The sequence below is a fragment of the Urtica dioica genome, chromosome 7 (assembly GCF_054948205.1).
Source record: "Urtica dioica subsp. dioica isolate 48M chromosome 7, U.dioica_male_clone48M_v1_H2, whole genome shotgun sequence".
Classification (NCBI taxonomy): domain Eukaryota; kingdom Viridiplantae; phylum Streptophyta; class Magnoliopsida; order Rosales; family Urticaceae; genus Urtica; species Urtica dioica.
Genome location: NC_142762.1, coordinates 44,108,555 through 44,161,487, shown reverse-complemented (window position 1 = coordinate 44,161,487; position 52,933 = coordinate 44,108,555). Strand labels below are relative to the sequence as shown.

Sequence of the window (52,933 nt, the reverse complement as noted above, 5' to 3'; positions counted from 1 at the left end):
TCATAGAATAAATTTCTAGTAAATACGACTATGTACGAAATATTTACAATAGTTTTTTATTATTTACGAAAAATTTACAAAACGTTGGATAAAACGCAAACGCTTATGTTTACGTGACCTATATCGCTAAATTTAGTTTATTTTTATCTCAGTAAGATCAAAGTTGGAACAATTGAAGGTAGACTTGTACTTGATCACATTGCATGTAATCTTCATGTATACCCATCTGTGCTTTTGATCTATGCCAATGAATATATTTATTTGGAATTAGGGATGAAACCAAAAATCTTATTTAAGAGTTCAGACAATTATAATGTGAATAATAATTTTCATTTGTCCATAAAAATATTACTATTCAGAGAGGAAAGAAAATAAATAATATTACGCTATATATTGACCTCCTCCAGTATTCATACTCATACTCGTGTTCTGTGAAATCATTGCATAAAAAAAAGGAGTCTCAGATAACGAATATACATCGTTATCAAATTTAAAAGCTTCTTGGGAGCATCAGAGGCAGGGCCGGCCCAATGATTGTTGAGGCCTTAAGCGAAATATTAAAATGAGGCTTTACAAAAATAAATAAATATAAAATTCAAAAGTAATAGTATGACTTTTTTAACAGCAATTTTTAACATTGTCTTCTTAAATTAAAGAGAAAATGTCTTTGGGTTCGTGATTTTCGGTACTCGTCTTTCCGGAACGGCAATACCGAGAAAGTCGCCTCTGATCTCCCACCCATGGGCTGTTTAGTCCGTTACGGCTCTATCTACCCTCGATCGATCGGTTTGTTGAATTGTTGAGCTATTTTGTTGAATCAGTGCTAATTCGCGAATCAGTTAATTAATTAACTAACCGAATTGAGTTAGAATAATTAATTAACTGATTGGTTGAATTAAGAATTAGTTTAGGTTCTGATTTTTTTTTTGTGAGTAAAGTTAATTTACTAACTGACTGAATTAGGAATTAGGTTAATTAATTGAATGCTTTGAATAGGAATTTGAATGCTTTGAATATGAATTAACTTAAGTTCTGATTTTTGTAAATTTTTTGTGAATTTCCAATCCAAACATTTAGTTAATTAATTAGCGTAACTCAATTCAGTCTGTTAATTAATTAACTGATTCGCGAAGGGTATAATTGTTTGCTAAGAAAAAATGGGATATTTCCTTAATTAAATGAAACTTAGGTTATTCCCCTAACAAGAAGTGTAAAATGGGCTAATGACAACAAATTTCACATAGTTTATTTTATAAAAAATTCGAGGCATTTTTTTTCAAAAATATGAGGTCTTTTTTTAAAACCTTTTTCACAAAAAATTTGGGGCCTTAAGCCTTTGCTTAAGTGGCCTACCATTAGGGCCGGCCCTGATCAGAGGAGTCTACGAACATCCCAAATTAGAGATCTCCATTGTTAGGCTAACATAGACTGATGACTAAAGCTCTCGAGGCTCTTGAGTTTTCGAAAATTAGGTTATCTATTTATTATTTGAAATCATGGCTAATTTTCATATAAAACTTGAAATTTCAGCTATCCGATTCTTGAAAATTTATTAAGATCATCGATCTGAATTTGGAAATGGTTTCAAAACATTTAAGAACCCTTAATCTTTACATTACTTCTAATAGTAGAAAATTACGAGCACCTCTCAACAATGGTATGCACAGGTAACACACGCAAACTAGGAAAATATATAAATACTTAGAACAACAATACAAATAATGACATCCAACTAATAAAGCACAACCGACAATTAGGCACGAGGCCATGTAGTGGTGAGGGGGGTAAAGGGGTGTTAGCCATTTGAATTTAACTAAAAATGTAATTATAGGCCTGTTTATTGATAAATAAGATCATTATTATTATTTTTTTTCAATAAAAACCCTATCTTTTGAAAATAAAAACTTATCCAAAACAACGTAAAACCTTTATTTATCTATTTTCTCCACAATGCTAAAACTAGTTTTTATTGTTATGAATTTTATTGAGAATGATAGAGTAGTTTATGAAAATAAAATAAAACAAAAAAATCGGTTAAATAATCAGTAACCGGTTTTAAGATAATTTACAACCGATAATCGATTCAATTAGATAAGCTAAATTGGTTAACGAGCTAGATGACAAGATAGGACTATATGTGCCATAAAAAACGGAAACCTTCACAAAATTCGGAAGAGATTGAGGCTGCGTTTGGTTCACATTAAAAAGCCCTGCTTTTGTTTTTAGAAAAAACTAAACTGCTTATCTGGTGTTTGGCAAAACTGTTTTTACAAAAAACTTCAAAAGCGATTTTAGATTTTGTACATGATATGGAAAACAGAAATCCTTTTTGGCACGTTTAACGACTTTTGACGATCCACTCAGAGATTGACACGTGGCATTAAACTGCCACGTGTCAATCTCTGAGTGGATCGTCAGAGGTCGTTAATCGTGCCAAATAGCATCTCTCTATGGAAAAACTAAGATTCTTAGCTTTTAGAAAAAGTGTTTTTAAGTTTGGTATATAAATTACTGTAATATCCTCGTACAAAATATTATTCATATATATGTATATAAATAAGCATATTAATAATTATTATTTAATTATTAAGAACATGTCTATTTTAGTATTTTTACTATAATATATTTATTTTACTAAACGCTAAATCAGTTTTTGTTACCAGCAACAACTGTTTTATAAAAAGTTTACTAAACATCTTGTCAGTTTTTGAAAAAAACAGTTTTTTTTCAAAAACTCAATCTAAAAATACTTTTTTTAAAAACAAAGCTATGTCAAACGGGACCTGAATCTTGCTTGCAGATATATGTCCGAACAAGCTAAGATGATCCATTTATGTCATCTTAAATTGTTTAATCACACCCTAATGTTGGAATGATTTGGGGCCGAATACTTGTGAAATACGGAATGTGTGTTTTCAGATCGGACCAAAACAATGTTAGAGAGATTGATGATCTACCCATCTCTTAAACATAGTGAAACATTCCTTCGGCTTGTATTGAGGAGCTGTATGTCCTCCTCCCTGCAAAAAATATTCATGAAATAATCTAAGCAAAAAAAAAAAAAAATCAAGAAAATAACAACATTGTTTATTTTAATTAAGCGTATCTCCTAGATAGACTATATAGGCTACATATATGTATGCAACGTCTTTTTTTTTTTTTTGGCCTTGCCTTGACTGTTGCGAATGTCATCCTATTAGAGTAAGTCCTAGTGAACCTGTCAAAAGTATAACAAATAAATTAACAAATAACACAAAACGGATGCGTAATTAATCTAATTTAATTTAGTTTAGCATACCCGGCAACTTGGCCTTCGACGACCCACGGTCTCCATTCATCAACAATTGAGTAATTCAGAGATCTTATCCAAGCTTGAGTGCTCATGAACGGCACTACATAGTCGTGATCTCCACTGGACGATTCATCGATATGAAATTATTGTGCTTTAGACGAATCAACTAATTAATTAATTAACCGAACACTAAAATACTTTGGTAAATAGACTAACCTGTATATTAATGATCGAAAGCCTTTGGCGCTTAGGTTTGCGTGGTATTCAATCGTGCTCGAAATTTCGTACCCATAAAGGTTGTCCCGTATGTCCCAATTGCATCGCAGCCAAATCTTTTTGCTCCCCTGCTCAACCATTAATAATTCTTGAATAGTATCTATCTAAGATCTATATTTATTATATGTACATATAGATCGATATTCGTATACATGCCTTTCGTATGTGAAGCGCTCTGCGGACTTCAGGATCATTTGCCCAATAGCCAGAAAGTAAGTGATCGAATTCCTAAGTACATTTCCAATCGCAACACTAATTACTCTCACAGCTACTTATATGACAATCAATTAAAAGAACGAATAATTGATTTTATTTATGCGTTTAATTACTCGGCAGTCGATCGGACGCTGAGGATTTTGATTTAGCCATCGTCGTCTTCTTGTTGTACTTAAATCATGTGATTTCGGTTCATCAAAATCACATTTCGCGTCCAAAATGTTTACTGTCGCTATCCCCGAAATGGTCTATAGGGTAAGGAAAATAATTGTAACACATGATCAGAGGGAATTATAAAGTTGTAATATTCGTATATTATTTGCCTAAAATATTATATACCTCTTCGTAAGCTTTAATATTGTTCAAACACTCGGTGTTGTTCGGATCAACGTCTTCGAAGTATTTTCCCCTGCAGCTTCTCTCCAAGGACTGCAATGAAATCGAAATTTATCATACACTGAAATCTATGAAACTTTTTTAATTTACGAACCAATATTTCTTTTATTACCTCGTAGAGTTCATCGGAGATAAGTGCCATTCCATGAGCGAATTGGATTCGGTAGTTTTTTTCATGCAGAAATGTTACTGGGTTTCCAATTATGTAACCCTGTCATATATAAAATGTTTTTGGTCACCCTCTATTTATGAATTTTGTTACAAGTGAAGGAAAAAAAAAACTCCATAAATAGAATTGCAACAAAATTCAGTAATCAATTAACCTGGAGGTTTATAGGTACGAACACTCCTTCTTCAATTTCTGTGTGGAAGTAGAAAATAGAAATATTTAGTGCTTTACAAAATATTTTTTAAAAACTAATGTGTTATATTTTATAATACCCTTTGATAGCTGTTGGAGAAGAACAGGGATAATTTTTCCAGAGTAGGAATCTCCGGCGATATACACTGGATTTGAGACGAACTCTGGATGATCAATCAACCACTACAACGGTAATTAAAATAACAAGTTACATAAATAAACAGTGGAATTAAATAATATTACCAAAAATTAGATCATGTCAAACCTTGTTGAAAAACTGAGCGAGCTCTCGAACTTGCTTTCGATCGCCTGCCTTTGAGGCCGATGGAGTCTTTCCGTACGAAAATCCGGTTCCGACCGGTGAATCGACAAAGATTATACTCGATACCTACATACACAATCCTAATTAATACACAATCCAGAGAAGAAAAAAAACACACACACACACACACATATATATTCTTCAAATAATTGAATTCCTGGAGCTTAAGTAAAAATAAAATCACCACCACCTTTGTCCAAGAATAGTCATTCAAAATCAGAGTGGGTAAGCTTCCATTATACGCTTGAAGTCTATAATTTAACGGACCTGCAAAATTCAATTGATTTAGACGACCACCAAGTTTATTTTTTTTTTCAATTAGTATTCTAACTAATAATGACAGTGAAAACTCTGTAATATTCAATTTTTTTGTGACATATTTATTTATATATACCGATCTCGTAGACAAGACCGGACCAAGCTGAGCAAGCTGGACCGCCGGTGAGCCAGAGCAAGAGAGGGTCTTTATTTGGGTTCCTCTCTGACTCCACAAAGTAATAGAAAAGTTGCACATTTTCTGATTCACCCACACCCACATACCTAAGCGAATTTAAAAATTAAAAAACAAAATCCATTTATCTCGAACAAATATAAATAAAAGAGAGAGAATGTTAATTTGTAAATACCCAGTTTGGAGATGAAATGGAAGAGGGCCGTGGAAGCCAGGCAAAAATGTGACCGTTGACCCACAGTCAATACGCGCAATCAGAAGAAGCACCAATAGTGCCGTTGACACTGCCATTCCGCTCAAGATCCGAACCGATCAGGTGTGTTTTTGTTTGAAGAACACGATAATGGATACACCATTATTTTATTGCATAAAGACAAGTAGAGAGACGTGGGATCGTTTAGTATCGACACGAGTCAGAAACCCACACACGCACGTTCAGGATATAAATATTATCACTTTTGCCCCCTGTAATTTATCACTTTTTCAAGTTAATCTTCGAACTCTCAAAACGATTTTTTTAATGCTCTAACTTTGTTTTTTAACTGTTTTAGTCCTTCCGTCAAAAATTCTGTTAAATGAATCTGTTTGTAAACGTATTGCGTATCTACTCTACTGATTTATAACGCAATTAATATTTATAAAGAATGAATTAAAAATAAACATAAATTGTTAAAAATAATAAAAACAAAAAAATCTCTCTCTCTCTCGTCACGCACAGTGAAAAGAGACCCCATTATCATCATCTCCATTTCCAGCAAAAAATCAATTCCGGTCTCTAAGAGTAAGAAGAATAATCCAACGCGTTGAAGCGAGCGAGACGACTTGGCCGGCTCGGAAGGACGTGGTGGCTTGCGCATCAGTCTGCAAGTCTTGGAGGGAAATTACGAAAGAGGTCGTCAAGACTCCCGAGCACTGTGGATGGCTTACCTTTCCCATCTCTCTCAAGCAGGTTTATATTCACACTACTGTTTTTTCGTCTGATTTTTTTTTGTTGGTTTTGATGTTTTTTTTTTTCAACTGATTAAACAGCCCGGGCCAAGAGAGGCACCGATTCAGTGCTTCATCAAGAGGGAAAGAGCTACTGCGACGTATCGACTGTATCTCGGTCTAACTCCTGGTAAAGTCGCAGAATATTCATATTCAGTATTGTCAATCATCTTATTCAAAAGATCGTCCTAATCTGGTTCATCAAACTGGATTTTGATAAGACCTGGCCTCTTGTTAAGATTATATTGACGAGAGAGAGAGAGAGAGAGAGAGAGAGAGAGAGATTTTTGTTTTTATTATTTTTAACAATTTATGTTTATTTTTAATTCATTCTTTATAAATATTAATTGCGTTATAAATCAGTAGAGTAGATACGCAATACGTTTACAAACAGATGACTCATTTAACAGAATTTTTGACGGAAATTTTGACGGAAGGACTAAAACAGTTAAAAAACAAAGTTAGAGCATTAAAAAAATCGTTTTGAGAGTTCGAAGATTAACTTGAAAAAGGTGACAAACTACAGGGGGCAAAAGTGATATTTATTCAAATATTAATTGCAGTAATTATCCCTGCATGAACCATGTTTACGACGTAACGACTGTCGATCTTAAACTCTTTACAGACTTCTTAAAACATAATAATAATAATAAAACAACAACTTTGTTTGTTTGATAAAAAAATTGAATTTATTTTTTGTTTGATAACTATCAAAATACAATTCAAAAAACTTTCAACATGTATTATGTTTTAATAAAAAAAAATCAGAAAATAATTTTTAAGTATTTTTCAATTTTTTTTTGCTCAATTTTTTTTTTTTTTTTGTACTATCTCTTCTTGACATATTCTTCTCTCATCTCATCATCATTCCATTTTTTTCACTTTCGACTATCGAATTTATTTTCGTTCTCTGAAAAACTCAAGCTTTACAACTTTGACGAGAAAACTTTAAACTCTAATATCTCAACAACCAGAACTCCGTCACAAATCGTAAATTCGGACGTGATCCTCTCGTCGAGTAGATCAGTTTTCACTATTTTTAGTCAAAGTTAGGTTTCAAAATCCGATAGTTGTCGTGTTGATGGTGGATGTCAAGTGTGGAGCCTAATCTAAGGAATTGGATAAAGTCCCACATCAGCGAGAAATAGTAACTTTACTTTTCCTTAGTGTATATAAAAGGATACTATTTGTTGTATTCCTTGGTACCCCAAAAAGTGAAACACTTGTACTTGTAACCTTTCCCAATTGAGTTTATAGTATTGCAGCGGCAAAGTGGACGTAGCTTTCTCTTTGAAAGTGAACCACTATAAATCTTGTGTTCATTCTTTTATTTTTCGTTTTTTCTTTGTTTCGAGAGAGAGGTTTTGACAGAGTTCATCCAACACGGTTGGAGGAACTGACGAACTGAATCCAAAGACGTTTGGACGAAGTGCGAACTCATTCCAGGTCGATCTGACGAAGTGCCGAGCTCGACTGACGAAGTGCCGAGCTCGACTGACGAAGTGACGAGCTCGACCGAAGACGAGAAGAGCTCGACTGGCGAAGTGACTAGCTCGACTGGACGAGTGACGAGGTCAAAATCCCAACAACTGATATCAGAGCTTCTAGGTTTGCAGTTTCTTGTTGAAACGAAGTGCGACCTGTGGAAAAGAAGCGAAGTAGGAAAACGATGGGAAGCGAAGAAGGCACGGTGCATGGGATCGGGAAGTTCGACGGGTCGGACTATGCATTCTGGAGAATGCAGATTGAGGATTATCTGTACGGAAAAAAACTTCATCAACCGTTGAGCGAGAAACCAGAAAAGATGGACGAGGCAGAATGGAATCTCCTCGACAGGCAAGTTCTGGGAGTTATTCGACTGACGCTGTCGAAGAACGTGGCTCACAACGTGGCGAAGGAGAAGACCACGGCGGGAATGATGAAGGTCCTAACGGACATGTACGAGAAACCCTCGGCGAACAACAAGGTGTTTCTAATGAAGAGGCTTTTCCACTTGAAGATGGGTGAAGGAGCCGGGGTAGCCACTCACGTGAACGAGTTCAACACGATCGTTAACCAACTGTCATCGGTTAAGATCGAGTTCGACGACGAAGTGCGAGCTCTGATTCTGCTCGCGTCCTTGCCGAATAGCTGGGAGCCCATGAGGGCCGCGGTCAGCAACTCGGTTGGAAGTGCGAAGTTAAACTTCAACGACGTACGAGATCGCATCCTCGCCGAAGAGGTGCGACGAATTGATTCTGGCGAGGCCTCGACGAGTTCGGCCTTGAATGTGGAGAACAGGGGGAGAAACCACAACCGGAGTCAGAACCGAGGGAAGGACAGGTCGAAGTCACGGAGTGGGCGAGGTCAGTCCAAGTCAGGGCGACCTGTTGCATGCTGGAATTGTGGCGAGTCCGGCCACATCAGGAAGTACTGCAAGAAGCCCGCCAAGGAGAAGGGCGGTGTCCACGCTGTCACTGAAGAGTTCGCAGATGCGCTACTGCTAACTGTGGATAGCTCGATTGACTCTTGGGTGTGCTCGACTCAGGAGCGTCTTTCCACACCACGCCCAACAGTGACATTCTGGAGAACTATGTCGCTGGAAATCACGGGAAGGTCTACGTGGCTGATGGCGAGCCCTTAGACATTGTTGGTGTCGGCGACGTCAGACTGAAGATGGGCAACGGGCAAGTCTGGAAGATCAACAAGGTCAGACACGTGCCGAAGTTGATGAGGAACCTTATCTCGATGGGTCAGCTCGACGATGAAGGTTACACCACGACGTTCGGGAATAACTCGTGGAAGGTCTTGAAGGGAGCTATGGTGGTAGCTCGCGGACAGAAGACAGGCTCGCTCTACATGACGTCGAGCTGCAGAGACATGGTGGCCGTGGTCGACAACACGGCGAAGACCGAGCTGTGGCACCGCAGGCTCGGGCACATGAGCGAGAAGGGAATGAAGATGCTGGTGAAAGACGGCATGATCCCGGAGCTGAAGATGGTGGAACATCACCAATGCGAGAGCTGCATCCTCGGGAAGCAGAAGCGAGTTAGCTTCTCGAATGCGAGCAGAGAGCTGAAGGCGGAGAAACTCGAGCTGGTACATACCGACGTATGGGGACCAGCTCCAGTTCCTTCACTTGGAGGATCTCGCTACTACGTGACGTTCATAGACGATTCCACAAGGAAGGTGTGGGTTTATTTCCTGAAGAATAAATCTGACGTGTTCGCTACCTTCAAAACATGGAAGGCGATGGTCGAGCTGGAGACGAGCTCGAAAGTGAAGTGCTTGAAGTCCGACAACGGAGGGGAGTACGTCGACTCCGACTTCAAGCGGTATTGTGCCGAGAACGGGATCAAGATGATGAGAACGATCCCGGGGACTCCCCAACAGAACGGAGTAGCGGAGCGAATGAATCGCACGCTGAATGAACGAGCTCGGAGTATGCGGATTCACTCCGGCCTGCCTAAGACGTTTTGGGCCGATGCAATCAACACGGCAGCCTACTTGATAAATCGAGGACCAAGCGTTCCTTTGGATTTCAAAATTCCAGAAGAAGCATGGAATGGGAAGAAGGTAAACCTTTCTTATCTGAAAGTGTTTGGTTGTTTATCATATGTTCATGTTGATGAATCTGTTCGAAGTAAGCTCGACCCGAAATCTAAAAAGTGTTATTTCATTGGTTATGGTGACACTGAGCTCGGCTATCGTTTCAGGGATGCCCACGCCAGAAAGATAGTCCGGAGCAGGAATGTTGTCTTCAACGAGCAGACGACGTACGGGGACGAGCTGAAGGGGAGCTCGACCAAGAAAGCTCCTGAGGGCGATAAGTCAATGATCGACCTAAATGACTTCTCGACGACCGAGCTGGAAGAAGACACCTCGATGACCGAGGCGAGCTCAGGCCGAGCTGATGGTGATCATGAGATCGAAGAAGGCATCTCGATGACCGAGGCGAGCTCAGGCCGAGCTGATGGTGATCATGAGAGATCAGACCGAGCTGATGACGATCACGAGACTGAAGAAGCTGATGATAACACCGAGCTCGAGGTGAATCAGCGGACTCCGATCACCGAGCTGCGGAGATCGACAAGAGTCAGAAAACCGGTACACAAGTTTTCCCCGTCTCTCAACTACATCCTCCTTACCGACAGAGGAGAGCCGGAGTGCTATGAAGAGGCTATGGAGGTCGACACCTCGACCAAGTGGGAGCTCGCCATGAAGGACGAGATGGATTCACTGATCACGAATCATACTTGGGAGCTGGCGAAGTTACTAGCTGGGAAGAAAGCACTGCACAACAAGTGGGTGTACCGGATAAAGGAGGAGAGCAATGGAAGCCAACGGTTCAAGGTGAGGCTGGTGGTGAAAGGTTTCCAGCAGAAAGAGGGAATCGATTTCACATAAATCTTCTCTCCGGTCGTCAAGCTCGTGACGATCAGAACCGTGCTGGGGCTGGTTGCCAAGGAAAATCTGCATCTACAGCAGATGGATGTGAAGACGGCGTTCCTTCACGGTGATCTCGACGAAGAGATCTACATGAGGCAGCCCGAAGGCTTCGAGGTGAAAGGAAGAGAGGAGCTCGTGTGCAAGCTCCAGAAGAGTCTCTACGGGCTGAAGCAAGCCCCACGGCAGTGGTACAAGAAGTTCGACAATTTCATGAAGCGAGCTGAGTTCGGCATGTGTGAGGCCGATCACTGCTGCTACTTCAAGAGACTTGAAGACTCTTATGTGATTCTTCTGCTCTACGTCGACGACATGCTGGTCGTAGGGGCCGACCTACACGAGATCGACGAGCTGAAGAAGAGATTGTCCGAAGAGTTCGCGATGAAGGATCTAGGAGCCGCGAAGCAGATTCTCGGGATGAGGATCAAGAGGACGAGAGAGAGCATCGAGCTCTCACAGGAGGAGTACGTGAAGAAGGTGCTCCAACGCTTCAACATGGAGGATGCGAGTAGGGATGGCAATTTCGTGTTCGTGTCGTGTTAATCGTGTTTTTTAAAATAATTATTAGAACCAAATCCGACCATTTATTAATCGTGTTTGAAGACTAGATCCAAATCCGACCATTTATTTTTTTTTACATACCCATAACCATTTAAATTAAACCATTAAATAGTCGTGTTAAATGGTTTATTTAATCGTGTTTTAATCGTTTTTAGTCATTTGAAAAAAATTCATTGTGATTAAATTATCAAAAACATAGTATAATATAACACTTTGTTCAACTGATTCAAATTTAAATCTATTTGAAATCTGTCAGTTACATTCCATAAAAAGTTAGCAGTCAGTGCGTTACAAAGTATGACTTTAAGAAAGAAAAAAAAACCCATTTATTATCTGCCAGAGAAGAAGAAAACAAAAGGCCAACAAAATACATCTAAATCTGATTTTTTTTGTGTACACAGCTTACATCTATATCTGATTATAATAGTTAAAAGAAACTACTACTTGTCAAAATAATCAATCTCGCAGGTTATATAATTAAATTCATGAACATAACTTAAAACAAAAATAAGAGTTTTGAATGCAATTTACATTTTTTGCTTCTCTAGATTCCTCAATTATGCCTTCACCCCTCCAAATCGAAAATGTATGCCTGAAATATCCACAAATATATTTTAATGAGGAGACCAAATAGTTCAAACCTAACCTTCTAAATTATTTCATTGCTTCAGATTCCTCGAAACTCAATATACTAAAACCAGTGGAAGGAGAGTATAATAATAAAAAAAAAAGTATACAAATTTATAGAACCCACTCACCAAAAAAATGAGAACGAGAACTAACCCATTATCATACAGTATGCATTACTTAAGCCATCCCACTTGATTTAATCTCTATGCCATGAAAAGCCCTAAAACTAACCCATTATCATACAATATGCATTACTTAATCATATTTTTGTAAAACATTTCAAGTTACTGAAACAGAGATACAATTGATAAACAAGAATAAATCACAGGCCAATAATAAGATTAAGGTCTTTTTTTTTATCTATTTTCAAATCAGATACCTTAAAATCTATAGCACAAAACTTTCAACATCCAATAAGTCTTCCAGACCAAAAAAATAAAGCTCAAACCTCTATCTCAATTCTCAACCAAACAAAAGCATAAGCATCAGAATCAATAAATAAGAACTCGTCGAACTAGAATGAACCTGATTTCACCAAACACAGTGATAAAAAATAAACATTAACCTCGGAGACAGGGTGGCGACAGATGGGTTTGGGTCCAACTTTAGCTTCACAAACGGAGATATATCATTTCGAATAAAAGCAATCGTGGATTTCAACGATAATAAAAAAGTAGACAGTCGAAAGAAAGATAGGCATTCACGAGAAAACTTACGAATTTGTTGTTCGGAGTGACGATCCTTGATGATGATTCCTAAAATAAAAACCCCCAGATTTTGAACCCTAAAAGAAAACCCCAATTCAGATTTCTAACCCCAATCGGCCTCCACTCCTTCGTTCCGATTCTCAGTCCTCACTCTCGATTTTTTTTTTGTCTCAATCTCTCTCTCTCTCTCTCTCTCTCTCTCTCGATTGTCGTTCTCATTCTCTTCTGTGTGTGCTTTGTATTGAGTCTTCTCTTTCTTTATTTGAGTCTGCGTGATAACAAAAAAAAAAAAGTTAGATTGAAATATCAATGTAAAAAAAAGGGAGGGAAATTGATGGAGGGTAAAACAAAATAAAAAGAATAGATTGAAATTTTGTGGAGATAAATAGAGGGAATGTCAAATTTCAATATTAATCTAAAAATTTGTAGTTACATGAATAATAAATGTTTAAAATTACACGAAATATATTATTTATATTATATATTATAATTTATATTTAAAATTTCAATCTTATATACTATATATTAAATATTAACACGAGTAAATTAAAGTGACTAAATTATATTTTATAGGAGAATGTAAAAAACCTTAAAATTGGTGTCTATATTTTAGATAAAAATTAGAAATCGAATTTGAAAAAAATGGAGGTAATAAGTCATTTTACTATAATTGAAATCAAATAAAATGGAATACAATATGTATTAGTTAACAAAATTAATTATGGCTTTTTTAATCCAAGACTACTCTGATATTCAAAGGTTATTTATCATAAATTGTGATTGTCCAAATACTATTGATTATATGATTATGGATTGAAATCAAATAAAATTGAATATGATACGTATTATGATATTATAGTAATTGTGATTGTTCGATATGAGTTGAATTAAAATTGAAACAAACAAAAATTGAATATGATACGTTATTATGAGACTATAGTAATTGTGATTGTTCGATATGAATTGAATTAAAATTGAAAAAAAAAATTGAATATGATAAAATTATAGTTATCGTGATTGTGAATTGTGAATGTTCGATATGAATTGAATTAAAATTGAAATCAATCAAATTGAATATGATACGTTACTATGATATTATAGTTATTGTGATTGTGATTGTGAATTGTGAATGTTTGATACGAATTGAATTGAAATCAAATTATAAAATTGAATAGGATACATTATTACGAGCCTATTGTTATTGTGATTGTAAATGTGAATTGTGATTGTTCGATATGAATTGAAATTAAATAAAATTGAATATGATACGTTATTACTTATTATGATACTATTGTTATTGTGATTGTTCGATATGAATTGAATTGAAATAAAATAAAATTGAATATAATACGTTATTATAAGACTATTGTTATTGCGATTGTGGATTGTTAATTTTGATTGTTCGATATGAATTGAATTGAAATCAAATAAAGTTTAATACGATACGTTATTATGAAACTATTGTTATTGTGATTGTGAATTGTAAATTGTGATTGTTCAATGTAAATTGAATTGAATTGAAATCAAATAAAATTGAATACAATACATTATTATGAGATTATTGTTATTGAGATTATAAATTGTGAATTATGAGAACACCACCAGATGTACTATTTAAATTAGTAATTGAAAACAACTAATTTGATATATTATTATTGCTCTCGTGAAGTTGATTGATATACTATTGACTATATGTTATCATACGTAAATTGATATTGATATTAATATACCTTATTTTATTTCATCATATTTTATAATATCAATTTTATGTTTATAGTTATAAATTAATAATTTTACATATATAATATTAATCGTGTTTAACTGGGTCGTAATCGTGTTATTATTCGTAATCGTATTAATTGGGTCATATTCGTGCGGGTCGTAATCGTGTTTCGTGTCGACCATTTAATAATCGTGTTAATCGGATTTTATTCGTGTTACCGTAATCGTGTCGTTTTGATCCATTATTTAATCGTGTTAACGTGTTCGACCCAATTAAGAACCGATCCATTTATTGAGATCCAAATCCGCTTTAAATCGTGTCGTAACCGTTTCGTGTTTCGTGTCCGGACCAAATTGCCATCCCTAGATGCGAGGTCGGTCAGCTCGCTGCTGGCCAGCCACTTCAAATTGTCCAAGCAACAGTCGCCAGTGACAGAGGACGAGCTGGCGTACATGGACAAGATCCCTTACGCTTCGGCCATCGGAAGCTTGATGTACGCAATGGTGTGCACGAGGCCGGACATTGCTCATGCAGTGGGAGTTGTGAGCAGGTTCATGAGTAACCCGGGGAGAGAGTACTGGGAGGCGGTGAAGTGGATCCTCCGACATCTGATAGGCAGCTCGACCTCGGCGCTGGTATTCAGGAAGTCCGAACTGGGACTCCAAGGTTATGTCGATGCTGACAATGGGGGCGACGTCGACAACAGAAAGAGCACGTCCGGCTATGTCTACACATTCGGAGGGACGGCTATCAGTTGGGTGTCGAGGTTGCAGAAGATTGTTGCCTTGTCGAGCTGCGAGGCGGAGTATGTGGCCATCACCGAGGCCACGAAGGAGATGATATGGCTACAGACTTTTCTGGGCGAGCTGGGTCAAGACCATGAAGGGAGTGTGCTGTACAGTGACAGCCAGAGCGCCATTCAGTTGGCAAAGAATCCAGTGTATCATGCGAGGACTAAGCATATACAGCTGAGATATCACTTCATCAGGTCGGCTTTGGAAGATGGTATATTGGTGCTTGAGAAGATCGCAGAGAGTCAGAATCCCGCCGACATGTTTACGAAGTCTGTGCCGTATGACAAAATGAGGTTGTGCTCGACCTCAGTTGGACTCCTCGTCTGATGAGTTGAGTCGCCGTTGCAAGATGAAGACGCGTGATGACATTAGTCTCCAAGTGGGAGATTGTTGATGGTGGATGTCAAGTGTGGAGCCTAATCTAAGGAATTGGATAAAGTCCTACATCAGTGAGAAATAGTAACTTTACTTTTCCTTAGTGTATATAAAAGGATACTATTTGTTGTATTCCTTGGTACCCCAAAAAGTGAAACACTTGTACTTGTAACCTTTCCCAATTGGGTTTATAGTATTGCAGCGGCAAAGTGGACGTAGCTTTCTCTTTGAAAGTGAACCACTATAAATCTTGTGTTCCTTCTTTTATTTTTCGTTTTTTCTTTGTTTCGAGAGAGAGGTTTTGACAGAGTTCATCCAACACGGTTGGACGAACTGACGAACTGAATCCAAAGACGTTTGGACGAAGTGCGAACTCATTCCAGGTCGATCTGACGAAGTGCCGAGCTCGACTGACGAAGTGCCGAGCTCGACTGACGAAGTGCCGAGCTCGACTGACGAAGTGACGAGCTCGACTGACGAATAGACGAGCTCGACCGAAGACGAGAAGAGCTCGACTGGCGAAGTGACTAGCTCGACTGGACGAGTGACGAGGTCAAAATCCCAACATGTCGCTCCGACTCCAACGACAAACGTGTTATTTTTCGGTGAATTTGTGACCAATTATCAAAACAAAAAGTACGACAATGATATTCACAACAAAGACTTTCAATTAATATATATCTCGATAACTAATTCTTCTGTGTATTATTACACTACAAAAAAACGGAATAAAAAACTGAAATATCTATCAAACAGTTATTTGAAAATAATTTTAAAAAATTAATAGACTATAATTATAAAAAACTAAAAATAAAAAACAAAAAAGCTTATATATTTCACTTTTATCTCTTTAAGCTTTTCTTTTTCAAATTTAATCTAATCTCTGCATGAACCATACTTACGGATCAAACACGTCTCACGCACATGTAATATTTACATATTGCTGTTTATTAGTTTAGTGCAGGATATAGAACACATTGCTGCTCTGCCTCGTAATACTTTTAATTATTTTTTTGCAAAAGTATATTATTTAAAAGGGAAAATATCAAAACTAAAAAAAAGTGTTTTAAAAAAAAATAAATAAATTTGTCGTGTATACAGTAGTATCATGTCAAATTTGGCGTGATACTGTACAAACGCTATAATATAGCGTGTAAGTTGCAGTACGGTTGAAGAAGTTTTTATACCAATTTTTGCGTTTTGCTATTTCATTGGAGATGACTTGAATAATACACAACGTTTAACATAATAATAATAATAATAATAATAATAATAATAATAATAATAATAATAATAAGGACTCTCTAGACATATAGTCATATGAAAACTCAAGTTTTATTATAAAGCCAACATTTAGTAAATTTTAAGTAAATACCTACGATATTTTATTAACAAAGCAAAAAAAACATTAACAATTGTAAATATTCGTTAATAATTATAAATAACCATCACACTCCAATGCCATAAATAAAATACTAAAAACGTTCAAACAATGTCACATCATCATAATGACTATTTACTTAAAATTTATAAATAAAAAATGGACTATTTAACAAATCTCCAAGTTTTTGTGGCTTAATTACTCAATTAATTGTAATAATAATCACCAAACACATTAGGTGTTTTTTGTAGGTTCAAATTCAACAAAGTTATATGACTCAGTTTTTTTCAAAATAATTATTTTTCACCATACCCAGCTCTCTACTTGAAGCTTTGTTCGGGGGCAGAGTGACTTAGCCTGTCTGGTCTTAGAAGACATAAAAGACTTGATTCAATTTGCCAAAATCCAAAGATACAAACTCATCAATCAATCTTTACAATGATTATAACCCACGCTTAATGGAATGAGTATCTATAGTAGAGCTTATAAGCTAGTCCGCAGCCGACATGAACCAGCTTCTCATGCGACTTGTCATGTGAGAAACTTATTAGAATTTTTTAAATATTTCGTTGGGGTTTTTCTTCATTTCTCTTGTGAAAATTTATATAAATTTTCACAATTTTGTCCTCCATACAGCTCAACCTAAAAGCGTACTCCGATGAATTTTTTTTAAACCAAAGTTCCAAAGAGTTTTAGATGGAATGAAAAGACCAAACTTATACTATGCGTAAAAGAAAAAAAAAATATAAAAGCGATATTTTTAAAATTAAATTGATTGCGATTTGACCAAAATTCAAAAGTCAGTATCATAGAGGTAAATTCATCTAATGTAAATTTATGGTACAATAAAAAATTTAGGAGGAGCCCCTTATCCACAGGTAAAAAGCATAAACTATCTCATTTTCCCTCGTAAATTTTAGGAACAACTATATTATTTATGTTTCACACGAGCTAGTGAACTGCTCAAAAATTATGGAAATACAAGCACTTTATTTGGTTTGAGGTAGAATCAATTTACACACCGAAGTATAGGTGCGATAATAATAATAATTTAGAGAGGTTGATATTCTATCCACCTTTGAAACATAGCAAAACACTCTCTAGGCTTGTATTGAGGAGCTGTGTGCCCGCCTCCCTACATTTAATCATGTATACAAAATCATAGTTAATCACTCTCTAATCAACTTTAGCACAAATAATCTTTAGCTTATCTACTTGCCTTAACTGTTGCGAATGTCATACGATTGGAGTAACTCCTAGTGTATCTGCCAAAGTAAAATTAAAAATTATAAGGTGACTTTAAAATTAAGCTATCTGAAAATAAATAAATATAAATATTTAAAATACCCTCCGACTTGATGGTGGACAAACCATGGTCTCCACTCATCTACAATCGAGTAATTTAGCGATCGTATCCATGCTTGAGTCGACAGAAACGGCACTGCAAGGTCATGATCTCCGCTGCCCAAAAGTATATTAGGGTTTGATAATCATAGTAACAATTTCAAAGTGATGAATCATTAATTAAATTACACTATTGTCTAGAGCCCTAGATTCTCTCCTCTGAAAAGTTGAGACATAAGAGGGGGGACGTTTTATTTTCATAAATTGGTTGCTACATTTTTTTTTTTAGGTATAGCATGTTTAAGTTTTCCTTAACATTCCCTATTGTGGTTTATGTGTTTTGTATATCGAATTAATTATCTTTCAGATGTTCTATTATGAACTTTTCGTTGGAATTTTAACGGTGCATAAACTTGAATTTTTTTTTTTTTTTTTTTTCGATCGGTGATCCTCGAGTGTTTTATTTCATCTATTAACTTTATAAAAGTATTTGCAAAAGAACCATTAAGTTGTTCAAGATTCCGTTCATTATTATGCTATGTTCTGATTCGACTCTTAAATCGTTATTGTCTTCTCTCATTCTTTCTAACTATATTGTAAAATCGTATTACAAAAAAAAAAATCATAGAATTAAATAATAAAAAGTAAATCACACCTGTATATTAATGATCGATAGCCTTTCTGGCTAAGGCTTCGATGATACGGAAGACTACTAATGACATCTTTTTCATAACCGTCTCGCAAGTCCCAATTGCACCTTATCCAATCTCCTATACTTCCCTGAATATAACATCTATATTATATATATATATATATATATATATATATATATATATATATATTTCCACGTGTTCGCATGATACAAGCTATACATATTTATTTTTAACGTTACGAAACCTTTTTCACTTGAAGAGCTGCGCGAACGCGAGGATCGTTGGCCCAATAACGTGCAAGCAACTGGTCGTTGTTCTATAAATAAAATTATGAATAATATCGAGTTATGTAAATATGGAGAGTTAAAAATGATTTTGTTTAATTGATAATTATTTATAATACGTATGAATTGATTGTTCTTAATTACTCGACAATGTGGAGGTGAATCATCGCTAAGCCGTCGTGTTCTTTCATTCCTGATTATGTGTCGTGGTTTCGGGGAAGCAAAAGGGCAAGACGGTTCCAAAACATGAGCCTCATTTATTCCTGAAATACACTACATAAACCGATAATATTTGAGTTAAAATTATTATTATTATTATTATTTTTTTGGTTACTAGCGTTGTAACGCGTGATTAAGAGTACATTGTGCAATTACTGGCAAAAAAACATACGAGGGAAATTCTTCCCCGCTACCCATTTTTTTATACTTATTTTAAAAAACATGGAGTATAAAAAATTCTCAAAAATACCGATTTTTTAAATAGAAAAGGTAACAACCCTTATTCCAATAAAATTGACGATAAAAAAGGGATATAATAAATAGCACAAACACTGTAAGCTTCAAAGAAAATAAGTCATGTAAAAATCGGTAGAAAGTCGATATTTTATTGAATTAAAATTTTTTGGACAGCATTTGAATAATTAAGTTTGGGAAATCGGTCTACCATGTAATTTCTTCAAAATATTACGTACCTCTTCGTAGTTTTGTAAGTATTTCAAACACTCAATGTTGGTGGGATCTACTTTCTGATACTCGCCTCCGCAACTTTCCTCTAGTGACTGCGCATCAAAAATAATGACTTAGGAAATATTTTATAAGATAAAGAATCTTTTTATTTTATATTAGTCAATTTATTCAGGAAAAATTATAATATAATTCACCTTGTAGAGTTCATCGGAAATGAGAGCCATTCCATGGGCAAATGGGATTTTGTAGTTGCTATCTGATGGACTCGTTACTGGGTTTCCAAGTATATATCCCTAAAAACATATTAAATATATTTTATACAATATATGCTATTAATTCGTGGATAAATAATCTGTCTTTCCCTTAAAAAGTATTATGAAATTGTTATCAATTTCTGGGACCTTGAGAACTATACGTGGCATGGTTCCTTCTTCAATCCCTGCATCATTACATTGACAGCTCAATCTCAGACAATTTGTAATGAATAAAATATTAATACTAATAGAGACACGAGTTGAAACTTATATTTTAAAATATGAAGCGATCAATCCTGGATTTATAGAATACACGCATCTGCTAATAAAAATAAGAGGGGAAAAGATGTCATGCGTGATCGATATTTACGTTTTTACCCTTCAATCACTTGTGATAAAGAGACGAGACTTACCATTTGAGATTTGTTGGAGAAGAAGAGGACCGACAATGCCAGAGTAGGAATCGCCGGCAATGTATATAGGATTCGATATGAATTCTGGGTGACCATATAACCACTGAAATAATACCGACAATCATAATGTTACTAAAAAAACAGACTCATAAATTTGACTTTCTAGTAAAAAAAAAAGTAAGCCAAAATGGTGACAAAAAAAATAACTAATAATATTTTTTCGGAATAATGCTATATATATATATATGTATTAAGTGGCAAAAATATCAAGTAGGTATTTTTCGCAGAAAAAAAAAAGAAAAATTACATAATTAGCTTAAAATGTGCGACATTTTTTATATATCAGTCATGTTTTCAAAACATTTCGGCAATAATCGTTTTCTTTTTCATTGTACAAAAATACATTTATGTTTCAAATCTGGTCAACCGATATTAAAATCTAGTTAACAGTTATTAAAATTTAGTAAAAAATACAATTATTGAAATCTAATCCCTCTTGTGTTTCCCGTAAATAGCCCCAATCTCACACTAACTCTGTTTGAAAAGAAGATAAAAATACCTTTTTTCTCTGGTATGTGCACAACTACACTGATACCACATACTTCAACACTCAAAGACAAAACCAAAAGGTTAAAACTAGAGACAAATCTCAGAGGACGCCCCATTTGTACGACGATGAGGATTGACTTGGGTTGGGTGTAGAACAAGCAAATTTTTACGGTAAAACTACTTTCTACCAATAAGGATAAGAAACTCTAGACTTTGCCAGAACATTCAAGTTTATCTAATTTAATAAAAAAAATATTATAAATTAATAAGATCGTGTCAGTTTATTCCACAAATTAACTGGAGAATATTTGGATTTAATATTGAAACAAATAGAAAAAAAAAACTGAATTTTCATTTACCGTTTCATAGATGATTAATTCAATAGCTTTCTATATGCCTTAATCCACAAGTAAACAGGTGAAACTAACAACTAATAGCAAGAAAAAAAAAATTATAGATGAAATCGTACAGTTTTGAAGAACTGAAACAGATGGCTCGTTTGGTTGAAGTCTCCAGACTGAGACGGCGATGAGTTTTTTGAATAAGAAAATCCAGTCCCAACCGGAGAATCTACAAATATTATGCTTGACACCTGATCACCCATCAATTAAAAGTAATTTCCAAATATATACCCAAAAAAAAAAAAAAAAACTGACCTTTGTCCAAGAGTAAGGGTTCAAGACCAAATTGGGTATGCTTCCATTATATGGATCGAGCTTGTAATTCAGTGGACCTATAAATTGAAAGGATTTAAGATATTAATGAAAATGTAATTTAAAATGATTAGCAATAGAATACGAATATAGATGTTAGTGAGTTGAGAGACCTATTTCGTAGACCAATCCGGACCAGGCAGAGCAATAAGGTCCACCGGTGAGCCAAAGCAAGAGAGGGTCTGTGTGTGGATCTCTCTCCGACTTCACAAAATAATAAAATAGCTGTTCCTTTTCCGATTCACCCACTCCCACGTAACTGAGCGATATACAATTAGTCAATATTCAATCAATGCATGTATTCATGTATACTTGCGTGATTATTACCCGGTCTCGAGTTGAAAAGGCAGTGGTCCTTGGAAGCCAGGAAGAAAGTCAACCCTCGACGAAGCAGATGAGACCAAACATGCGTTGAAGATGAGAGGAGGAAGAAAAAGAAGAAGAAACACTGTTGGAGGACTTTTCATGATGATTGATGTTTTTTTTTTCTTCGAGGAAATTATTAAGCTCTCATTGATCGATCTATATGACTATATGTTTATGAGAAATGATCTTCAGCATACCCTAACGATTATAGTAGAGCAGGGGAAAAAAAAAAGTAGGGGTGGGGCCCACAGCCATCGACAACGCCTGAAAAGTTTTGAGGTACATCGTTAGACATTCATTAGTTACGCGATGTGATTGGAATCTGCGGAACCTTGTTTGATGACCAGTACACCTCAATAATCCTTTTGAAGCAAAAAAATAATAATAATAATAATAATTCTAGTTGGACTTATTAATAAGTCCGTATACGATTAAACTTTAAAAGTAATCATTAAAAATAATATATTCATTCATCACGCTTTTGCCTATATGTGTATAATATAAAAGGATCGATTAGAAAAATAGTCAATTTAAACGTTTGACATTGCTAAATAGTCAACGTTCGATAAATATTTTATAACTAACTATTTTTATACGTAAATTTTATGTAAATAATCGTTGACTATTTACTTAAAATTTACGTTTAAAAGTGACTATTTATCTAAGATTTATCAAACGGTGACTATTTAATAATGTCAAACGTTTAAATTGACTATTTTCCTAATTTTTTGATATATATAAGCAATATGTCTCGCACGTAGGCGAAATAATTAATATATTTTAATCTAGAAGAAGATATATATGAATATATGTTAAAAAATATAAGTTTGAAAAAATGAATCTAAAGTTTTTTAAGACATTTTTTTCTTTAAAAAAAAATTGCAACTGTAACATAAATAGTAAATTGAGTGTATGGGTGGTCCTCTCCTTTATAATATATATATATATATATATATATATTCATTTATCACGCTTTCTCTTTAAATAACATTTGAAGTTTGAACACTTTACTACACTTAAGGTTATGCTTAAAATAATTTACAAGACAACCAAAACTTAGGTTGCTGGTATATAAGTTTAATGACATTATAGATTAAATTGTATTTTTTTAAAATTGTAGATTAATTAGTTCAATAAATTATATTTTCTTTAAGTTTAGAACAAAAATAGTATAGTTGTTTGTACTTTGTAGCATATTGCTCATAAAGTATAACCTTTAACATTTAATACTTAGTTCATCAATCAACCTCTATACCTCGCCCAAACCATGACTTGAGTTTCTACCAAAACCAAAAACAAAAACAAAAACAAAAAACAAAAAATTTACTAGTTTGTATAGATATTTTGGCACAAATATCACTAAGCTCATTTCACTTTATCATAATCAATGAAAACTTAAAATTTAACAATTTTTGTGACAAATTAATCACGAATTACAGAATTTTGTGACAACTCGGTCACAAAATTTTATATTTCGTGAAAAATTTTAAAATTTTGTAATATATCGGTCACAAAATAAATAAATAAAAAATCATAAAAGAATATTTTTGTAAGAAAATAATTATCTCCTAATTTTAATAATAAAATTGTCAAATTTTAAGTTGTGGTGGATTTTGATAAATTAACATTAATTTAATAATATTTGTGTCAAAATCTCATTTTTTTAATTAATTACCCTCGATCAACCTCAAATAAAGGGATAACTCTTTTTTAGAAGTAAACTCCCTATTCTATATCTATTTAAGAGATTAAATTCTATATTAAATTGCCAACATGTCAAACGATTGAACGGATAATATTATTTAATAATAATGATAATAATGATAATATAAAAAAAAATAAAAACCCTTCAAAGAAAAGATGTAACAAAAAAGTCAACATTGTTAACGAAATTTGACGAAATGATTAATTTAATATGAATGTATTATTTTTTTTCTTTTTGCTTGACTATGAATGTATTATTTGTTGAGGCATATCATATGTACCACTATTCATCAACATCAATGGGAGTCAGATCGTGCCACGTCACACCGATTGCAAATGAACGCCTCAGATCTGATTGTTTCCCTTGCAGGCATCGACGGGTCATCTCTCTCTGAGTACATATGCCAAACATAAATATTAATACATCATTATCCAATTCACAGAGACGATTCAGGAATCAGGACTCAGAAACGGCTTCAGCGTCCGGAGCCAAAATACCGGCAACATTTTCCACTTCCATTGCTTCTAAAACCTCCTCTTTTCTCTTCTCTTTCACCACTTCTTCATCAACTTTCAACTTCTGCAGTGATTGTGACCAGACCAGACACCAATTAATTGGCTAGCAAATGAAGTTCAAGACTGAATAAATAAATTCCCACGAGAAAGCAGGTATTATGTTTGAAATGGATTAATTAATAATCGCCAGCTGTTGAATGGTATATTCTAAACACATCCTAATTATTGCAAGACGAGATAGACTTCAAAGTCAGTATGAAGAGAATAGCGTTCCAACGGTACCTTTGTTGCATTGGATGGACCCACATTCGACCGTGAAAACATGTTTGCATAGAGCTTCGCGTCTCTCTTGTTTCTCTCCGTTTGACGCTGTTTTAAGTTTCGATGGATCAACTTCACGTCCCTTAAAAAAAAAATTAAATAATAATAAGGCACTCTTAAGTGATAATGGATTTACACAATTCACCCTCTTCAGATAATTATATTGTTACAACCCGGGATTCGATCTCGAAACGGTAGCTTTATCAATCTTAACACAGCTTAGTCTCCCCTCTTTTAAGAGAGACTAAACTTTTTCGTAATTGAAAACTGGCTAATTTCCCCATTAACATCAAGATCCCTTGAACAGACCAAAGATTACAACCTAATGGGTTGGTTGCTTAATCTAATTTCATGATTGAAAACCCCTCATTTCCTAATTAAAAACCCTAGATAACTACATACGTACATATACCTGTTATCGGGATCAGCCTCGAGAGCTTTCTTGATGTCCAAGCCAGCCAAGACCAGATCCTCGGTTCCCATATATGCCTGTGCTCGTCTATACAAGGCTTTTACATTGTGGAACTCAACATCTAGAACCTGTCAACAACATCATTACACTCGAATTACGGGGTACCGGTCTATAGACCATGAAAAACATTAAAGAAACTACCTTTGAGCACAGCCTAATGGCAGCCTGAAAGTCATTTAGTTTAAGGCTACACGCTGCACCATTCAGCCAGCAAGATACTCTTAGCGCTTTAGCTAGCTTTAGCTCGTCATCGACAAAATACACTTCTTCACTAACATAGTCCACGGCCTAAGAAGAGATAACAACGAGATAAGAGTATAATTATAATTATAATTATAATAGCAGTAAAAAGACCCCGGAGTGGTTTGATTACCTTATCATATTTTTTTACTGCTCTTTGATATTTTCCGCTTTTAAATAGAAGATTTCCTTCTTCTTTCTTTTTCCCAGCTGCCTCAACTCTCTCCTGATTACTTATTTCCCACGGCGCCTTTTCCTTTTATTCAGGGAATTTCTTAAGCTAATTAATACCTAAGCTGCCGCAACTAATTACATTATTTGAGTGACCATAATGATCACATCAGGCATTACCTTAATACATTCTAACATCTCGACTTCATACACAAGAGTTGAACATGGTGGGACGGAAGACAGATCTTGTTTAGCTTCGGTATTTCCAAATCCGTAATCGGAATGTAGAGTCAAAATTGCTCGCTCTCCTTTTCTCATTGTAGACGTAGCAATGTCTAGACCAGTAATCACTTGCTCTACATGGTAAAAAAAGAAATGTAAGCCATAGCTCGCATAGCAGAGGTGAATTCAACAATGTTAACCAACCTTCATCCGTGACGAATGTCAAAGGAGCCTCTCCATCTATTCCTTTCTTCTCAAACACACTGCCATCCTCAAGCTTGGCCGTATAGGTTACTGCCACAGTTGAAACATTGTAAACAATTATATTATTATAATAGAATCATGTAAAAACAAATTCATTTGAAGTTTTTTTTTTCTTTTTTGGGAATTCCAAGCATCTAATAAAAAAGTTATAGGAAACTGCCAAACTTATTGAATCAACTACAAGATTGAACATGTAACATCTGTCTCTCACAAACTCACAGGCTCTCAAACAAATAAATTAAGCTTAGTTTCCTTGTAATTATGCAGTGAAGAAAAATTGAAATTTAGCTATTATAATCTTTATTTCACAGCCGAAATTGAACATGGCAAGAGTACCACTTGCTCTCCTTCTTCCATCATGTAACTTGTTTGTCGATTTTCCCGGTATTTTCGTTCACTCGCATAGCAGAGAAGAGTTTCGGTATACTTACTGGTTACAGTTGCACCCTCGTCGGCACTCTGGCCTTGGCCTTCTCTGAGGATCTTTTTAAGAACCTTCCCATCTCCGATAACATCAATAACAGGCTTGAAAGACACTAACTCTACATCAATGTGAAGAATAGAACTCGGAGGAATTGAATGAAGCCCTTCAGTCGCATCCCTTCCCTGTTCTTCAAAGGCATCTGTTTTAATTATAAGATGTTAGAGCCATAATTAGATTAATTAACGGCCGATTTAAGCTCCAATTAATCATTCCAAAGTGATTGGTCGCAAGACTAAGGGATCTAAACTACACATATATAGTTTAACTAGCATATTGTAAGAACTCAAACACCATGGCTCGAGGAACGTAGCGAGAAGGTAATATTTGGTCCAGGCCCGATGTAGTTCCAAACCCACAAGAGAAAATTTGGTTTATAGGTCCGAACACGAATGGCAAAGCCAGAAGGATGCTACGCCAACGATGTGTCCAATGAGGATCATCCAAGCGGAATTTCCCGCCCAAATCCTAGCGCAAGAATAAAGACCTTTTTATTCTTCTCTTGATATCAAAGATCTTGTAATCCAATCAGCTCAAGAGAGATCCCTTAGGAACCAATCACGAGATTAATAAAAAGAATGAGACAAACGAGTCGAGTACTTGGATAACCTATTTATTGCTGTCTAGACAAATTTCCGAGCAAAACAACGACCGTCTTAGAAATGTGTGAATTAGTATATCTTATTTCGAACAGCGTATTTGTTTGGCAACGTACTAACTACTTTACAGGATTTCGAATCCTAGAATGGCATGCTTACTTGTTGATTGTTTCCCTGTGAATTCTCACCAAACAATTTAATGTTAGTACTCAGATATACCTCCTATCCTCAAATTAAGAACAGCAACAACAACAACAGAAATTCCAAAATGAAAAGAGGGACATACATTGAGGTTGAACAATCAGCCTGGCCTTTTCACCCATTTCCATTGTCCTTATTGCTTTAGCTAAGGCTGGACAAAGATGACCTAAACATCCCACCATATCCGTACACAAACTCAATACATAACCACACAAAATAAACATAGTAATAAAAAAAATCATTAATCTTCCATGAATGTACAGTGATAAAAAAAATCAAAATCACCATCTTTTACGTAGAATTCAACTCCTTCTTGTGACGTTTCTGCAATAACAGTTCCATCAACCAGCTCCGCTCGATACCTCACTGCAAATCAATAACAACACAAAATGAACCATTTCAAGAATACTCTGATTTCCGCGTAACACAAAGCCGACACAATCAAATAACCGAGACATCAAAGTTACCGAGAACTTCATCCAATTCCCCAGGAAATCCTTTCTTGTCTCCTTTCTGTATAACTTTCTTTATAATTCCACCGTCTCTGCTCACATCCAAAACCGAAATCCACGAAACTAGCTCAACTTCAAAGTGAACGACGGAATTCGGCGGAACAAATGCGATGCCAGCAAAGCCATCGACCCCGTAACCCATCTCGGCCGGTAATACGAACAGAGCAATCTCTCCCTTTGTCATAGTGATAATCGCCTGGTCTAATCCCCTGGTCACTTGGCCTGTTCCAACGCACATTTCCCTCAGACTCAACATTACCAAGTACTAACAGAACAAAGAACATACCTTGACCTAGCTTTACAATCAACGGCTCATTCTTCTCTCTAGTGGAATCGAACTTCGATCCGTCAGGCAAAGTAGCGACATAGTGCACTACACAGAAACAATCAGTCAAACAAAAAATAAATAAATAAATTAAAAAAATCTCGGACCAGTGAGCGAATTACCAGTGGCTTCGTCTCCGAGCGCGGGGGTTTCCCAGCCACGGCCACGCTTGAGAAGCTTCTTCTTGATTCCGTGGCATCCGAGCTCTCGCTCCTCGCCAACCTTGAGCGGAGGAGCAGATTCAACCTCTTCGCCGGGCTCTTCTTCGTCGTCGTCGATTTCCGAAACGTCTGTCGGTTTATCAGCTCCCATTTCTCGACCGGAGCCGAAATCGATTCGCCGGAGATAGTAAACTGAAATCGGCGCGGGTAACTTCGGATACGGTGGTGTGACGATGGTCTGTTGGTAAATTCTAGGAAATGTGGCGGGTGCTCTGGTAGTTTTTTTTATTTTTTTATTTGTCGTTTAGTATTAGTAAACAGATATAGAACATCATCTTTTTGTTAATAGCTTTTTTTTTTTTTTTGTTATGAACTTTAATAAATAATAATATAAAAATAAACCATTCGATTAATGTTCATTTTTTTCTAATAACTTTTGTTTTCAAAAAAATTAAGAATCCTTTTCTAATAATCTATGTTTTCTTTTTCTCACAAAAAAAGTAAAAATAAAAAATTAAGAATCCTGTTCTCAAATTAAATAGGTGAGATACAAGTTAAATAAATGTCTAAATTATTTCGAAACAAATATATGTATCTAATAAATATATAAATAAAACTTATTCTTTTCCACTTTATTACTCTCTGTCATCTTCTAAATACAAACTTTTGGTTCCCTCAAAAAAAAAAAAAAAAAAAAGAACTCCACCACTAACAACTTTTGGATTCGCCAAATTATGACAATATGAGAAACATCTTTGATTCATGATAAAACTTTCACCCACAATAAAACCGCATTTTGTACAAAGTTACAAAGAACCGCTGGTCCGCTACACAAAAGGTAATTAAAAAAAAAAAAAAAAAAAAAAAAAAAAAAAAGAGAAACAGAGAATGATGAGCTGAGATTGAGAATCAAACTCCGAAAAAAAAAAAATTAACAAAAAAAAAACAACTTATCAGTAGACAATGCGTCTCTTAGCAACAGCGTAGCTTCTACTCCGAGGGAACAACGAGGAAGAAGAGTCAGGTCTGTGAACTACGTCTTCGCCGAAATCACAACAAGCCTTGTCTTCGTCGATCTTTCCCATCCCAACGCTGCTACACTTCGGAAGCCCCTTCGCTCCTCCGATCGCCGCCGCGCTCTGTCGCTGCTCTTGCCGGAGAATCGCGTCAACGTCGATCCTGGTCCCGTAGCTCCTGGCCGAGGCGGCGCGGACGAGCTCGGCGTAGTCCTCGGCGGCGTTGTCGCTGGTCCTCGTCGGCCTCGCGCTGAAGCTCTTCGGCAGCGCTGAGAATTGTCCCACCGGAACTCCCGCGGAGCCTCCGTACCCCATCTTCCCCGCCGATTTCATGCTCCGAACATAGAAGTCCTTCGCTTTTCCGAAGGCTCTCATCGGCGTCGTGATGATCCTCATGAATCGGTTTCGCCTCTGCGTTTTCGCTGACGGCATGGCTTTTTCTCCGATATTTCACTCACGTCTGTCACGTGTTCGACGAAAGTACTGACAGAGAGAAAGAAGGAGAGAATGAGTCTTATGATCTGTGATTGATGATATGATATTGAAGAAGACGGATCGGTAAGCTTTGTAAAGGTAGGTGTAGAAACTTTTATTAATATATTGGTACATATAGAGGTACATATAGAATATATAGATATTATTATTATATATAAATTTAAGTTTTGGACGTTTTCAAAGCACACCGGATTAGAAATTCTATACACGTAAACAAGCGATAAGAATGAATACCTTATTAGACTCTAGTGACTGCCTAGGCTGATTGAAATTGGATCAAGAATGGCCGTTTTGTGAATTAAGAGATTGTGTTGACTTTTTAAAGTTACTAAACCCGAGAAAGTTATTCAAATATCGGTTAGAACAACTTAGTTAAATAATTATTTGTTGATGCAAGAATAATTAAATAAACAATCAAACAAACAGAAAAATAATAAAGAACATAGAGATTTGATAACATTGTTCTATGATAAAACATCTATTTAGGGAGACTGATACGTCCGATTGTAGAAACCAATTCACTATAATAATCACATATACAAAGGTTCGAGTTTGCAGACTTCCTCTCAAACAAATGTCTCTTCCAATCTATGATGAATTGCAATCTAAGCTTCAATTAGATCTGATACTCCTTCTCACTTCCAATGGACTCTTCTTAAAGATTGCACGATCCTCTCCTGAAGATCTTCTCAGCATATCAACGAAAAAATACGCACTCACAAACTCTGTACAAATAAAGCACAACAGTAGCAAACTATCTTGAACCAGTTGTCGATGTAGATATCCAAGGTAAATGACTGATTCGAGATTAAGATCGGCGTATATTGACCAAAAAGTGTCAATTGACCTAATGAAACTCTAAGAGAATTTTATTAGAATCAATAACATAATCTTCGCAAATTAAATCAATCTAAGAACCAAATTCAATCATATTTTCGTAAATCTCGAAAATATTTTTAGTTCAATTCGCCCAAATTAGATCACGTGATTTGTGCAACTCAAATCTTGAACAAGTAGTTGTGCATCATTTTGAACAACTTAGAACACACAATTTTGTCAAACCAAGACTATGCCACAGAAGAAACAAACACTTTTAATTGTTCAATCAGATCTAACTTTGACATACTCGTTTTCTTTTTAGTACTTTTATTATTGTGAGTTGGTTTCCTTCTAGAGCCTTTGAGTTCTTCAACCATAGAACCTCAACTTTCTCAATCTCAAGTTTACTTTTTTTTACTTCCAGATTAGGTTTTTTTTTTTTTTTTTTTTAACATTGAATAATGAAAATCACAAGAATGTCGTCATTGTTGAGACTTGAGTTGAGAGTTGAGACTAGGAAATCCAAAATAAAATCCTCATCTTTTTTTAGAAGCCTGACTTGTCTCTTGACAGCCAGAACTCTGTGTATATCTTGTTTGTAAAAACTCGCCACGTGTGTACTAAGCGGTACGGTCAGCAAGATTTATAACCTAATCATTATTTAAACAATTGCTCCCTTGCTTAAAAAAAATGCCTTGGAATGATGATAATGGAATATAATAAGTTTATGGTCGGTTGCCCACTTATAATTGACACTCTTATTAATAGTGAGTTAATTCATTATTTGGCAATCATCAAATATTATATGAGGAGACGTTTCCTTATATCCTTAACCTATATTAATGATCGAATAGCGTCAAGGAAAAGCTTAATCTACACACAAAAAAATACATCCTAATTATAGGAAACTTGCATTTATTGGATTATGTTAGGTATAAATATTTATCAACATCATTACTATACTTCATCATAGTTATGATTATAATATAGTTTTTTAAACTGACTTTCATTTATGTCCTTCTTACATATATAGAGTGTAAAATTGATTACATTAAATATTTAAATGCAAATTACCAAATATATTTTAAATTTTAATAATAAAAATAAATTGAATTCACGCACTTTTACAATATACAAGAGGAGAACTCGAAAAAAAAAATAGAAAAAAAATAATTATAATATTTGAACATAAGATTCGTAACGCACTTTAACCGGTGTAATCGGAATTCTAAATTATCACGTGCATCAATTCTTTAGTTTGATTTAATTCTTTAGTTGGTAATTTGGTAATATGGTGCGCTATCGTGATTTTGTCTTTATTATTCTTGCCATTTAGAAAAATAAAGGAATCTATCAACACGGTTTAAGGATCGTTTTCAACGTTCTATTAGGTTGCACAGAGAGAAATCAGCTTATTAACTTCAAATTGAAGCACTAAATGGAAAAGTAAACTAGATAGTTCAAAATTATTGTGGGCAATTATTTTGAATATTGCTCGCTTCTAAAATGAGACACGGTCAGCTATTTCAAACTCTTGCGTCAATATATATATATATATATATATATATATATATATATATATATTCTAAGGAAACGTAAGTAAAACATAATCAAGGGTCAGCTAGCTTCCATTGAATTGATATAAATCAGAGATCCAACGGTATTTAACGTTACTTAAAATATACTAACTTTACTGGTCAGAATTTACTAAAACTTTGTTTATATCGACGTGTGTATATTATAAAATAATATAATTAAAAATAGTAATTATCAATATTTAATACTACAAATTCATAATTAGTGACTTTCGACTTTAAACAAATTATCCAAATAAGAATATTGAGGATCCTATCAATAAATATATTTTCTAATAAAAATAAAAAATTGTTTAGTTAAAAACATATTTTTGATTTGCGTAAATTGAAAAAAAAAAAAAAAAAAAAAAAAAAAAAGGTAGATATATACTACGGAGATTTTGGTATGAATTTAAATCGATACGTTGATAACAAGATAGACTGACTATATTATAAATCCCTCAATTAGTTTACCTAATCTTTTATGAATTATCTTTACTTACCGATATCAATTGGTATGTTAGTGTTTTTTTTATTACTATTAGTATGTTAATGTTAGCAGTGGCTAAATCGGTTGAAAGGTCCTGATTTCAAACTACATAGACGGCAGGAATGCATACTTTTTAAAATTGATCTTAAATCATGTAATAGTGTCATCTGTATTTTGCATTGCTAATATATCATCTAATCTTGATCAATAATATCACTTTTCAAAAAAAAAAATCAAAGTAACTTATAAATTTTTTTTATTAAAACAATATGTAACTTTAAAAAAAAAAGTACGGTGTCGACTGTGTTAGTGATTAAACCAAAAAAAAATATTTGGATGTTCAATTTTTTCTTTTTCTTTTTGATGGCATTTGTTGGATTCAAGATTACCTCACGATCTCCACTTTGGAGGTCGTATGAAATTACGACTAGATCAAATTAAGTATCACGGACATAGTTCTATTTTTAGGGGATCATTAATTGTAAAAAGGATAGAAATAATAGTGGACATGTTATTTAAATATAAAATATATTGATAGTTTGGTAGATATATTGGCTTTGCTCAAAAAAAGTAGTGATATATTGTCAACATATTTTTTATTAAAAAAATTAGAAAAATATCGAACTTAAACGTTTGATATTACTAAATAGCCAAAGTTTGGTAAATATTAAGTACATAGCCATAGACGATGATGTGGCTTAATATGGCAGTGGTTATTTACTTAATATTTACGTTTGTAATTATATAAAATTGGCTATTTACCTAATATTTAACAAACTTTGGCTAGTTAGCAATTCCCAACGTTTAAGTTGGTTATTTTGCTAAATTACCCTTTTTTTATTTGCCAAAACCTACTAAAAATTTAATTTTCATATTCACTATCTCGAAATATTTATAAAATTAACCGGAAAATATAATAGTATCAAATTTGTTATCTCTTTAATGATAAATTACACCAATACCCCATGAACTATGACCACTTAACAACGCGGTGCCTACGTTTTTTAGGGTCCCGTTTTTGTCACGTATTCTGTAAAATGAGAGAAATTATCAAAATGCCCTTCTATATTTCATTTGTTATCCTCATTTTAATTCGATAGCTTATTAATAAGAAATCATTAAAACATATTTCCTAAAAAACCCTAATTTCGCCAATCTCTCTTCGATTTTGAGTCTCATAGATTCCATCGTTTACGGCGGAGATTGGTTTGTAGTTAGATGAGCGAAAAAAAAAATCGCTTATGAAGTCGAAGGTCTGGAAGCAACGAAGAAGTGTCGTTGTTCACGAAAAATCTTCGAATGTGTTATTCTTGAGTCGCGAGCCTGGAACTGACTTCTTGGACCATATGTCGCCAATTTAAGGTACGAAAACGGATACCAATGATGGGTTCCTTCCGATGTTGCGTTCTTTGCGATGAGTCTATTATAAAATATGGGGTTTTTTTTAATGCATAAATACAAAGAAAAAGGATGTGGTATTTAGAAGATGTGGCTTTCTTCTTCGACCAATAGGATTCTTTCGTCACCGATTTCTTCTTCGACGCCGCATAAATCTTCGCAGCTTAAGCCTTCACTGTGGATTTCTTTTTCGACGGCGCATAACATGTGAAAAAAAACGTGGCCCTAAAACTAACCAAACGTCTAAAAAATAGACGGAGGGATGATTCCTCTAAGAATATCAAAGTTCAAGGAACTATTGGTTGGGGAAAAAAAATGTAGGCTCCACATTTTAAGCGGTCAATAGTGTAGAGAACATTAGTGTAATTTATCTTTTTTTGTTAATAAATTGATAATATGTAAGGATATATGTTTGAAAATGGATGTCGTGTTTATAATAAATTGTTAGATATATTGTTATAACGTTTTTAATTGTAGGAAAGTGACACTCCTACTAAAAAATTGGTCTAATGTCAAGGCTCAAAAATAAAGTCACCAATTTGAATCCATGCTTGTATCAAGACATAGCCAAAATCTCACAAAAAATACCACGAGTTAAGGTACTTAACTCAAGTCCTTTGTCACACTAGCTTGAGTCTTTGGCAACGCATAGACAATCCTTGCTACACATGGCATGGGCCGAGTCTTTGGCCACTTGGTTCGAGTCCTCAGACACATGGCATTGATCATAGGTCACGCCTGGACCAAGTCCTCGGCCACAACTGCCTCAAGTCATCGACACCTAAGTTCTTAACCACAATGGCCCAAGTCCTCGACCACGCTTGGATCAAGTAGTCCTTGGCCACAATGATCTAGATCATCGGCCACACTTGGCCCAAGTCCTTGACCATGCTTGGCCTGAGTCATCATCCACGACGACCCGAATATTTCGCACGGCTCGCTTGGGTCTTCTGCCATATTGGTCCGAGTCCTCAGCGTAGCCATCCTTGGACGAGTCCTCAGCTAAACCATCCTCAAGCACCATAGTTGAGTCATTGGCTAAGACATCATTGACCACTGCCCGTGACCTTGGCAACACCATCATTCGCCACCTTAGCCCGAGTTTCTCCGCCAAGCTACTCTCGGCCATGTTTGGCCCAAATCCTAGGCCAAGCCGTTTTTCGGTCACGACCCGAGTCATTGGCCAAGCCTTCCTCGGCCACTTAACCATGGGTTCACGACCATGAGTCTTTGAACATTCCTTTATCGAGAGCCTTCCTTTCTTACCTCATCGGTACAATTATCGCGAAGACCCATCAAGCCCTTCAAGCCTTCGTGACTCCTATAATACCTTATTCCACATAAGCTTGAGGTAAGCTTATATGAACTTAGAATAGTTCTGTATCTCTCACACATCATTTTCTCTCTATAGAATCTTGAGTCGAGATTAAGACTTTTACCTAACAATAGAAATCGAACGAATGAGGACATTAGAGACTACGTCGCGGAAAATTCATTTGATTTCCTCTTGTTCATGTTCATCATTTTTTTACGTTAAAGACAATGGAAACCAACGAGGATGACACATTTGGAGATCATACCACCATTCGACCTACGTGTGATTATAAGATCTAGTCTTAGATCGAGCTATATACGGTTTAAGTGTTAATCCAAAAATAACATTAACATATAAAGTATAAACATAGAAATATATGAATGATTTTATTTTACAAATATACCAATGAGGCACCATACTATTTCAACCCACGCTTTCTCTTCTCTTCCCGTAGGTTTAAATAAAGGTAAAAACTTCCTTGTTTACAAATTACAAATGATATAATATTTTGATAAAAATTAGTCAAATAAGCCACCGAAAGTCTAAGAATTTCTAGATAGCCAACCTTTCGTAATTTTTTTTGTAAATAACCACCTCAAACTTATTTACGGCACTAAAAAAGACAAAAATATCCAAAAACAATTGCTGCCTATTTTTTGTTTGTTTTTTGTTTTTTGTTTTTTTTTTTGTCTTTTTGAGTGCCGTAAATAAGATGAGGTGACTGTTAATGCCTGAAAATGGATCAACACGAAAACCGGTCCGCGGTTCGGTCTAGGGCCGGACCCTATGACCGCGCGGTGGTCGAACGGAGAAGCTGTCCCAACACGTGTACCTCCGCCGTGTCGAAAAAGGATTTCCGACGACTCGTCACCTGAGAAAAGAGAGAAACGTGAGCTAAAGGACCGCGAAGGGGTTTCCTCCGGCGGGCACTCCGGCGCTCAACATTAGTCTAGGTGTCGTGCTTCAAAGTTCTAGAGAGAGAAGCTCTGATGAGAGAGAAGCAGATGTTTTGTAAGTGTGAGCAAACTTACCTCCAAATGGGAAAAATGGAGGTATTTATAAAGATGTGATGATGGGTTGGGGTAAAACCGTCATCTACTCGGGCTCCCCCTTCAGACATGAGGTAGAGGTCGAGCCTGGCTGGAGGTCGAGCCTGGCCTGGAGGTTGATCTTGCATGGAGGTCGAGCTTGCCTGGAGGTCGAGCCTGGCTGGAGGTCGAGCCTGGCCTAGAGGTCGAGCCTGCCTGGAGGTCGAGCCTGGCCTAGAGGTCGAGCCTGGCTGGAGGTCGAGCCTACCTGGAGGTCAAGCCTGCATGGAGGTCGAGCCTGCCTGGAGGTCGAGTCTGGACGCCAGGATGGGAGGTCCCCTCAGGGGTGAGCTCAACTTGTCTTAATCTCGGGCTCTACTCTTTGGGCCGGGGTCGCCATGCATCCTTACTTGAGTTGGGCCTTGATGTTTTTTGGCTGGGGAAAAATCCCTCATAACAGTGACTATTTACAGAAAATTTACAAAAAGTTGGCAATTATACAAAATGTTATAAATCAAATGATTATATAGCTAAAAGACCCATATTTTTAAGCTAGCCGACTAATTCACTCCCATTCAAAGCGATGCTAATTATCCTACATAGTAAAATATGTGTACACTTTTTTTTTCAGGGGTTAAAATAGCCCAAAACGTGGGCTACATCTCCCCTCGAAAGTTCCAACTACATCATTCGTTTGAACAATTTTCCAATGAAATTACAGCCTACTATTTTTAGTGGGGTTTGAACCCACGATCTCCACACAGAAGGTGGTGTGGAATTACCACTAGGCTATCCTAGTTACCATTTAGTGGGGTTTGAACCCACGACCTCCACACAGAAGGTGGTGTGGAATTACCACTAGGCTATCCTAGGTACCACTATATATATATATATATATTTAAAAAAAATTAAAATTGAAAGTCTACGGCTGATGGCAGCGAGTATTCTATTTCTAATGTCCAAACACTGCGTTCGATCCGACCCGGACAGAGATCATTGGGCTCAAAGAAATGTTTAAGGCCCAATATGTCACTCGAATCAAGGGAATCACTTTCTTTTTTATCAGAAGCCGAATCAATTGCTTGGTCCTCAATTCAACGTGTCGAAAAAATCTCAACCACAAACTGAAAGAAACTTGCCTTGACTTCTCTCACAAACAATCCAAAAAACACACACAAAGAAAAAAGAAAAAAAAAAGAAGCAAGTATTGCCACTACCCGGTGGATAATCAAGAGATAATGTGAATGAAGCTATCACGAGCGGTTAGTGCGGTTTTGACGGCCCTGATGTTGTACACGTGTCAGGCGGCGAAGGTCCTCCACCCGGTGATCCTAGTCCCGGGAAACGGCGGAAACCAGCTGGAGGCGAGGCTGACGGAGAGCTACGCGCCGTCGAGTGTGGTGTGCAACCGGTGGTACCCGATCAGCAAGGACAAGGACGGGTGGTTCCGGTTGTGGTTTGACCCGACCGTTTTGCTGGCTCCGTTCACCAAGTGCTTCGCTGAGCGGATGACTCTGCGCTACGACCCGGAGAGAGACGATTACTATAATGCCCCTGGGGTCCAGACCCGGGTCCCTCATTTCGGATCCACTCGCTCGCTTCTCTATCTCGATCCTCATCTCAAGTAAGATAAGAACCTTGCTCAACACGCTACGCTAATGTGTAAACAACTGTTTTAATGCGCTCACTGATTCTCTAAAGGAATTAGCATGTTCACCAATTGTTATATATGATTTAATCATAGGTTGAATAAGTAGAAAATCATAGAGACAGGATTAAATTATTGATAGCCCGATGGTTCCATTTTGTAGAAATACCTGAAATTTACTTGAAGAAATTTTAGAAAGACCTTTTAAAAAAAAAAATTGTCGACGCATATGGCGACAAATCTTTTATAGAAGAAGTTAAAGCTGTCAATTGGGCCGGGCCACCCGGCCCGGCCCTTATTTTAATTGGTTTTGGGTCGGCCCAGCCCGGATTAAAGAAGGGTCGGGCCGGTCCGATTTTTAAATTGGTCCTGGTTTGGGCCTTCGTTTTAAGCCCAAAATCCGAGCCCGGCCCGAAGCCCTTGAAAAGCACATAACCGGCGCGGCCCAGGCACAGAACCGGCACGGCCCAAGCACGGACCAGGCACAAGCCCGTTTGAGGCCCAATTTTTTTTTTTAATCTCTAAATATATGTATTATACATATAATATTATCTATAACACTTGTACTTGCTTAACATTAAGTACTTTTTTAAATATTCTAGATCCTAGTGTTTAATTCTCTAACTCGTTCATTTTCTATGTAATATTCTCTATATAAACTCAAGAGATTTATTTGATACTGTTGTACATCTTAATTTCTCAAGAACTACGAGTAGGATCCGGCTTATTACTTCCATGGATTTTTTGAAGTATTTTGCAAATGCACATAAGTATTACCAGGTGTATACTATCCAACTGCTCATCTTGCGTTACATGAATTATTTAATATTTCAAACGCTTTTGCTACTTATAGACAATACGATCTATTAAGCTAATTATTTTACCTATGAACAAAAATTTACAAATTATTGAGAAGGAGTACCGTTTTTATATGTCATTGCAACTTCACATATATAGAACCGAGCCTCGCCGTTAAACCAAGTTTGTCCAAATCATAAATCATTTTTTTCTTACAAATCACTCTAGAAAGCAAAAAAAAAATATAAAAAATTAGCAGTATTTGGGCGAGGATATTTTGAAGATCGCCACAGAGTATCTGAAGAAGAGATGTTATCACATTTGGTCTCACTTGTCATATATGACATGATGCAGGAAAATAACATCGTACATGGCACCACTAGTGGAAACACTAGAACAAAAACTCGGCTACAAAGACGGCGAAACTCTCTTCGGCGCGCCGTACGACTTCCGGTACGGCCTCGCTCCCGATCCCCACCCACACTCGATCGGGTCCAAGTTCCTCGGAGACCTGAAAGCCCTGGTCGAGAGAGCGAGCCGCGAAAACGACGACAAGCCCGTGATCCTAATCTCCCACAGCCTCGGGTCCCTCTTCGTCCTCAACCTCCTCACCCGAAACTCCCCGAGCTGGCGCCAAAAGCACGTCAGACACTTCATCGCACTCTCGGCCCCTTGGGCCGGCACGGTCGACGAAATCCTGACCTTTGCATCGGGAACCACGCTCGGCGTCCCCATTGTCGATCCTCTCCTCGTCCGGGCCGAGCAGCGATCCTCCGAGAGCAACCTCTGGCTCATGCCCAACCCTAGATTCTTCCCTCCCACTCAGGTTGTTTGCAATAATATTTACCAATAATAATAGTAGTATCAAATAAAATAGATTACTTGATTCGTAAGTTTCTTTTCGAATATAAATAATCCAATTTTATTTATTTTTTGTAGGTTTTTCTAATTTTAGATATTTATACCCAAAAAAAAACAAATTTGTTTTTCAATTTCTCGAAAATCGTTTTCGTGGAGAATCGAAAGGAAGTTAAGTTTAGATCTAGTAAGACAGTTCTAGTGGTTAATACTTAGTATCTCATAGGCTCATACCAGTGTGAGGTCATGGGTTCGAATAACAATCAAAATCGAAAAGTCCATTAAGTATATAGTCATATTTACAGTTTCACATTACTATATAGTCAACGTTTCGTAAATCTTAGGTAAACAGCCATGTCCATGTATTTAGTATTTACACGTGTAAATTGACGTAAATACTCCACTATTTTATTTCAATGAAAGGACAAATCAGGAATGTCACGTCATCTTTATGGCTATTTACATAATATTTACGATACGTTGGCTATATAGTAATCCCAAACGTTTTAATTGGCTGACGATACGGCTGACCAAACACAGGTTTTGGTCTCGGCTCTGGGTAGGAACTACACGGCCGACGATACGGCGGAGTTTTTGGAGGACATAGGGTATCCGGAGGGGGTTGTCCCGTACAGGACGAGGGTGGTTCCGATGATGAAGGCGGTGGCGGAGGAGAACCCGCCGGGAGTGGCGGTGACGTGTCTGTTTGGGAGCGGGGTCGATACGGCGGAGAGGCTGGTTTATGAGGGAAAAGGGTTTGATGAGAGGCCGGAGATCGTGTACGGAGACGGGGACGGGACGGTGAACCGGGCGAGCCTCGCCGCCGCGGAGGCTCTGTGGGGCGGCGGCGGGGCTGTGAGGGTGGTCGAGCTGCCGGGGGTGAGTCACACCGGTGTGCTCAGTGATGAGCGCTCGTTGATGGAAATAGTTGGAGAGCTTTCCAACCACAACTCTCGCCTACGGTTTGCTGACGTGTCCTAGTTTTTGTTTTCCACTTGCATATGGGTGTCGTTTAGCGAATTATCGTCGTTTGACAAGTTTGTCACTCATGTAAAAAAAAAAAGGCCAAAGAAAATGAAAAATGACGTGGTATCTAGGATAGTGTAATTCCATACCATCTCCTGTGTGGAGGTCGTGGGTTCAATCCCCGCTGCAGTTAAGCTGCTTTCAAAAAAAAAAAAAAAATGATAAGTATACTATTCTCGAAGCTTTCCAAAGAACTTCAGAAGTTTGCCTCTTCTATTCCTAAAGACCCTTACAAGACAAAATACTTATGAAGTTTACCTCTTTCTATTCATAAAGTTTACCTCTCCAAAACATTGATCTGTGGTGTTCAATGAAAATGAATTCCCATTTTTATCTGAGACTAACAAAGTTGCAGGTCAAGAGTCTTTCAGTACTAACTCTGCAAGACATGTGAGCAATCAACTCTTTGCATAAGTCAGGTTCGGATCAGGATGTCCTCCAAATATATACATAAGGTCAGTAAAATAAACGAAGTGAACAATTACAGAATTCTAAGTGCCAAAATTTTTGCTGTAAATCGAAAATAGTTGGCCAAAAACCTTGGGCGTGCAATTTGATAAAGAGGACTCTTGTGCACTTGGATCTTCCAAGAACATGTTGCATAAGCTCCAACGATTCTGTGAAGAGCAATTTACAACATAAAATTCTTACAAATAATCTATTAGCAATGGAAGAATCATTAGATTACTCTGTCCCAAAAATAATTTATTCCTTTTCTTCACTGGCCCTCCTAATACATTGCTAAAATAATTATTTTAACAAAAATTACTTAACCACCAAAAGCCCACCTATCATATATAATGACTCTCAGCAGTTCAAGGTTTATTCCCAGACCCCCAGGCTCTGGTGAAAAAGCAAAAAACAAAACATGACAAATGACAATATTTTAAACATGACAAATGACAATATTTGGACAGCATTTTTATGCAGATCATACCATATTCTATCAAGAAATTTGAAAAATAAATGTATAGTTTTTCATTATTATAATGTAAGGTACTGTTTAATAGAAATTTAAATTGTTGGAATATCCTTTTTTGAACAATTATAAAAGTAACAGTACTATTTTATTTTACACACACAAAAAAAACTATTCTTTAATTTGTAATTTAACTTATATATAATTAGTGTTATATAAATCTAAAGTAGTAATCGAAATCCAGCAACAGCAACGACAAGGATCATGAAGAAACGTTTCTCGTCTTTCAACACAACTCTGATCAATAAAGCCCAGCAACAACGACGAAGACAAAGGGAAAGAGGCATCGAGTACTTGGTATCTCTCATAAACTCGTGTTCACAACACTCCAAGTTGCTACAAATCCACGCCCGAATAGTCTCTTCCTCTCTCCTCTCCGACTCCGCGCTCTGCCTCGCCTTCCTTTGTCGCTCCTTGGCGCTGCGAGACCTGAGTTATTCCCGGAAGTTCTTCGACCACATCGCTTGGCCTTGTCGTCTCCACTATAACGCCATGATCAGAGCTTACTCTGCCACCGATTCAGCCCTCGAAGGCTTACGCTTGTACCGCGATATGCGACGCCGAGGCGTCCCACCGAACGAGTTCTCGGCCTCGTTCGCCGTTAAATGCTGTGTGGCAGAGTCTTCGCTGGCCTGCGGTGTTCAGCTCCACGCGCGAGTCGTGAGAGATGGGCATCGATCGGACTCTCACTTGCTCACTTCGCTCACTGAGTTGTACTCGCGCTGCGACCGGTTCCCCGACGCGCACAACGTGTTCGACGAAATTCCCGACAGAGACACCGTCGCTTGGAACGTCCTGATCTCTTGCTATCTCAGGAACGGCCGGGCCCGGGATGCGCTGGCTCTTTTCGAGGCCATGTGGCGCGGCGAGGACGCGTGCGAGCCTAACAGAGTTTCGTTCTTGCTTGGGCTCCAAGCTTGCTCGGAGCTGAACGCCCCCGAACTCGGAGAGAGGATTCACCGTTACATCGAGGAGCGCGGATTCGGGGACGATACCAATGTGAACAACGCTCTCGTGTCGATGTACTCTCGGTGCGGCCACTTGGAAAAGGCTCTCGCAGTGTTCCGGAGAACCAAGAGAAAGGACGTGATTTCGTGGAACGCGGTGATCTCCGGGTTCGGCGTGAACGGCCGCGGGAGAGAGGCCGTAGCCGCGTTCCGGAAGATGGAAAGAGCGGGTTTTTCTCCGACCGAACAGACTTTCTTGGCGATCCTCTCGGCGTGTAGCCGAACGGGTTTGATCGACGAAGCGAAGTCGTTCTTCAACCGGATGCGCTCTGAATTCGGGGTGACTCGGAGCTTCCGACACTACGGAATCATGGTCGGCGTGTTGGGCCGGGCCGGGCTTCTCGACGAGGCCCACCGGCTCATAACCTGCATGGAAGTCGACCCCGATCCCAGCACGTGGAGGACCTTCCTCGGGGCTTGTAGACTCCACGGCCGAGTCGACCTTGCTGAGCTGGCAGTGGCTCGTCTCGTCGAGGTCGGGGCTCAAGAAGCCATAGATTACATTGTGTTGTCTCACACCTATTCGTCGATCGGCGACTGGGACAAGGTGGGAGAGGCGAGGAGGCTCGTCAGAGAAAACACGATGCTGACGGTGCGCGGACGAAGCGCGATCGAAGTCAACGGAGAGGTACACGAATTCGTCGCGGCCGATATTTCGCATCCGCGGAAACGGGAGATTCATGGGATGCTCGCCAAGATCATACGGAGGTTGAAGAGGTTTGGCGGGTACGTGGTCGACTTGTCGTCGGAGCTTCACGATTTAGCCACGGACGAAGAGAAAGAGATTCTGGTTTCTTCTCACGGCGAGAAATTGGCGATCGCTTTCGGGGTCCTCTCGACCCGTCCCGGCACGACGATCAAGGTGACCAAAAATTTGTGCACTTGCGTCGACTGTCACAATTTTGCCAAGGCTTTCTCGCGGGTGTACGATCGAGAGGTTGTCTTTAGAGATCGAAATCGGCGGATTCATCATTTTCGGAACGGACATTGCTCTTGCAATGACTATTGGTAGAGTATAGGTGTTTTTTTTTTTTAAAGCCAACAAATAATCTATTTAGATTATGATTCTTTGTGTAGGACCAGTTTTCTAGTTGATTGACTAGTTTGGTCTGAGAATGATATATCTATTAAATGAAAATCAAGTCCCAACGACGGCCCTTTATATATTTCTTACAAATCTGTAACTTAGATCTCTCTTTAAGATTCCAAACAAAGTTGAACTATATTTGAATTTTGAGGAAAGAAAAGCAAATCGAACCAAAAGTATTTGTTTTTCTGTCATGTCAAACTAGACAGAACGCTACACATAGAGAGAGAGAGAGAGAGAGAGAGAGAGAGAGAGAGAGGAAAATGACGATGGAAACCAATCTGTAAAGCCCAGCGACAAGGATCATGAACAAACGCTTCTCGTCTTTCAACACAATCATGGATGTTTACTCGCGCAGCGACAGGTTGGCCGACACGCGCAACCTGTTCGATGAAATTCCCGTGAGAGACACCGTCGCTTGGAACGTCCTGATATCTCTCTTCATCCGCAGCGATCGGCCCCAGGACGCTCTGGCTCTGTTCGAGGCGTTGTGGTGCAGAGAGGACATGTGCGAGCCCAACAGAGGGTCGTGCTTGCTTGGACTCCAAGCTTGCTCGGAACTGAACGCACCGGAAATCGGCGAGAGGATTCACCGTTACGTCGAGGAGCGCGGTCACGGCAACCATGCGAAGGTAAACAACTCTCGGTGCGGCCACATGGAAAACGCCCTCGGCGTGTTCCAGCGGATGAGGAAGGACGTTGCTTCGTGGAATGCGGTTCGCGGAAGAGAAGCCGTGGCCGCGTTCCGAGAGATGGAAAAATCCGGCGTTTCTCCAACCGAGCAAACGCTCATGTCGATCCTCTCGGCTTGTAGCCGAGCTGGTTTAAGACGACGCGACATCGTTCTTCAACAGAATGCGAGCTTGAGTTTGGGGTGACTCGGAGCGTTCGACACTACGGAATCATGGTCGACTTGTTGGGCCGGGCTTCTCTACGAGGGCCCACCGGCTTATAACCTGTATGGAAGTGGACCCCGATCCCAGCACGTGGAGAATCTTTCTCGGGGCCTGTAGACTCCACGGCCGCGTCGAGCTTGCTGAGCTGGCAGTTGCTCGTCTCGTCGAGATCAGGGCCCAAGAAGCCATCGATTACATCGTGTTGTCCCACACCCATTCGTCGGTCAGCGACAGGGAAAAAGTGAGGGAGGCGAGGAGGCTCGTCAAGGAAAACACGATGCTGACTGTGCACGGACAAAGCGCGATCGAAATAAACGGAGAGGTACACGAATTCTTCGAGGGCGATATTTTGCATCCGCGGATACGGGAGATCAACGAGATGCTCGCCAAGATCATACGGAAGCTGAAGAGGGTCGGAGGGTATGTGATCGACTTGTCGTCTGATCTGCGTGGTTTAGCCACAGACGAAAAGAAAGAGATTTTCCTTTCTCATCATAGCGAGAAGTTTGCAATCGCTTTCGGGGTTCTCGCGACTCGTCCCGGCACGACGATCAAGGTGACCAAAAATGTGCGCACTTGGGTCGACTGCCACAATTTCGCAAAGGCTTTCTCGCAGGTTTACATTAGAGCGGTTGTCTTTAGAGATCGATATCGACAAATTCATCATTTTCGAAAGGGACGTTGCTCGTGCAATGACTATTGGTAGTGTATGGCAGTGTATGACTATTAGTACTAATGTTTCCTCTCTTTGCATAGGACCAGCTTTCTAGTTTGACAAATTAGTTTGGCCTGAGAATGATACAACGTTCGAGTCACACAAGGGACAAAATTCTCCATTAGAAAACATTATGAAGTTCAGGGTTCTATTTTGAAAGCTGTTTAACTTCAGGGGCTTTCTATTTAAAAAAAAAAAAAAAAATGTGACGGTGTGTATATAATTATATATGATAGCACACGTCACATTCAAATAAATGTACCAAACACACTCATACAAACTTCCAGATGAAATAACAAAAACGTTTTTTTTTTTTTTTAGAATAAATCTCATTTTTACCCCCTGAACTCGTACCTCAGTTACAAAAAGTTGTTGTTGTTGTCATCGCCGCCGGAGGAGAATCCCGGGGTCTTCAAGAGGAGTGGAAAAATCGTGATCAATTGTTAAATCATTTATAGACTTTATTCTAAAAAAAATGTGTTTGTAGCTGAAAATGAAAAGACTTAGAAGGTGATATCATAAAATTTACTTGAATGATTCATTTGGATTTTGTAAATCGGGCTCAACTCCGCCTAACATGCCAGGATGAAAACAGAGCTAGCGTGATTCCATAAGTTAGTGGATTAGCGAGATCTGTATTCGACCAAAAAGATGTAACATTTGAAAAATAAATAATAAAATCTTTGTTTTGGCGATCTCAGATGTGTCGATATCAATGTTTAGTAATCTGGACTCCTTACCTGAGCACCACAACCACGACACAGTATCTGATAGTCATGAGTAAGAACTGCTTTGTAATTCTTCTTTTTCTTCCCACACAATAAGTTCCCTTTTTGGAGGTAACTCTTTCATGACATCCTTTTTCACTCCTGCGGAATAATCAATAGGTTTACACACTTTCAGAATAGTGATTTCGTGCACGGAACAACATGATCTGATAGGTTATGAGTTCATTATGTTTTTAGAAAACCCTTTTAAACTCCACAAAATAAGAGGTAAAAGCTTTTCAACCTTACAAAATCTAGCACGATCCAGTGAGGAGATGAGACCAAATTATCAAATTCTATCCACAAATATTTATGGAAAGACTTCTAAGACAAGAAACATTTAGTGTTTACTTCTAAGATGGGTGCCAGCATTTTATGGAGCCTTGAAATCTGATCCTCCTGATTTATATCCTTAAATTCCTCATGAAACTCCTCCAAACTTCCAAATTGCAACACAATAAACATTAATTACTGAAAGAGTCCACATTAATCTAATCCTAAACCCAATTTCAAAGCAACCAATACAGTTCAATTCATAAAACATCTCGGAATTCGCATTCCCAGCATCAAGGAAGCTCATAAGCAAAAATATTACGCCAAGATTGTTCTGAAAGCTCGTCGATCAATATAACATTAGTAAGTTTGGGAAACTAATTTGATGTATGTAATAATAATAAAAAAAAAAAATTGTTTACAACATCTGTGATCAAAACAAGACAAAGAACTGATTCATAACAGCCGAGAGGAAATGAGAATTAGAATATTAGCACAGGGTAAGTAGAACAAACCTGGAGTGGAGTTCCAGTCAAAATCACATGAAGATTACTAGAGTATTGCTTCAATGATAAAAATAGCTTTGAATCCTTGTACTTGAGATGAGGACCTTCATCCACAATCTACATTCAGATCTAATCATTGAGCTGGAGCCCAAAATAAATATAGCCCAGCAATCATGAAGGATTTAAAAAAAAAAAAAAAAAAAAAAAAAGATAGACCCAGCAATCATGAGAGATGGTACAAGATATTACCTTGCTTTCCCACTTTATAGGTTTTAGTCCGGTCGAGTCCAGGTTTATCATCTTGTATGATGTTAAGAGATATCATCGAATTGGATGCGTTCTTGTACTATCACTGACCCCAGAAGATTTCTTCAGCTTCTTGGGATTTCTTGGCAAGTAAAATTCATATCTCGTATAACAGTGCGAGCCTGTGACGCACATGCAGCAGAAAACATTATAAATAAATAAATCAATCAAACATTATATATATTTTATATTGTAAATAAAATATAACAATGTAATGCTCGGTATTGTTTTCACTGGAACTAAACAAGATAATAAGAAGAGGCCCAAGGTCAAGTTTACATGTGCTCAAAGAGGAAGCACGCAGGATTTGTTGGAGCAGAAGATGGGAAGTTCATTCTAGAAAGTTTGGGAAAAGCATTAACCTGCAAGAACAATCCAGTCAACAGACGTCCACTCGGGTCTAACAGCAACAAAGTCCTCATCCGAGTTGTTATTTGACTCTGTTTGGCAATGGAAATTGCCAAGTTAGATTCTCATTCGTGGATTTGTCTTGAAAACTTTGAGGAACTCTCTCTCTCTGGCCCCTGAACACAAGTATACACAAACTCAAAATGGAAACTTAATCCAAAAACCATTCACAGCTAGGAGTCATGTGAATTTACTGTATAATTACCATGAGCAGTGCAAATAAGAAAAGCTTTTGCACTTAATATAATACTGCTTCACCAAAATCTGATTCGTCTTTGAAGTGTCACTGTCATCAGCCACAGTGGGTCACATTTCACAATCCAGTATCTCATCAATTTCATTCAAAGCACTAACATGAAAACAGTAATCATTAAAAAAAATCATCACGAATCAGAAAATAGCACGTGAACGACGATGTGATTGAACATCAACCATACGCATTCAGGGCATCTCCATTTTCCAGGATTCTCAGCTTTCAGTGGCTAAAGCAAGCATTTGGAATGGTACATCTAATTCACGTCTCACGTGAACGAAGAATTTTGCCTTCTCCACAGGATTGACATAAATCCTCTGTCTGTTCAAATTCAGACCACATGAAAGACTTAACAAAAGCAATATAGATGTAAAATTGAAAAGAAACGCATTGTAAACAATAATCTAGGGTTTAGGCATGAGTTAAGATTCATCAGCTCGATCTTACTGCACTGGAAAACTTTCAGATAAAATAAAAAACAGATGATTAAGTTCAAATTCAAACCACAGAAAAAGACCAAACAAAACTTTCAAAGCAAATTGGTGAATCTGAAACAAGTAGTAAGTTATTACCACCAGTGATCAGTCGAATTAATATATTTTGTGAAATCTGACTGTATCATCTCAAACCATCTTTTCTAATACACAACCCAGCTTAGAAGCACAGAAAGAAAAAGACAAGGAAATTAAAAGAGTACTCACTAGTTACAGCTTTCTTTGTTCGACAATGATGATTCAAATCCCTTGGCCTTGTGTTTCTCCTTTCTCCTCGTCCTTTAAAGACCAATATTGAAAGGTTAAGTGGCTGTTATTCGAATTCAAGACCGGACTGACTTCACGATGCAGACAACTGCAAACAATCTATAATAACGCCACTTTTAGAAAGCCATGCAAATAATCAACAAAAAACATAACAAATAAATTGCAAAGAGAAAATCCAATTAGACCAATATTGAAAGGTTAAGTGGCTGTTATTCGAATTCAAGACCGGACTGACTTCACGATGCAGACAACTGCAAACAATCTATAATAACGCCACTTTTAGAAAGCCATGCAAATAATCAACAAAAAACATAACAAATAAATTGCAAAGAGAAAATCCAATTAGACTAAAACAAAAACCTAAAAAGGAAAATAAAAATAAATAAATGAAGAATAAACCTTGAATCAGGGATTTTCTTCAACTTGAGCGCATTCCCAGAGCTTTACGATCAGAAGCCACAGTCCCTACATTGTCTCCTTCGATGTGTTGATTAATGTCTGTGTATGCCCTTTTCGTGCCATCATTTTCTGCATCACCAAACATATACAAACATGAGAGAGAGAGAGAGAGAGAGAGAGATAAGGAGATTAGGTGTTTCCATGGATTCCAGAAAAGAAATTACTCTATTACCATATATCCCGCTGAAGCACTCAAACGCACATTTGAGGTAGACTTGTTGTCATCCGTCCTGTAAAATTAATACACATTTAATTACATCAAATCGAAACCAAAACAGAAAACTAAACAAACCAAAAAAAAAAACAAAAAACTCCGGACCAAAAATTATAATGGTCCTAAACCAGAAACAGATTCCTTGTTGAAGAATTCTGACTCCCGTATCCGCTCCTCTGTCGCTGCCGAATTGCTCGTTCATGTTCCTCTCACACTCATTTTTTTCTTAACTTTGAAGGGGTACTGTCTTGATTTCTAGTTTTTTTGGCTCTAAAGATTGAAATCCAGTCAAGAAAAGACATAAAGATGGAGATTAACACTCAAGACATAGTTGCATTGAAGACGATGATACCTCGACATAAAAGATACTTTGATTACTGACAATTGAGCTTCTCAATATATGATCATATCTAGTTGATTAATCTATAAGTTCATAAACAAGGTGTTAGTTGTATGTTAGGATTACATAATGTAGAAGAAGAAGAACTAGTTACCTAACCGTTTGGCACCTCAATTTAGCTTTCCATACATGTTGCCACCATTCCAATGCCATACAGATGGAAAGTCATACTAGGATGACGACAGATGGGGCAGAGACCTACGAGGCGTCGAGCTTCGCAGCAATGACACTTTCTATTCGTAAATACATAAGAAACAAGAACCAACAATATTAATATTCATTGACTATTACAAGAACCAATTTATACGACAAAAATATTACTGACAAAAATGAGATAAAGAAAGGGTGAAGCATACTTTTGGTGGTTTTGAATAAAAAATAAGAAAAAGAACCATACTTTTGGTGGGAAGTACAACTGTGTATGAAGTCTTCCTTATCATCTAATCTCTCATTAGTATCATCACCTTCTCATTGTTTTTTTTTTTTAACGGAGAAAAAAAAAACTAGAAAATAAAATACACTTTCTAGGTTTGTTTGGCAAAAAATTTAGAAACAAAATCTAATAATAGTACACATAGAACCTGAAATTTCAAACCCAAAAAACCTGTTATATAACTAACCAGAGAGCGAGAGGCTTCAGTGGAGGCTCTGATCTGCCAGCCGGAAAGGAGACACAACGACACGTATAAGCCGAAATAAATGAAACTAAAAAAACATAGAAAATATCGGGTACAAACTTGCCAATCTCATTCTCAACTCGCTGGGCAGTCACCACCGTGAAACACTGCTATTCTCTCCTTGTTTTTTGTCTCTTGTCGAAGAACATTTAAAGTAGGCTTGCTATCATTTATCCTGTATAATTAATACACAAACAAATCAAGGAGAAAAACATATCAAGAAACAAGTAAAGAGGAAAAAAAAGAAAAAAGATAAGCAAGCAAAAATCGAAAATACAATACACTTTCTCAGTCGTAGTAGAGTCCTTTCTTCTCCGAACAATACTTATGAGAACAAAGATCCAAAGAAGCTAGTTCAAAGAGAGCGACTGAGTAAGCAGGGGCGTAAAAGTTTAATATTTTTCATTACTGTCAGGACTCCCAATAACAAGAGTTTCAATAAAGATTTGGCTTCAGTCTTGAATGCTCAGAAACCTCAATCCCAAAGGCCGGGGGTTAAAGCACAAACTTATTCCCAAGTGATCTAAACTACCTCTGACAGAAAAAATCCTCAATTCCAAAAGCCATGCAACAACTTAAAGCCACACTGCGATGGCATAAACAAACGTTAGAGATTTAACTCAAATAATTTAACAAAACTCATTACAAATAAATCCCAAAGAGAAATTCCAATTAGATTTTAATAAAACCCAGCAAAGGAAGATAAAATAAAGAAGAAACCTTGAACCGGGCAATTTCTTCAACTTGACAGCATTCTCAGAGCTTTGTCCCTATGCACACAGTTGTTGTTGAAATCGGAGGGCTTTACGCTCCTATGTCGTATTCTTCACCGTGTATGCCTTCTTCATGCCATCATTTTCTGCATCGCCAAACACACACATACACATTCATGAGAGAGAGAGAGAGAGATTAGGGGTTTAGGTATCTAACCAATACTCTGAAAAGAAATAACTCGACTACCATACATCCCGAAGCAATGTTAGGCACATTTGAACTAGACTCGTTGTCATAAATCCTGTAAAATTAAAACACAGCTGATTACATCAAATCGAAACCAAAACAGAAACTAAAAAACAAAACCTGAGGACTAAAATTAACATGGTTTTGAACCCGAAACAGATTCCTTGATGAAGATTCTGACTCCCTTATCTGCTGTAAACTGCTCGTTCATGTTCCTCCCACACTCAATTTTGTCTTAACTCTGAAAGGTCACTGCCTTGATTTCTAGGTTGTTTGCTCCACAGCCAATCTCGCTCTCCACCCGTGCTTTTATCCGACCCGGGCGACCGCGTCGGGGTTTGGCGACAGGGCAAAGAGGGAATGGTTGTGAGCGATCAGAGAACTGGGACAAGACATTGTCTCTCTGCTCCACCCGAGCGTCGCTCTCCAGCCACGCCTCGCCGGAGTTTCTCGGGCGTCACCGCTATCCCAAGCAGAGGCTCCTAACTAATACCCGCGACCGCACTAGCGAGCTTCTGAGAGGGATGGATCGGCCGTGAGATTCCGGCGACGACTGGGGAATACGACGGCGGGCCGACGGTGGAGTCAAAACGAAACCCTATAAAGGGAATTAGAGAGACTATCAACTTGAGTTTTGGATTTCTAGGGTTTATACTGAAATTATGGCGACCGAAACGGAACCCTAGAAAAGGGAATTAGAGACAACTTGATTTTTGGGTTTTTTATACTGTAATCGACTTTGATAAATGGGACGGGACGGGACGAGACTTGTCTCTCCGCAGCGAATCTCTCTCCACCGGCGCTTTTAGCCCGACCGCCGACACGCTCTTCTCAGGCGTCTCCGTAGAAGCTCCGATGTCCAGCGGTAGGATTGAGACCTGGTGGTGGACACGCTCTGCAGAAGATCGAAAACCCCACTGCCGAACATGGAGATCATCTACGCGAGCTCGGCCTTGCGAATCCGGCGATGGCATCGGGGTTTGGCGGCGAGGCAGAGAGAGCGATTCGGAGGGAGCGAGAAGAGACGGCCATTTTTTCCCAAGGAAAACAAGAATTTTGCGAACTCAAGCGCGAAATGCAAGCCTTTTTTATAACTTCTTCAAACTTGATGCCCAATTAACTCTCGCTTAGATCTTACGCTGTTTGATTGTATTTTCATACGACGGTTCTAACTAGAGTTTAATCAAAATGGAAACTTGACAGGAATAGCTGATATAACGGGATTATAATCGTTAATTCGCACCCTCATTAACGGCTATCTTTTTTTTTTTGTTGACCTTCTTGGCTATTTGACCATCACTTATTAAATATTTTTTTTTACATTTTTCTGATTTAATACATTCGCACACTTCGTTCGCAAACTTTATTTCTTCGAGTATAATACATAGTTTGCAAAGAAATGAAAATTTGTATCATCCTAACGATAAACAAACCGAGTAAGAACCTGCAAC

The 52,933-nt window shown here is 37.5% G+C and overlaps 5 protein-coding genes, 1 long non-coding RNA gene and 3 pseudogenes across 16 annotated transcripts; 4 read left to right on the top strand and 5 right to left on the bottom strand.

Annotated features, from left to right (window-relative positions):
- Positions 1-2,707: 2,707 nt before the first annotated feature.
- LOC149391956 (serine carboxypeptidase-like 12) lies at positions 2,708-5,725 on the bottom strand. The gene is made up of 14 exons (XM_089619179.1): positions 5,490-5,725; positions 5,258-5,403; positions 5,054-5,130; positions 4,807-4,929; positions 4,622-4,724; positions 4,504-4,541; positions 4,293-4,391; positions 4,124-4,213; positions 3,898-4,032; positions 3,725-3,796; positions 3,509-3,636; positions 3,299-3,412; positions 3,172-3,217; positions 2,708-3,020 (listed from the first exon to the last, which is right to left on the bottom strand). Exons 1-14 carry the CDS (start codon positions 5,603-5,605, stop codon positions 2,937-2,939), a joined length of 1,371 nt encoding a protein of 456 aa, XP_089475305.1. The 5' UTR covers positions 5,606-5,725; the 3' UTR covers positions 2,708-2,936.
- Positions 5,726-17,737: 12,012 nt separating this feature from the next.
- LOC149391955 (serine carboxypeptidase-like 18) lies at positions 17,738-22,533 on the bottom strand. 3 transcript variants are annotated; one of them, XM_089619572.1, is made up of 13 exons: positions 22,122-22,525; positions 21,908-22,053; positions 21,738-21,814; positions 21,551-21,673; positions 20,533-20,635; positions 20,267-20,304; positions 20,060-20,158; positions 19,871-19,957; positions 19,323-19,451; positions 19,139-19,210; positions 18,897-19,021; positions 18,245-18,358; positions 17,738-18,162 (listed from the first exon to the last, which is right to left on the bottom strand). In XM_089619572.1, the coding sequence occupies exons 1-13, from the start codon at positions 22,259-22,261 to the stop codon at positions 18,105-18,107; spliced, it is 1,311 nt and encodes a 436-aa protein (XP_089475698.1). In that variant the 5' UTR covers positions 22,262-22,525; the 3' UTR covers positions 17,738-18,104. The 3 variants fall into 3 exon arrangements, 2 of the variants coding, with proteins under 2 accessions (XP_089475698.1, XP_089475699.1); XR_016300153.1 differs by having other exon boundaries at positions 18,109-18,162; positions 18,897-19,034; positions 22,122-22,533; XM_089619573.1 differs by lacking the exon at positions 21,551-21,673 and having other exon boundaries at positions 22,122-22,524.
- Positions 22,534-24,084: 1,551 nt separating this feature from the next.
- Positions 24,085-28,699, bottom strand: LOC149391954 (70 kDa peptidyl-prolyl isomerase-like). Of its 2 annotated transcripts, XM_089619570.1 has the most exons (14): positions 28,311-28,699; positions 28,150-28,236; positions 27,819-28,085; positions 27,637-27,717; positions 27,437-27,517; positions 26,502-26,693; positions 26,011-26,100; positions 25,765-25,940; positions 25,547-25,669; positions 25,315-25,461; positions 25,114-25,241; positions 24,663-24,783; positions 24,363-24,444; positions 24,085-24,255 (listed from the first exon to the last, which is right to left on the bottom strand). In XM_089619570.1, exons 1-14 carry the CDS (start codon positions 28,498-28,500, stop codon positions 24,161-24,163), a joined length of 1,860 nt encoding a protein of 619 aa, XP_089475696.1. In that variant the 5' UTR covers positions 28,501-28,699; the 3' UTR covers positions 24,085-24,160. The 2 variants fall into 2 exon arrangements, with proteins under 2 accessions (XP_089475696.1, XP_089475697.1); XM_089619571.1 differs by having other exon boundaries at positions 24,085-24,444; positions 24,663-24,749.
- A 93-nt stretch (positions 28,700-28,792) lies between these two features.
- LOC149391953 (Uncharacterized conserved protein UCP031279) lies at positions 28,793-29,985 on the bottom strand. The gene has a single exon (XM_089619574.1). The coding sequence runs from the start codon at positions 29,795-29,797 to the stop codon at positions 29,303-29,305; it is 495 nt and encodes a 164-aa protein (XP_089475700.1). The 5' UTR covers positions 29,798-29,985; the 3' UTR covers positions 28,793-29,302.
- Positions 29,986-37,577: 7,592 nt separating this feature from the next.
- LOC149391952 (alpha/beta-Hydrolases superfamily protein) lies at positions 37,578-40,885 on the top strand. The gene is made up of 3 exons (XM_089618678.1): positions 37,578-38,108; positions 39,285-39,756; positions 40,329-40,885. The coding sequence occupies exons 1-3, from the start codon at positions 37,729-37,731 to the stop codon at positions 40,767-40,769; spliced, it is 1,293 nt and encodes a 430-aa protein (XP_089474804.1). The 5' UTR covers positions 37,578-37,728; the 3' UTR covers positions 40,770-40,885.
- Positions 40,886-41,997: 1,112 nt separating this feature from the next.
- Positions 41,998-43,812, top strand: LOC149391951 (pentatricopeptide repeat-containing protein At3g47530 pseudogene; annotated as a pseudogene).
- Positions 43,813-44,225: 413 nt separating this feature from the next.
- LOC149391950 (pentatricopeptide repeat-containing protein At3g47530 pseudogene) lies at positions 44,226-44,765 on the top strand (annotated as a pseudogene).
- Positions 44,766-44,847: 82 nt separating this feature from the next.
- LOC149391949 (pentatricopeptide repeat-containing protein At3g47530 pseudogene) lies at positions 44,848-45,489 on the top strand (annotated as a pseudogene).
- A 423-nt stretch (positions 45,490-45,912) lies between these two features.
- LOC149391948 (uncharacterized) lies at positions 45,913-52,587 on the bottom strand. 8 transcript variants are annotated; one of them, XR_016300134.1, is made up of 16 exons: positions 51,483-52,587; positions 51,243-51,381; positions 50,805-51,108; positions 50,466-50,697; positions 49,940-50,078; positions 49,798-49,868; positions 49,404-49,715; positions 49,172-49,300; positions 48,713-48,871; positions 47,964-48,332; positions 47,630-47,874; positions 47,294-47,472; positions 47,054-47,161; positions 46,617-46,704; positions 46,239-46,367; positions 45,913-46,131 (listed from the first exon to the last, which is right to left on the bottom strand). It is a non-coding gene; the product is annotated as an uncharacterized LOC149391948 (long non-coding RNA). The 8 variants fall into 8 exon arrangements; XR_016300133.1 differs by lacking the exon at positions 46,617-46,704 and having other exon boundaries at positions 47,964-48,044; positions 48,196-48,332; XR_016300130.1 differs by lacking the exon at positions 46,617-46,704 and having other exon boundaries at positions 51,483-51,537; positions 51,633-52,587.
- Between the last annotated feature and the right edge of the window lie 346 nt (positions 52,588-52,933).

Coding starts and splice junctions, on each gene's coding strand:
- LOC149391954 (XM_089619570.1), bottom strand. CDS start 28,500: ATGGGAGCTGATAAACCGACAGACGTTTCGGAAATCGACGACGACGAA. Junction 27,518..27,636: donor TGAATTCTACGTAAAAGATG/GTGATTTTGATT, acceptor TGGGATGTTTAG/GTCATCTTTGTCCAGCCTTA. Junction 24,784..25,113: donor GAGGCTGATCCCGATAACAG/GTATATGTACGT, acceptor TTTTTTTTTAAG/GGACGTGAAGTTGATCCATC.
- LOC149391955 (XM_089619572.1), bottom strand. CDS start 22,261: ATGAAAAGTCCTCCAACAGTGTTTCTTCTTCTTTTTCTTCCTCCTCTC. Junction 20,636..21,550: donor TGTTTCAGTTCTTCAAAACT/GTACGATTTCAT, acceptor GTATTATTTCAG/TGGTTATATGGTCACCCAGA. Junction 20,305..20,532: donor TCTCCAACAAATCTCAAATG/GTAAGTCTCGTC, acceptor GTAATGATGCAG/GGATTGAAGAAGGAACCATG.
- LOC149391956 (XM_089619179.1), bottom strand. CDS start 5,605: ATGGCAGTGTCAACGGCACTATTGGTGCTTCTTCTGATTGCGCGTATT. Junction 3,637..3,724: donor GAGCGCTTCACATACGAAAG/GCATGTATACGA, acceptor ATGGTTGAGCAG/GGGAGCAAAAAGATTTGGCT. Junction 3,218..3,298: donor GTCGAAGGCCAAGTTGCCGG/GTATGCTAAACT, acceptor TACTTTTGACAG/GTTCACTAGGACTTACTCTA.
- LOC149391952 (XM_089618678.1), top strand. CDS start 37,729: ATGAAGCTATCACGAGCGGTTAGTGCGGTTTTGACGGCCCTGATGTTG. Junction 38,109..39,284: donor TATCTCGATCCTCATCTCAA/GTAAGATAAGAA, acceptor GACATGATGCAG/GAAAATAACATCGTACATGG. Junction 39,757..40,328: donor GATTCTTCCCTCCCACTCAG/GTTGTTTGCAAT, acceptor GACCAAACACAG/GTTTTGGTCTCGGCTCTGGG.
- LOC149391953 (XM_089619574.1), bottom strand. CDS start 29,797: ATGCCGTCAGCGAAAACGCAGAGGCGAAACCGATTCATGAGGATCATC.